Source organism: Canis lupus, chromosome 6 (assembly GCF_048164855.1).
Source record: "Canis lupus baileyi chromosome 6, mCanLup2.hap1, whole genome shotgun sequence".
NCBI lineage: Eukaryota > Metazoa > Chordata > Mammalia > Carnivora > Canidae > Canis > Canis lupus.
The window spans coordinates 15,640,765-15,712,853 of record NC_132843.1 but is presented as its reverse complement, the minus strand read 5'-3'; the positions used below and the strand labels follow the sequence as shown (position 1 = coordinate 15,712,853).

At 40.5% G+C, this 72,089-nt stretch overlaps 2 long non-coding RNA genes across 3 annotated transcripts; one reads left to right on the top strand and one right to left on the bottom strand.

The window, feature by feature from the left end:
- The first annotated feature begins 15,593 nt into the window (after nt 1-15,593).
- Nucleotides 15,594-63,455, top strand: LOC140635059 (uncharacterized). 2 transcript variants are annotated; one of them, XR_012032406.1, is made up of 3 exons: nt 15,600-15,817; nt 60,330-60,454; nt 63,170-63,455. It is a non-coding gene; the product is annotated as an uncharacterized lncRNA (long non-coding RNA). The 2 variants fall into 2 exon arrangements; XR_012032405.1 differs by lacking the exons at nt 60,330-60,454; nt 63,170-63,455 and adding an exon at nt 33,761-34,148 and having other exon boundaries at nt 15,594-15,817.
- On the bottom strand, nt 45,262-53,341 carry LOC140635058 (uncharacterized). Its single transcript, XR_012032404.1, has 3 exons — nt 53,240-53,341; nt 50,367-50,478; nt 45,262-46,586 (listed from the first exon to the last, which is right to left on the bottom strand). It is a non-coding gene; the product is annotated as an uncharacterized lncRNA (long non-coding RNA).
- Nucleotides 63,456-72,089: the final 8,634 nt, after the last annotated feature.

The following is a 72,089-nucleotide window of genomic DNA, read 5'->3' as shown; positions in this document are numbered from 1 at the left end:
TTGAACAACAACCTAATTTGGAATATTAACCCCTCCTCCTCTCCAACCCCCACCATTTCGGCATGCCATTCCTGTTACAACTTCTGCAAAGGCAGTCTCTGCAGAGTTAGAAATCCTGCCATGAATCTTTCTGGAAAATGAGCTAACTTGCTTAAATTCCTTGTCATTCCAGAAGTATGTAAAGAAGCAACAGTTAAAGGAAATTCCGACACCCTGGGTTTCATATTGAAGAGTTAATCACAGGACTTTTTTCTAAATCAAGGAGGTTTGAACTTGGGATCTGGGTTGACACCTGGTGGAGCTCTGCTTGATCCAACTCCTTTGATTCTCTTCCCAGCTCGCTTTCCATCCTCAGACCCTTCCCTTCCTCTTTCTTTTCCACCATGTTCATGAGGTTTCCCTGAAGCCCTTTCTCATTTTTCCATTAGTCCCCAAGTTTGTTCAAATTGTTTTCTTCTTCTGAGGCGACTCCCTCCTGGCTTTTCCTGGCTTTCTCTGCACCCTGCATCTTCATGGGTGGCCCCATCTCTTCTCTCTCCACTTGCCCAGCTTTTCCTTCTCTCTCCTCCCGCCCCTCATCGTGAGAGCCGTGCAAAAGCTGGCACCAGGCAGTAGGGAAGGGAGAGACAGTGAAGCTTCATGTCCCAGCATTTCCTTCCCCTGGCTGGGTAAGTGCCTCAGGGAGAGGGCGCTGAGCTTGCCTGGCAGAGGACAATGTGTCCAAAGCAAGTTGGCTTTGTGTCAGCATTCAGCTTTGGTCAGTGCTTTCTCTCAGTTGAGTAATTGGGCCAAGTTTGGCCAAAGTCCCATTCAAAGTCCAGTTCTGGAATATGTGTCTATTCCTCCTCTCCTTCTACTTTCCCCAGAGAGCCCAGGAGGCCAGACAAACTGTTCCCACACCGGGCTCTCATCAGGGTAGCTTGACATCACTTTTCCTCTCCAGGAAAAGAACTAGAGTTGAACTTTCCTTTAAGCAGATCCAATATAGATTTAGAATTAGAGAATAACATCTCTTTTGACAAAGAGTTTTATCGCAGAAGTGTTTTCGATAGAACATGATTCAATTTCTGAGTGCTTCTAAGCTACTTTCATGTGTACACTGCATCAGGTAAGACATACTGTATATGAGAGGCATTGTCTGGCCAGAAGACACTACCAGCCTTGCCTGGTCTTGACTCTTGCCCTGAAATTCTACCTCATTCTGTCTCCATTTCTTCCTCCATCTTTTCCTGTTCTTCCCACATATCTGAGGTGTGGCTGCACAAGTAACCATGCCACTGGAATGTAACAAAGTAGGCATCCAATAAATCCTACTAAAATAACCTGACTTGAATTACGCATCCAAATGAACATTGTCCTCTCAAGTAGTCATACTTTAATTTATTGCAATGATGCTGCTGGTCCTAAAACCCCATTTTGGAATTTATCTCTTCAAATTGCTTTGAAATCACATCCAGATCCAGTTTACAAGCCAAAATTATAAACTCATAAAGAGGCCTTAAAAATAATCTGGTACAGCCCCTGATTTTATAAATGAAGAAACGGAGCCTGTAGAGTTTATGCATTTGTTTTTTTCTCCCCCTCATCAAGACGCCATCACCACATTCTTCTGTAGAATAAATAAAACAACAATGGCACTCTCCCTCCCCTCAGAGAAGAGCCTCCTGTTGTAGCTGGAGAGAGGGCACCATGAGGAACCCTCATCTGTGGCAAGTAACCAGCCCCTCCTCGGTGCCACACAGCTTCTGGGGTGCCAAGATACACTCATTGCTGGATTTTAAAATGTTTTGCTAAATGCGTCAAAAATAAAAGACTCATTTTATCTAAAAAAAAAAAAAAAAAAAAGACAACACTGTTCACCCATTAGTCATTTGATTAGTAGACTCAAATATCTTTGTGAAGCCCGCAGACATTACAATAGAAGAGTTACCAGTTACTAACAACGAGCTGTGCTAAGGTCTATGCCAGGCATTCCTCACAACAGAAATGTACACCAGCAATATTATAATGTGCAATTTCTGGAGGAGGTAAAGGAAAGTAAATTAGATGTGACTTGCTCAGAGCCACCCGATGACGTGGCAGTGGTGGCTTGTGAGCCCAGGTCTCTTGGGTTTCAAAACCTGTGTGCTTTTCTAACTCTGTGGTGCACTAAAGAAAGCCGAAAAAAAAAAAAAAAAAGAAAGCCGAGAAGCTGTTCGTTTTCAGAATGTTAGGAATCATCAGACACTGTCATTATGAAAACTAAAAGAACTTGCAATCTTAAACAAAGCATTTCCTGCAAACCACACACATACCCACATGTGCATGCAGTTTACAAAAGGTTATAGAATGCTAGAAGTAGACAGGAAATTGGAGAAAAACTCTTATTTTTTAAGCAACAAGTCTGAGGTCTAGAGAGATCTCAACCTTTTCCCCAAGCCCCATCAGCAGCAAGTGACATCTTCCATTTCAGGCCTAGAGCTTTCTTCATTATGTCCTGGTGAGGACTCTCAGCCACGCCTTCACTCTCCACGGCAATGAGCTGAAGGTGTTGAGACTTCAGGACACCACCCCAACCCAGGCACATTGTCCCTTCTGGATAAATCATTCTCGTGCAGTGGAAAAGTTTCTCCAGGACAACACCCAAATATTGCCTAACTTCTAAAGCTGGTAGTTTCTGCATCTAGATCTTCCCATTGACACGGCTGAAGCACAAGAGAATTCACTCTGAGGAGCTGTCATTCAGGAAAACTCTTAACTACATTTTATTTCTTTTAATCTTGCAAAACAAAACAGAGAGAGAAGAATACAAAAGGTTCTGAAATATCACCTTTCTAGCCACCTTCTTTTATGAATTAGGCGAGGAAGCCTCTTGCCCACATCAAAGCAGTTAAGGGCAGATTCAGAGCCTGAAAGATAATTTTTTCCAACTCCCAACTCACTACGTTCTACAATACTTCTAAGTCATCTCTCCTGCCTTATGTATTTGAGTAGAAAGGGCCATCAGGCCATGGCTCTGGTTCCTCTTACCTGCTATTCAAGACAAAGTCCACTCTGCAAGAGCAAAAACTTGCTGGCCATGTCAGAGCTTCAGACGAGATTTTTGCTTCTTCTGGGTGTGAGCAGCAGGAGCTGACCTAACATGGCCAAGCCGATGAAAGCCACAGGGGCCTGCATTATTTACTGTCTTGACTCAAATCATATAAGGGGATTTTGGTGGCTCAAAAAGATAGCAGATTTCATCCACCAAGTTTTGCTATGGAGTTTCTCTTCTGCAAGCTTGAATCAATAATCTGCCAGTTGATTTGCTATTTGTTGAGGCTTGGCCCTGTGTGGAGTCTGAGCAAGCCACCATGAGACACTATAAAAAAGAGAATGGACCTTGTGTGCCTTTAGAAGGCATACGGTGACTTATTTATGTAGTGTTGTCTCATCTTCCAATGAACAGCCAGGACCATGCCTGAGTCATCTGTGTGCCTATCACCTAGCCAGGACATTGTGGGGGATTCTCAATAAATATTTACTGAAGGAATAAGTAAACGAATGTCACCTATAAGATAAAACAATAGCAACATGAGACACTTCAAGTCTTTGCCTGAACAAAATACTGATAATAAGCTATTGGGAGTCAGAAGAAAGAAGTGAGCAAAGGTGTTTCTTTGGAAATTTAGGAACTCAACTGGGCCCCAAAAGATGGCTCAAATGTGGTCAGTATTAGAAGCAAAAGTGGCTGTCTTCCAGGCAGAGGAAAGTAATGGGAGCAAATGAACGTCAGTGGAAATTTATGGAGTGGTAGAGAAAGCTTGACATCTCCATCTGGCTGTCCTAGACAGTTTCCTTCAAATCAGTGTGTGCAAGAATGAGTGCTTCATTTTTCCTCACAGACCGCTCCCTGCCCTGACTGGCAACTCTACAGTCTAAGCCAGAAACCTAGAGATCACTGCTCATTCCATCCAACTAACCAGTCATTAAGTTGAGATGTTTCTGCCTTACAACTATCTCTCATTCTATTTCCTTCTCTTCATGTGAACATTTGTGGCCTTAGCTCAAACTGGCATTGCCTGTCACTTTGCCATATTTCCCCAACAAGTCTCCTTGTCTCCGTACTGGCCCTGCCTACTTATCTGTACAACAGTTGCTTATTGAAAACTTTCCTCATTCCAAAAATGTTATAAAAATTACTATACCATAAGAGATAGTGCATTGTAGAAATATATGCATATGTATACATTATATATGAATATATGTGCCTGTACATGTATAAATATTACACATAATTATAACTATACAGGCAGTCAAGGGAAAGAGAAAATAAGGATAGAATAAGACAAGGATAGATAAAAGTTTAGGCATACAGATGTATGCCAAAATTCTACATGGTGGCAGTATATGACGTACTAATAGATGGTAAATGGGATATTTTTCTGCATTTATATGTTTCACAGTTAATAAGGGAACTGAGGATAATGTGCACTGAGAATATTTTTAGGATAATCTGTTGACCCAAATGTTATGTTTTGGTCTTTTGTTGTCTAGATGATGATTTTAAAAGATTAAACTCATATTACTGGTGTTATGTTGTGTGTGGACCAATATTGCCTATAAAAATATTTTATATATAAAAAAGGCAATATTGAACTATATGCTACAGAATACCATATAACATATTCTAGTTCATATTCTAGAATATCGGCTCTAGTCTCTAAATGGCCAATAAAAAGAGTGGATTACATTGGGTTACCTGGATTGCACTGTCAGTAAGTTTTCTTAAAACTCATGTTCTCTGTCAAGGAGAAGCAAAACATTTTTTAGTAGTAGCTATGAGAAGAATGTTTCTCTTGAGGCCTCTTAAAGGAGACATGGCTTGATGTAGTGGACAAGACCTCAATAACATCCTTAAAGCAAACATGACAGCAAATTTCATGTTAAAAATGCTCTCTCTTTTACAAGCTGAGGGCATACCACCAGAAAAAAAAATTATTTTTTTTAATTTTTAAAGATTTTATTTATTTACTCATGAGGACACACAGAGAGAGGCAGAGACATAGGCAGAGGGAGAAGCAGGCTCCCCGCAGGGAGCTCAATGTGGGACTTGATCCCAGGACCCCGGGATCACAACCAGAGCCAAAGGCAGATGCTCAACCACTGAGCCACCTAGGTGCCCCCAGAAAAAAAATTTTAAATAAAATTTTAGAGTGGATTTAGGAAATTCAGAGGAAATCCACTTCTCTGTGGTGGCTGTCTTGACCTGGGGCTGGAGTAGGGGTGGATATCTAGGTTGTTGAGAGGATTGTATGAATAGCAAATAATTTTTTAATAAATATGAGTTCGTATAATTGACTTCCTAGTAACAGTTGGGCTTATGCCAAAAGAAGATGAAAAACAATTACTATGTTGCATGTAACCTAAGCTATTTAAAAATATTCACAGGAAAAGGACACAGAAAAAACACATCAATATGTTAACAGTGGGACTCTGGATAGTGAGTATATATGTAACTCTTTTCTTACTGTTATTTATAGTTTTCTGTACACTTTGAGAAAATTACTTTAGCTCCTGTGTTGAGAATAGATCAGGCTGGGGTCGGGGTCGGGGAGGGGACGGGCAGTTGAGTAAGAAGGGTAGAAAGAGGGAGACCAGTCAGAAAGCCTCTTACCTGGGACTGGGAAATAGATATGAAATAAATTTTAAAACAATGACAACAAAGTACCATATACCTGTAATCTCAACTACTTAAAAATATAGATAGAAAACAGATTGGAAAAATGTGTTCCAACAAGTTCTTGATGGTTACCTCTGCATGAAGAGTTTATGTATAATTTTTTTATTATTGATTATGGTTTGGTACACTTTCAAGAGTTTCTACAATGTACGTGTTAGTTTTATCGTTTAAAAGAGTGAGAAAAGAATTTCCCCCAGAAGACAGTTCCGAGACTGTTCTAACATAAGGAAAAATGATTTATCTGAAAAGTATCATGTCACTAGTGAAAAAAATAATTCATTTCATGACTTCCCATTGCCTACGGAATAAGAGAGGTTTCTCAGCGTGTGTTATGAGGCCTTTTATGACCTGTGTCTACTTCTCCAACGCCTCACTTCTTGCTCTCCCCTTTGGCAACACCAGATTCTCTATAGTTCTTCAAATACACGGTGCTCCTATGCTTCCAGCCTTCATTCACTCTGTGTTCTTTTTGAAGAGCAACCTCCCCTGCCTTTCTTCTTGCTCTGAAAGCACCCCTCACTTAGTCAATTACTTCATGATTCTGCTTCCTAGATAATGCCCCCCTTTCTAGAAAGCCTTCTTGCACCCCTCCATGATAGTTTCCAGGCATAACATGTTTGTAACCCATATTGTGTTGAATTTAGATTTTGTCTACCCGTCTACCTTTTTCCAAGTGAACCATTGGTCACTCATCTTTACTTATCCTAGCATGAGCATTATTGAATGGCACAGAGGTTCTCTAACAGCTTTCTCACCCAATAGGATATAAGAGGATCAGACCATTTTCCCAGGTTCTTCCCAAGACAGCCCTTGCTGTGGCTTGTGAAAGACAATGTCTGACTAAGGATCCAAATCTTTTGTGATGAGAATGTCACATGAGAATGTCACATGTGGTCACGTGAAGGGTCTCTTTCTGGTCCCATTGCTGTCTTCCCATGTCTTTAGATACCATAGGTCAACATACAAACTCCTGAAGCTGGTCCAACTCTTTCATTTGACTGAGGAGACACTTAGTGTCTTGCTTTACCCATGGCCCAGAGCTGGTGGACATCTTTTGTGTCCTTCCAGCCTAGTGCAATTCCCACCACATGAGGGCCTCAGATATTCTCTATCATCTATTCTTCTTTGTTTCATCTTTCTTTATTAACAATTCTTTACTAATGTCAGAACCATTTGTAACATAAGCCTTACAAAAAGAGGCTGCAGGCCAGATTTGGCCCAGAGATCATGGTTTGCCAACTCCTCAGCAGGCTTGTGTTTAAACCGGTGGGTCTCAGCCAGAGATGATTGATCTTATCTCCACAGGACACATGGCAATACCTGGAGATATTGATTGTTGTGACTGGAAGGGGTGATGATACTGGCATCTAGTGAGTAGAGGCCAGGGATAATGCTAAACATCCTACAACGCATAGGACAATTCCCACCATGAAGAATGTTCTGGTCTAAAATGTCTATAGTGCATAAATTTAAAATCCTTGGAAAAAATAAATAAATAAATAAAATCCTTGGAGTAGAATAACTGCCCTCCTTTGCAGATGACGGGGAAGATTCCAGGAGCTTCTAATGGGGATCTGCTGAGTACAGACAGTACAGGCCCAGGGAGGCCCCATCTGGAGTGACTCGGAGCTTTGGTCAGTCAGCAGGAAACCCAGGGATGAGTACCATCTAAAGAAAGGATGGGCTCTGGATTCCAGAGGGATAGAATCCCCTGGAAAACAATTAGAAGTGAAGATCACCAATATGTCTTCAAATCATATGCAATAGAGAAGAGATCTGTTTCTGGAGAAATGTATCTCTAGGTCCAAATCCCAGAGACCAGGGAAAGAAAGGCTCAGTTGGAGGCGGTGACTGTGTTTTGCCCTGTCATGTCCTTTTTCTTCTTCTCTGAAGAACAATAAATTACAGTTTCCCTCTGACTTTCTCTTTGCAATGTTGGAAATGAGTGCTTAATGAGCTACTACTTTATGTTAGACACTAACCTTCAGGGACAGTTTTTAGGCTGAGTATCTAAGCTTTTTACTTCACTGGCCTTCCTACACTCCATGGGAGTTTTTTTGTTTGTTTGTTTGTTTGTTTTTTTAAGGTCAGACACTCCAATATCTCTCAAATTAAATCACAAAAATTCCAAAGGAACTTGGTTAGAAGTTCTCTTCTTCAGTGCTAAACTGTTTTTTATAAGATTTTTAAAATTTATTTTTTCATGAGAGACAGGGAGAGAGAGAGGCAGAGACATAGGCAGAGAGAGAAGCAGATTCCATGCAGGGAGCCTGATGTGGGACTCGATCCCAGAACCCCAGGATCACCCCCTGAGCCAAAGGCAGACGCTCAACTGCTGAGCCATCCAGGCGTCCCTCTTTTTCAATGCTAAACTTTTTAACTTTTGGCAGAGATAAGAGTGGAATCATTCAAAGGTACCTTTCATTCATCTCCTAGAGATTAAGTAAGCACCAGGGCCAAGCAAATCAGTTCAGGAAATGCAGGAATTCAAACAAACAAACAAACAAACAAACAGATGCCTTGGTTTGGAAGGGTGATTGAGGAATCAAGGATCACAAGTCAGGGTGATGGGTGTAGGTGGGAGTCCCCTGAGCATGTTCCTGGAACCACAGAATGGGAACCTAACTCAGGCTGCAAGCAAGGTATGGGAGGAGGGGCTTGGCTCCTTCCCAGAAGAAAGGAAGGCTGAGCAGGACCCTATGTTTCTCTTTTCTCTTCTTATTTATTTATTTATTTATTTATCCTACACTTCTCAATATGGATTTCCTCCTCAAGCGAGTTTGTACATACAAGGAGTTTCTGATTAAAAGAATGGAAGGAAGAAAGGAGAAAATAAGGAAGGGAAAGAGGGAAGGAGGGAGGGTGGGGATGTATGACAGACTCTGGTCTATCCTTGGCTCCCACCGTTTGCTTGCACACTAGCGACCCTGCAAACAACCGCAACTCTCGGCCCGAGAGCCATCTCTGGCTAAAGGAGTGTGCGGAGTCTGCACCCAGAGCAAAGCTGGAAGTGCCTGGGAGCTAAAGGTCCCTGGAATAACCCTCAGCCAATGGCAGAGAGGAGTTGATGGATCAGTAGTCCAGCTGCCTCGCCCCGTAGAAAGCTAGCGCTCTGGACACATCCTATACTGTCCCCCAGATGTCCCAGCAGGACTGAACCCCCGCTGCCCACAGCAGTAACTGCCCACTAACGCACACTGTTTGGGCTTCCCTCCCCCTCTCCTGGTGGTTCTCCCTAGGGTCACCTCTCAAATCAACTCCTTCCACTCAAATGCTGGTGTCAGGGGTGGCTTTCAGCTGAAGATAAGCATGTGTGGAGTAACACACACTTGCCTCATTCCTGGGGTTCACCTGGGGCTCACCTGGGGCATGCACCCTTGGTGAGAGTGTTCCCTCGGCGACATAAAAAGTAGATTTTTTGGTTCCTCAAGAAAGCCCACACAATCGCAAATGTCTTGAATGGGGAGGGGACTATCCTGAAACACAGGTCACTGATCTGCTCACGTGCAGGGCGGTTCTTCTGGGGACAGTGGTGGTGGTGTGCGGGTCCGGTGGCCTGTTCATGCCACTCTGCTGACTTCACAGCCAGGGGCAGACTCAGACAGAAGCCGTCCTGGAGATGCGCTGATGTGATGGGGTGTCCCACTGGCCTTCCTACTCCAGAAGCACGGCATAGAATTCAGACATGACCGACAATATTAGGTCAAATCTGCACGTTTTAATGTCCCCATTGGCAGATCAAAAATCACTACGCCTAGTTTCGGAATCCATGATCTACTTGCGAGTGGGTCTGCGCATAATGTATGTGTCTGTGTGTGGTAGGAGGCATCTTTATGTATCTAATGATGCTTTAAATAAGCTAATATTCAAATTCGCTTGAGTTCTCTGAGCCCCCAGGAGATGCAGCTTATGGAGTAGCAGACGATGGGAGGAAAAGACAGTCCACGATTAAAACGTCACATGGGAGAAATGCCAAAGTAGAGGTCCCACCCTGGGAGAGTTATGAATTGACTGTACCCCTTCTCATCTCCACTCCCTCAATCATTGCTGATGGGCAGAGGGAAACCATTTTCTGCCATCTGGTTTTTGCAAAAGTCAGGCAGTAAGCTCCCTGGGACAGGGATCTTATCTTGTGTAGTTCAAGAATGAGCACATGGCTGTGTACACTCAACAAGCCCTATTAGTACTGAATGCAATCATAAAAATAGCCCAAACGTGGATATTTGATAATGCCCCCGCAGCCAGCCTTAGTCATCGTGTCCGCAGGGTACTGGGTCCCCCAGGCTGGTGCCTTGTGTCTCTCAGACAAGCACCTCGGCTGATAGGGCGGCTGCGGGCTATTGTGAAAAATCACACAGTAGTTCCCAGGATCCTGGAAAAACAGCAGTTCAATCACGAAGGTTTTTTTCCTTGGTGTTTGACTTTGGCACTGAGTTCTTTTCAACTGAGAACTATGCCAAACATCTTGTTCGAACCCTTCCACTCGGCAGATATGCAAACAACCTCTCTGTAGCCTGCCAGGGGAAGGCGGGGAGGGGGCAGGGAGAGTCCCATAGAAAACACGGGAGGCTCAGAACCCTTTCTCTGCAAGCAGGAGCCAGCTTGGAGCGACATCTGGGAGCAAGACATGGACTGAGCAGCTAGGAGTGCTCAGCGAAGCATGGGCCTGGCAACCGGGGTGCGGGGGTGGGCAGGGGGAGCACAGGGGGGCCTCTGCCTCCAGGCCCCCAGGCCAGGCCTTTCTGTGTGATTTTCAGGGTTGGCTGTCATTGCCGTTTCCTCCCCCAGGATAAGTGCACAGAAGTTAGGGGATTCTCCTCCAGGACCAGCTAAGACATCCCTAGAAAAAGGGATGAGAGAAAGCTGCTGGGGTGGAGACTGTGTCTGCAAATAAATATACAGATGTGCATTGGATCGTGTGTACGTGTGCGCACGGAGTGTCAGGATGGTCGCGGGATGGACTCGGCGTCTGTGTCCGGAGGAAGGACCTTGCACACAGGATTTCCTGGGGAAGAAGTGTCCCCCCTGAGCAAGCGGACCTTTTTCCCACAGCCCGAGAGGTGGCGGGAGGCCGCCTGCACAGCCTCCCTGGGCCGCGGGGAGCAGGGCCCGGGGAGGCCGGCGCCAACCCTGTAGACCAGCCAGCCCGGCCCGGCCGGCTTCCGGGGCTCCAGCCCTCCGTCTCCAAGGCAGGAAAATCATCCTGCTTCTTTCCCAAAGCAAACCGTTCCTAGGAAAGAGCAGAATCTTAGGAGGAAATCACATCATCCGAGAGGGGAGAGCCAGTTCCTTTGTACTATTTTTCAGGGCTGCCTCTGGAGCCAATAATCTGTCATTCCTTGAATAAACAAGCACCTTATCATATCACAAACATTTATTTAACCCTTTTCTCCTGCACTTTTACCAGCAGGGAGAAAGAAAGCGGTTAGCAGAGCGGTTGGAGCCCTGTGGCAGAAATGCCAAATTCTCTGAACATTACACCCAATCTGTAAAGTGTCAGTCGGCCCTTCTCTCTGCCTCCATGAGATGCCGGAGCGGTCACCCCAGACTCAGGCACCGCGTTCCTGCCTCCCACTGCCGTTCCCACCCCCCCCATCTCCATTAATACCCCTCATCCTTTCGCAGACAGGCCCTTAATTCCATCCAAATGGAGTCTGGGCTAATTTGTTAGGTTCTTTAGGGAGCTGATGAGGGAAATGGGAAGGGGAGAGACACACAAGGGAGTATTTACATTTCTCCTTTTCATGACAATCCACTTGACGGACAGAGCTGGTGAGCCCCAGCATTTTTTAGTGTGTGTGTGTGTGTGTGTGTGTGTGTGTGTGTGTGTGTGTGATATTTTTTAAAAGGCATATTCTTTGGCTCTGACATCACCAGAAAATGGAATGAACAAAGTATGTAAATTTCTCCAAGCTCCCACAATATCCATTTTCTCTCAGTGGATGGATTTTGTTTTTCTTTTCTGGTGTTGCTCCCACACAATGGGGCCAAATCTTGTTCAGGACAAAGAAACATATAAATAGAACATGCATGTGGTATGCAAGGGAACTTGTGGAGAGCAGAGAGAGGCTGTTTGGAAAAGCGTCTGGGGGCTGTCAGGGGGAACCACGGGGTCCCGGCCCGAAGTATTCCACAGGCAGATGTCTTGCCTGTCCCTAACGTTACAAACCAGAAATTCCCGAATGTTCCCATTCTTGGGGAAGCGCTAAGAAATGTTAGGATGGGTACAGAGGTAAGAGGGGAGGTGAAGTATCTGTGTGTGAGTATGAGCAAGAGTATGTGCCTCTAAGATGACCATAAGCCTGATTCACAGGCTGAGCGTGCTTTGCAGAGCTGGTGGAGTTGTCCGTCTTTACCAGGAAGGATGCTAAATCATGTGCAGTGTCTCACGCTCTGCATCATCTCGGTGGCTTCCACGGACCGGCTGAAACTTCCATCAAACGTGCTTTCCTGTATTAAGCATTTGCAATTGTTTCAGTGTCAATCATCCGCCAACCAACCCTCCCGTCTCATAACGGCGCACCACGGCTCCAGCCAAAAAGACTTTTTATCAGCGCAAGTTTGAACCAACTAATGCGTGTAGGTCCGGAGCGGTTATTTTTGTTTCCAAGTCTGGACACAGAATCACTTGTTCAATTTCCTGCTGGGTTATATCAGGCAGTTTTAACATGTAAATCTCTGATAAGGAAACTGACTAATTTACGCAGGTTGCCATCTGAGTAGCTGTCAGAGTTGCCTTCACTTCTTTGCTGCTCCCTTTCTTCTCTAGTCTTTCTCAGTCGTTGTTGTCACCGCCGTTTCCAGCCCTCTCGTGTGTACCCTTATTCTTTAGGTGTTTAGAATATGTTCTGAGGCTGAGAGTGTTGTAAAAACAAACAACCACCCGAAAGCCCGTGTGTCCTTGACGTCTGTGTGGGAGTTCTGTTGGCCTGGATGTCTGCTTTACAGCTTGGGTGGGAAGTAAAGACGCCCCTCAGGCTCCTTCAAGCAATGTCCTCGACAACCGGCAGATTGTTAGTTTTTTTAAATTAAGTTGAAAAACCAGTAATAATCTAAACTGCTTCTGGGCATGGATCTCCTTAACCAGCATCAGCCGATTTCAGCCGACGGGGCTTCACGACCTCTAAGTTGAAATCCTAGAGGCTGCTTGAACACTCGTTTCCGAAACCTGCCCTTGGCTGTAAACCTGTGGGTGTATCGATCCGTGTGGGCTTCCCCATTCAATAAGTTGATCAGGGGAGCAGGTATTTTCAAATAATTGCCCAAATATACAGACTGAGGTGGATCGACGTACTGTAAACCTGTACTCAACTATGTGGTGCTCTTGCCCCATGGAGTGGTAAACCTGGCCTCAGCAAAGTCCAGAGCTGTCCCCAGACTTGTGAGCTTGGGCACATTCTTTGAGGACTCAAAGTCAAAACCTGCCATCCCATTGGCTGGGAACAGAAGTAGAATCCATTCTGGGACTTGGTCAGCAAGCCAGGTAGGAGTCTGCTCCCTCTTCCAAGGCTTTGAGGATGGGGACAGAGAGAGCAGGGGTGCGGATCAGAGGGGTGGGGGGCATGAGACCAGGGGACCCTGATGTAGGTACCCTTCTTGCCTCTCATCCTCTCTATTCCCCAGCCCCAGGCCTCTCCCTGCTGTTCCTACAATCACGCCTGATCTCTCAGAAGCCCTTCACTTTAGAGATTTTTTTTAAGACAATAAGATAATGTGGGACTAAATGCAAATGGGATTTTAAAGTAACCATTTGTGTATCCCCCAGTGATTCCTGAAAGGCCTTCTCCTTCCCTTGTCTCCGCTTCCCCAACAGTGAACTTTAAATCCTTCCGTCCATGGGGACAGAAGGCAAAGTATCTGGACTTTCTTAGAGGCTCCCCCCTTGCCAGTGTGGCTTTTCTTCTCTTTGTCTGAATACTCTTCTTTATGGCTCCTTGCCAGTCAACAGATGTAAACTATTGTCTGGTTATTAAAAGGAAAAAAAAAACCAAAATACACAAAAGCACACATGCCATCCGTGGTAACGACTACAGGACTGTCCACATATAATCAAATCCATGGTTTGGTGCAAACAATAAGCCACCAGCCTCTGCCAGTCTAGGAACTTCTGCTTTCTCCAAGGTCTGATTAAAAACAAACTTAGGCAAATGCAACATGCTCAAGAAAGGTGCACCTCTGTGGTCTTGGGGCTTTGCTGGGCAGCCCTCAATGCCACCTCCTCCCCATCTAGGTTCACACTATCTTTGGGCACCCTTAGGACCCTCGTAGGAAATCTTCCCTAGTCTGTGGCCTGTGCCCTCCTGTTTGGTCTCCCTAGCCCTCAACAAAGTAGTGTAGCCATGTTGAACCCCCTTCGTGGCTTGTTAGAGCAGGGGGTGCACGGGGCAAGGGGTCCGACCTGGCTTCACCACCCCCTCTACTTACCGGTTGGCAAGTTTCTGCTCCCTACCCAGTTTCCTTGTCTGCAAACTAACGAGGCTGAGCTAGATACATTCCTTCCATTTTTCCTTAAGCAAATATTTATTTAGCTCCTACTCTGTGCTAGACGCTGAGAATGGAACTGAAAACAGGACGAACAAGGTCCTGGCCCCCATGCAGCGTATGGAACATCGGGAGGAGGAGGAAAGAAAGAAAGTAAAAGAAAACAAAGTGTGAACATCCCTGGAGAGGCAACAGCCTTCGAAAGCAGTGTTAGTAAGGGCCCCCGTGTTGTCCTTCTGATGTCTTAGGGATGCAAGTCTCCAGGGGAGGTACGGGCGTTCTAGTGGGGAGCGTCAACCGTCGACGTCAGGGACACCTGTGCGACCCTGAAATCCCCACCTTGGTGGACACCTGCGACCCCTCTCCCAAAGACTGGACCCGGCCAGAGCCCTGTCTCTGCTGGTCGCTCCCTCTCTGGGACTTGGGTATCTGCAGCTACCATTCCACTCTCCACTTTAACTGGGGGAATTTTCAGAAACAGCAGGCAAATGTGACACAACACCAGCCTGTAGCTCCACCCTTCAGTGGAACTGTTATTTTTAGTTGTCTCCTTTCTCTTTCCACAGCCATCTGCATACCTCCCTTGGTGAGTCATTTCTGAGGACATGTGACTTCTTGAACGTGAGGCTGGCTTATTTTAACAAACCAGTTCGTGTGACCCCATCTCTACCTGCAGCACTCATTAGATGGCTGTGGGGGGTGGGGGAGGAGCGCTGTGGGACCCCCAGCACCCCCAGATCCAGGCCAAAGGAATGACAACTACCCGCAGTCGAGCTGCAGGATGAGGCTCCTCGGGTGCACAACTGAGTCCCCGACTCAGAGAGCGGAGCATATTGTCTTTGCTCCATGCACGTAGCCGTGCGACTGACACTTGACCCCAGAGTCTCAGGCACAGGGAAATGCTCTGAGTCTGGAGCCGCTTCACCCAGCACCAGGCATCGAGGTCACGTCCTGAAAAATCACACCTTGCAAGGCTGTGAGTCATTTGTACAAGAGGCTAATCTTTCAAAATAGTGGATAATGAAATCGGAGTATTTCTAGAAGGTGTTGAATATAAATCATCTTTCAGAATTTGTGGTCCTCTTTTTTTTGGGGTGTCATAGAGTAAAATACTCCCGAGTCTATGTTTCAGGCTATGTGACAACAAGGACAGAAGCACCGCCAGCTGCGCATCCAGGTCAGGGTTCCGCTGGTGTGGCACGAAGGAGCTGGAGGAGCAGGGGACAGATTCCCCTTGGTGTCCAGGGAGTAGCTCCTTCCAGCATTAATCCACTCAATAGTTACTTGCTGGGTGTTCCCAGGGTCACCTCCCGCCTCTCGCCCCACGCCTCACCGCTCCGCAGACACATGGTCTGTTTGCCTGCTGGTTTGTTGGTTTTATTTCAAGTCTTCCACGATCTCAGGCTTCTTAGCACAGGACGTCCTCATGTGATAGCCTCACCGTCTGGATGTCCCTCCTCCTCCCACTCTGGAACTATATTTAAATGACTACTTGTTAAATTAATTTGCTGAAGGTCTGTCCTCTCTACCAGATTGTCATGCAGGCAAGCCTCATTCATTCACCGACTGCTCCTCTCACACCCAGCAAGGCACCTTGGAAATAGGAGGATTTCTCTCAATAAATGTGTTGATTTGGTAAGTCTCCTTGCTCTCAAAGTTCATAGTCTAACAAGGGGGCCAGCTGAAAAACAATGTGGTACATTCGTCTTTACATAAATGTAGACATCACCCTGTGTATGCGCAGAGAAAACAACAAGTGATTCTGCAGGAATCATGTGAGGGCAGAGTCAACAGAAGCTCTAACATTGGAGCTGGGCCTTGGAGTAGGAATAGGAGTTTGAGTGAAAAGAGAGGAGAAGGAATTCTGAGCAGAAGATTTGGTACAAAAAAGACAGTGAGGGATAAAAGTATTGAATGGGTTCTGGGGGAAAGCACACAGTCGAATGTGCTAGAATAGATCGTGTCTGAAGGGGAATGCAGGCAATTGTAGACATCTCGTGTTTTCTGCTACAGACATATTTTAAGCAAACAGGAACATAGTAAGGAATACACGAAAACTAAATAATCAGCTTGTGCTTTAGAACATTCTCTCTAGTGACAAAGTGGAAGACAGATTGGAATGGAGAGTGGATGAAAACCATCTAGGGGGCTGTTGCAGGGGTCAAGGCCAGAGGGGAGAGACAGTGGGAGCACAGCTGGCAGGCTTGGTGTGGCTCCGTGTGGAGGGTGAGGGAGAGGCGTTCACCAAATATGACTGAGGATCCCAACATGGGTACTGGGTAACAGACAATGAGCTTGCCACTTGCAAGTGTGACAAGAACATGGGAGGAGAATGGGGACTGGGGAGCAACGTGAGGAAGGAGAGCTCACTTGGCTTAGGACAGACTGGGTTCCCATGCCTCTTCTTCAGCCTGGAGGAAACGTCAAGAGCAGTATTTGTCAACCTTCTTCAAATTATTGCTCCTTAAGGAGCTTTTTAAAATTTTTTTTTTTCAGGGCACTTGGGTGACTCAGTCTGTTAAACATCTGCCTTTGGCTCAGGTCAGAGTCCTGGGATCAAGCCCCACATCAGGATCCCTGCTCAGTGGGGAGTCTGCTTCTCCCTCTCTTTCTGCTCCTCCCCACCATTCATGTGTGCACTCTCTCTATCTCTCTATCTCAAATAAATAAAATCTTTTAAAAAATATTTTTTCTTAATATCCCTGCCCCCATGAAATTTTAATACTCCAGCTACACTGTATATTTGTTTATATACTGTCTATAGATAGATCTATGCCTTAGATGTAAAGAGTAGGATGTTTTGCCCTCCCCCCCACACAAAAAATTTTGCCCCCTTGAGAATGTACAGGAGGAGGAGGGAGGGAGGCCAACAGTACTCTGCTTACAAGGAGTAAGGAAGTTTTCATGCAGAGGAGCATTTGCAGTGGGCTTTGGGGATTGAGTTAAAAAGTTTATGTTTTGTTTTTACTGTGATACTATATAACATTGTGCAAGTTTAAGATGTACGATATGTGGATTTGAGGCACTTACATACTGCAGTATGATTACCATCATAGAATTAGCTAATACTTCATCACCTCACATAATTAACATTTCTTGTTTGTGGTAAGAACATTTACAATTTACTCTCTCAGTAACTTCCAAATACATAATATAGTACTATTAACTATAATCACCATAAGATCCCCAGAACTTATTTATCTTACAGCCAGAATCTTATAGTCTTTGACCAACATCTCCCATTTCTCCCACTCCCACTACTCCTGACAACCACCACTGTAACCTCTGGTTCTTTGGATTAGTCACATACATGTGAGATCATACAGTATTAGTCTTTCCTTGTCTGATTTGATCTCACTTAGCATAAAGAAGACATGATATGTATACTTACAATGAAATATTATTCAGCAATGGAGAGAAGGAAATCCTGCCATTGGAGACAACATGGATGCATCTTGAGGGCATTATGTTAAAAATCGGTTGTTGTTTATTTTTTTAATCGAGATAAAATTCTCAGGGAGTCTGGGTGGAAAGATAAAAGGGCATTACAATTGACGAGTGAGTCCCTAGAAGTGGGTGGAAGTGCCAGAAGAGAATCCACAGGAGAAAGAGATGTCTTTCTGAACAAGAATGGGTCCTCCACAGCGTTCTCTCATGTACAAAGGGTCTGAGAGGTAGGATAAGTGGACCAGGTAATCTGGAGATGAGGTGGAGAGAGATAGAAAAACAACTGACAGGAGGCAAATAAGCTCCCCATAGATAAGAGAAGGATTTTTGTTACCACGTTTTTGCTTTTTATGATGTTGTAATAATGGATGTTCCCGAACACTCCATTTCCTAGATTTGTGTACATATCTGTGAGAGAAATTCCCAGAGGTGAAGTGGCTGGGTCAAAGGGCATGTGATGTAAATTCTTGGTGCATAGAACCAAATGCTCTCTGAGAGGGTAGCACCAGGTTACATTCTCACCGTGACCTTCCACACACAGCCAGCACAACGTGCCATCAAATGTTTTCACCTCTGCCAAATCTGATAGTGAAAGAGCAGTATTACTTTTTTAGATTAAATTTGCATTTCTCTGTTTATGAATGAAGTTGAGCATCTTTTCATAGGGTTAGAAGCCAGTTTTAGTTTGTTGTGTTTTTTTTTTTTGATGAAATGTTTTAGAGCTTTTGTCCATTTTGTATTTCATTATTATTTGCACAGTGATTTCTGTAAATTTTTCACACATTAAGGAAATGTTGTCTTTAATTAGTGATATAAGCTGCACATGTTTTCACCAGCTCACTGTTTTTTTTTTTATTTATTTATGATATTATTGTACAAGACACACTTCTCAAAGCTTTCGTATGGTAAAAGTTACCGATACGTTCTGTTATAGTTTCTCAGTTTTTTGTTACACATAGAAAAGCCTCTACTACTCAGAGTTTATTTTTTAAGTATATTCTATTTTTCCTTCCAGAGATATATTTTTGTTTTTTTATCTTCTAAATTTTGAATCCATGTAGAATTTAACTGTAATAATGTGGGAAGTCGAAATCTAAGTATATATTTTTCCCTGGGGCTTATATGTTCCAGTGTCCGTTATTGAATAAGCCATCTTCTCCCTATTGAGTTGAGTTCTGAACTTCTGTCACATATTGAATTCCAATATATCTCATATTGATTTCTGGGCCTTTTATTGTTACATGGGTACCCATGTATCAATGCCATGAGGCTTTCACTGATAGCACATTACAATGTGTATGACATCTGGTAGAGCTAGTCTTCCTCAGTAATTCTCACACACACACACACACACACACACACACACACACACACACTCCTCTTCAGCTCTTGCTGCTTGTTGGAACATCTTCTTTGTGTAGAACATTCCATAGTTTCTTTGTAATGTGTCATGATGTGAATTTCTTTTCATTCATATTTAATATTACTCCTTCACAAATCTACTACCCTGTTCTTTTCTCTTCTCTTCTTCTGAAATATCATTTACATTTTGGGTTTTTTTTTTTAAGATTTGACTTATTTATTTGAGAGAGATAGCAGAGCAAGATAGAGCACGAGCTGGCAGGAGGGGCAGGGGGAGAGGAAGAAGTAGGCTTCTGTCTGTGGGACTCCATCCCAGGATCCAGGATCATGACCTGAGCCACGGCAGACGCTTAACCAACCAAGCCACCCAGGTGCCCCACCATTTACACTCTTGAGAGAGATTCTCTTTGAGAAGAGAGACCTTCTGTATCTTCCATATCCCTTAAGCTTCTCTCATATTTTCTTTTTTTTTTTTACTTCTCTGCACTACAATTCTGTAGAGTTTATTCTCATTATCTTCAATTTTCTAATTCATCTTCTATATCTAGTCTGATGCCACTTCCATCCATTAATATTTTTACTGTATTTTTCTGTTACTGTATCTTTCATTTCTAGTTCTGTTTGATTTTCCAACCATCTTGTCACATTCATGGTTCATACTCCTTGCAGATATTTAAAGCTTATCTTCTATTTATTTAAATAAAATTGGCTTAGCTGTTTATACTCTGTGGGTGATCATTCAGATAGCCAAAGTTGTGTGAATCACCCCTTCTGTCTCTCTATTTGTGCTGGCATTAACTAATGGTGTCTTGCTTTCTAGTGTGTTTGGTAGTCTTCAACTGCAATGCTTACTGCTCATGAAAAATTATTTGTACAAAATCCCTGAGGCCTAGGATAAGAGTGTCTGCTCCCAGGGATGATTAGAGTTTGTTCCTGCCGTGTGTTTGGAAGCACTATGATGTGGTATCACTTTAAACCAAATTCATCACTTGACCAATGGCTTAATAGTGACATCTAACAGGGACAGGCCTGTTTGTTTTCTTTTTCCTGCTTTGCTTACTATTAAGGAAATTCTCCCTAAAGTCCCCTGAGGTAGGAGAAAGGGAAGCAGATTTGCCTCTGGTTCACCTTTGGGAGTCCCAGCTAATATGGGCAAGAGTGTTCCATGAGACCCTTCCTTTGACCTTGGGTGAATCCTGGCCTTGGAGTATTTGGGTCTTCTTCATCCTGAAGCTCTATTAAAATCAGAGCCAACTCAATTTAACTAGATCAAAAAAGATATTCATGCAAAATGCTAGTCATTCAGTAGGTCCTTGTGATTTGTCAGCTTTTCAGTGCTTTTAAGAACAATCTTATTTAATATTTTATTCAATGTTTCATTGTTTCCAGAGGAAGGGTTAACCTATTTCTTTTTTTTTTTTTTAGAGAGAAAGAGAGAGAGAGAATATGTTCTTGAGCAGAGGGTGGGAGGGGCAGAGGAAGAGGGAGAGAGAATCTTAAGCAGACTCTTAAGTTTAGTGTAGAGACCAACACCAGGCTCTGTCTCATCAACCCGGAGATCATGACCTGAGGTGAAACCAAGAGTTGGTCACTTAACCTACTGCACCACCCAGGCAATCGTGGAAGGGTTAATCTAAATAACTGAGCCTGGGATGCTTGGGTGGCTCAGTGGTTGAGTGTCTGCCTTTGACTCAGGTCATGATTCTGGGGTCCTGGTATCGAGCCTGTATCAGAGCCCCTGCAGAGAGTCTGCTTCTCTCTCTGCTTGTGTCTCTGCTTCTCTCTCTGTGTCTCTCATGAATAAATCAATAAAATCTTTAAAAAAAAAAAAGCAACTGAATCCATTATTACCAAAAATGGAGTAATACCTGTTGATATTTCTTATAAGCTTTAGAAAGTTTTTTTTTAATTTTATATCTTTATTGGCTTCACATTTCATTTATAGAATTTTTTAGAGAGTTCAGGTTTTTGCTTAGTCTCCCTGTTTAAGAACATGATATGCCTTTCCATTTATTCAAATCTTTTGTTTCTTAATAGCATTTTAAAGTTGTCACCTTCTACAGTTTATATTTGTTTTGTAAATTTTCACTTTTTGGTTAAATTTATGTCTACATGCTTTCTTTCTCTTATATAAATGTAATATTAAACCCAGAAATTTTCCTCAGAGTTCTGCTCTATGGTATAGGTTCTGATATATGCTAATGTAATCATCTTTATTTCATTATTCAAATCCATCCCTGATGGTAAAGTTGTACAAGAGTATTTTAGCATTTCCAAGTGGAAGGATTTTTCTTTTTTCTCCTAATTTTATTTTTAATGAATTGCTTCATGATCAGAGAGGCTTTTCTGTGCTCATTCCAAATTTTGGAATTTATTGAAGCTTTCTTTTACCCTTGTATATATAGTCAATTTTTTTGACTATTCCAAGAGTACTTGGAAAAGTATATTCTCAAGGTATAGAGAGTTCTATGTATATTAAATTTACGAATTACATTATTTTTTTTTGATTTGCACTAAAAGGAATAATAAAAGGGATCTAAAGCTCATATAGGAAACTTAAATTTTCTCAATTTTTTTTTTTTTTTTTTTTTTTTTTGGCTCAGGATCATGACCTGAACCAAAGGCAGACTCTCAACCACTGAGCCTCCTAGACATCGCAAATTTTCCCAGTATTTGTACATTAAAAATATTTGTGTTCTGCTTTTTGACTTGGAAATGATTTGGCTAGATGTAAAATTCTCTGGTCATGCATTGTAGACATTGTTTAAATCTCTTTTAGGTCTTCTGAGTGTTGCTATGGTGAAACTTAAGAGCAGCTTGGGTTTGTTAAGTCTCTTTATAGGTGACTTGGTCTTGCTATCAGAAAGTTCAAAGGATTCCTTTGTATCTTTATAGTCCAAAAACTTTTCTAGGCTATGATTTGATGTCGATTATTTTGTGTTAATTTTGCCTGCAATGGAGTAACCCCTTTTATTTATTTATTTATTTATTTATTTATTTATTTATTTATTTTTTTTTTTTAAGATTTATTATTTATTTATGATAGATATAGAAAGAGAGAGAGAGAGAGGCAGAGACACAGGAGGAAGGAGAAGCAGGCCCCACGCCAGGAGCCCGATGCAGGACTCGATCCCGGGACTCCAGGACCGCTCTCCTGGCCAAAGGCAGGCACTAAACCGCTGAGCCACCCAGGGATCCTCGAGTAACCCCTTTTAATCTGAATAGTCTGGTCTTTTACATATGGAAAGTGTTAACAGTTATTTTATTTATTAAAATATTATTACTGCTTCATATTTTCTATTTTCTTTTTCATACATATATTTAAAGATTTCTTTATTTATTTGGGGGAGAGAGAGAGTGTGTGAACATGGAGGTGGAGGAGCAGAGAGAGAGGGAAAAAGAATCTCAAGCTGACTCCCCACTGAGTATGGAGCCTCATGCAGGGCTCGATCTCACAACCCTGAGATCACACCCTGAGTGGAAACCAAGAGTCTGATGCTCAACCAACTGAGCCACTAAGCACCCCTTTTTCAGATATATTTTATATACTATTCACTCTTCCGTTAATCCTTTACAAACTTTCATTCATTTCTGTTTTATTTCATTGCTCACTCCCAACCTGTGAGTACCTGATATGTTTCCAGCTGAGAGCACCTCCCTTCTCCTGCCACCACTGTTGTCCTTATTTCTCTGTCACCTTCTTTGCTAAGTTCTGCTAGTTCTTGTTTTACCTCCTCTTCTCTTGCTCAATTTTTCCTAAACAATTGTATGTCTGGGCTCTTGTTTTGTTTTGTTTCGAGCTCCTGGTTTTTAAAGATGATTGCTTCACTAGGTTTTTTTTTTTTTTTTCAATGCATGACAATACTTTGAGTCCCAAATTTCACCTATTTTGTGACAATATTTGTCTAGTGAATCTTTTTCCACTCTTCTTCATTTGTTGTTCTTGTTTCTTTCACCTTCTCTCATGCATAGGTTCCGTACTGATTCCTTTCTGGCTACTCATCTTGAAGTGAGGTGAGGCTTTCTGAATCAGCTCTTTGCAAAAAATGTATGTGAGGAGAGAGCCAGGGTTTATTCTGAGCTAGTAGGAATTCTTCTTAAACATAAGGCCATGATGGTGAGACTCCTCTAGTTGTCAACTTATAGTTTCTTTTCCTGCAGCAATTGCTAGCCGCAGAGCTGCACACAAGGAAATCACCTTCCTTCCCCTGACTGGCTAATACACTAAATAATGAACTTTGTCATTGTTAGGGTATCTGAGTCATCAGATTTCTTTATTTTCTGGAACTGTGATGACATAACACTTCCCCTTAGGATAGTGATACTCCAAAATAAAGGACTACATTTGACCTGCAAGTGGCCACCATCATCATCACTATCATTGAATTCTGTAGCTTCAATCTCCTTTTTCAATCCAATTTAAAGACTACAACATGGAATATGAGGAAGGTGAAGAAATTTCCAGAACAGGATAACTTCTGTGAAGGGGAGGATCCTGATAGAATGGCTGTCAGATACCTGAAGATGTAAATTTTTATTTCAGATAAGAACTTACTTAATGTCCTTTAGAAAAAAAAAATCTCATTTCAATTTTGTCGTCCAGAAAGAAAATGTCTCAGAAAATAAAAGTCATTAGACTCTGCTAAAGCTGGGTATTGTGGAATAAAAACAGGGGCATAGGTCAAATGGGGTTTCCAGTGTACTACCTCAGCAAGACAGTCAGAAGAAATACATCAAAGATCATGATTCGGAGAACCCTTAAGGTTTATCAAGTTTTATTATATCCATGCACTGAATTTATAAGTATTTGTGTTGTTATCTATTTATTTTTATAGATACATATAGATGTATTTTCTATGTATTATCTCTTGTTTTCTTTCTTTTTTTTAAAAAAAAGATTTTATTTATTTATTCATGAGAGACACAGAGAGAGACAGAGACATAGGCAGAGGGAGAAGCAGGCTCCTTCAGGAAGCCTAGTATGGGACTTGATCCCAGGACCTTGGGATGACACCCTGAGCCAAAGGCAGATGCTCAACCACTGAGCCACCCAGGGGCCCCAAATCCTCTTCTCTACACTGGTTGTTGGAGGTAAAGATGGCCCTGGTGCTCCGGAGGACAGGAGAGTACGCAGAGCCTAGGATGCTGAAAGTAGGCAGGCCTGCTCCCAAAAAGGGGTCGGGGTCCAGGGGGAGACTTGCTCAGGGAGCACAGGGTGCTGGGAACTCTGTACCTTCCTCCTCTAGCCTACGATTTTCCATCGCCACCAGACAGCTGTTTGAAATACTACAGCTCCAATCCCCATGACTCTCTTGGAACTCTTCCACCATCCCCATGGCCTCACAGCTCCAGTATGGGAAACTGTGCTTTAGAGGGATGTTATGAATATTAAGGAACAAGTGATTATAAATCTTTTGGCAAACAGACAGTCCTATAGAAATGTTAAATAACCGTATGTTCCCATTTAGCTTCATTTATAGCTTTTGGATGGAACTGAGACATTTTCCCTCTTGTTTGGGACTTTCACTATTCAGTATTTGTAAAGAAATCTTTAGCCACCTCTTATGTAAGGCTTAAGGGAAGTTCTCTTCATCTTCATGCTGACTTCTCCAAAGGGGTTTTTGTTTTTGTTTTTAGTTTGGTTTGTTTGGTGGTTTTTGTTTTTGTTTTTTCGGTCTGCTCTGAAGGCCCTGTCATTGGTTGGGTCTGTTACAAACAATCTCTTAATTGTGCGGCTTACACCTATCTAAAGACTTCATCAGTTCATTGTCTTTCTGAGGGCATTCACAGGTCATGAAAAATCTAGGTTCTGTAGAGTTAGCCTTCATCTTGGATCATAACACTTAACATGATTTCTTTTCATATGGTTCCATTGTGTTATGCAACGATACCTGCCTCCCACCCCCAAATCTGAGTACGTATCTCCAAAACCCAATTACCCACACAAACTTGGGACCAGTTATCTGGATAAATGATAGCCATAAGTGTTCCAAGAAACTTTAACCTTAATAACTTCATAATAATTAATAGTGCTAAATTAATCTAGAGAGCCTCTCCCAAGAGTTGCCAAAAGGGAATATAATTTAACTACTTTGAGAACCTTTACTCTGTTCTCATCCCACACTTCCATGGAAAGTTCCAAAGATATGCAGAGGAAAGGTGGAGAACAGTGGAGAATGAAACGAGATGAGGACTGGCTGTTACAGGCTGGGTGATCAACGGTACACTTCTCCCCTCTGAACTCTTCCTAAAACTGGAGGTACTTCTGTATTTTTCTCTCCTCAGTGCAGTGTCAATGAATACTTTCCACTCTCCTGGAGCCATTAATGTGCAATCATCATCCCTCTGTGGAGGCCATCTGACCACTGTGTTGGTCTTGTCTTCATGGATAAAATCTTCCAGGTCTCTCTGTCCACTCAGAGCCCAAGGCCCACTCTCTGCTGGGTTATATCCTCCAGGTCCCAAATAGAAAGTTTCAGGGGAGGGGGGTGGTCTGAGTTCAGAAATGCCTTACCAGACTCTTCTGCATCTTTAGTAAACCAAGATGTCCTAAAGCAGTCAAGTCTTCATTTACACCCTTTAAATATCTGTAGACGGTTATCATGGCTCTCAGTCCAGAAACACTCTAACCTCTCTAACACACTAACACACTTCTGCCCTCTTCCAGAAAATGCACACAGTGCATTTTCCAGAAAATGCAACAGTGCTTGTGTTGTTTTAGAAGACCTTTGATGGCACCAAACAGATTCTGATTCCCTTGTTATCAGATACAGAAAGTGAATTGGTCTCTACCTTGTGCACAGAGAAGCTTTTCTGTGTATAGGCTGGCAGTGCAGCCTACAGGCAATGGGGAGATTGTCAGATGGCAACAGTAAAGCATGAATAACATTTAATTTGAGCAGTCTTTTGTCCTGCTAAGATGTCTTCTCTTCCTTTTGTCTGTAAACTGTTTTTCTGCCTCTATTTCTTTTTGGTCTTATCTTCTGGTAAAATGCATGAACTTACACTTTGTAGCAATCTGCACTGCAGCAGACTTTGAACAGATTCCTCTGTAAATTCTTCAAGGACAGTGATTATAGTAGTAATTCCTCTGTATGTGTGTGTGTGAGGGAGAGGGAGAGAGAGCGCGCATCAAATAAGTGAGTGAATGCATACATACGTGAATAAAGAAATGGAAATTGCAAAAGGGAATTATCAGGAAAGAGAAGACTGTATAATTTATTTTTAAATTTTTAAAAAATTTTTAAAGATTTTATTTATTTATGAGAGAGAGAGAGAGAGAGAGAGGCAGAGACACAGGCAGAGGGAGAAGCAGGCTCCATGCAGGGAGCCCGACAGGGACTCGATCCCGGGTCTCCAGGATTAGATCCTGGGCTGAAGGCGGCGCTAAACCGCTGAGCTACCGGGGCTGCCCCAAGACTGTATAATTTAAAAAAAGGAAGAAAATCTGGTCATATGCCCACATTCACTGTTGATGTTGTGTTGCGATTGAAACAATCCTAAAAAGATGTGATGGCACGTGGCAAGTTGCTGGCTTTGGAGACAAATGGTCTTAAGCTTGAACCCTGGCCCTGTCATCTACCGAGCCCTAAACCTCTCTGAGGCTGTTGTTCTCTTTGGCATGAGGCAGGACACACAGCCATCATAGGCACCATGCAGGATTTACACTAGAATAACGACGTAAGTGCTTGCCACTGCGCCTGCCACAGGGAGGGCTCAACAAACGGTGTGGTATCTCTGGATGGCATCCTAGTCAGTGTTGAAGTGAAGACATTTCTTATTTTGGCTGAATATTTGGTACGTGTGTCACGGACCTGTTCTCTCACCTCCCCTAATTTGCATCTTCTATTTTTTTAATCCCTAAAGTTCATTTTATGTAAGTAATTTCAGTATTCTTTTCAGAATTAGGGTCTAGCACTTCACATTCCCCAAGGGGTGATGAAGGCCATGTTTAGTGATGCCTTTGCTGTGTCTTGACCAGCCTTTGGAGGGCAGCGGCAGAGACCAGGGTGGTACAGGAGCCCCGCCCCCAGCTGTATTCTGAGTCCTCTTATAGGACCACTGTTCCTCATTTTTGATGAAAAATCTGCACTAGGTGCATGGAATAAAAGAGAGGTTCCAATAATCAAAGAATCATCTTTCAACATAAAGAAGGAGGAGAAAGGCAAGTAAGCATTTTTCAAATTCTAAAAGATATCATTTGAGCAGTCTCTCTTCCAGAATTTCTTATCTGAAAAAAGATTCTTGGAATCCTTTCTGCCCATAAAACTTGGAAGTTTTGCAACACCACCAGCAGGGCAAGCAGCTTAGACATGGAGCCGCCATGTTGCCTGTAGACAAAGCCTGGCTCCCACCCTGCTGGTCCCGTCGAAGCAAATCTGCACAACTAGGATCTCCTTGGACACTGTCACAACTGACAAGAAGGTCAAGAACAAACAAAGGAGCCAGGAGTAAATTTACTTGTGGGAAAGCAGGCAGTGGCGGGGCAATTTAGCTGAGAGATTTGGAGACTGAGGGCTTAATGGGATTAAGAAAATAATGAATCCCCAAATTAACAGCTGTTGGCCAGGGAGACCCCACAATAAAATGTGTTTTTATTTGTGGTTCAATTGTCTTAGTGGGAATTGGAGATGTCTGTGCCAGCCTGGCTGTTTGGCAGGGCTGGGATCTCCGGAGAGGCTGCAAGCAGAGGACCCTGAGCCCATGCATGGAGAAATTGCTGTGTCAGGCCCTATGGTCAGCTTTATAAGAATTGTCTCATTTAAGTCTCCTAAAGCCCCATGAGGAAAGTACTATAGCTATTGTCCCATTTTACAGACAGGGAGACTGAATGTAGGAATACCAAGTAACAACTAGACTCATACAGGGTTACGACTCACACAGGGACTCTAGGGCCACATTCCTAACCACTACGCAATCCTGCCTCCTGCAAGTGAACCTTAGCAACCGGGAAGGAGGATGCAGCCCTGGGTTCGAGGTGAGCTCAGGTAGTAAGTTACCTGTGCCTTGTCCTCAGCCTGAGATATAGGGCTGTGGAAAATGCATTTCCTGCTTCAGGATGGTGGGTGGAGACATGCATATTACAGTGTATTCATGAGAGAGAGGAGAGAGCCTTGGGGAGGGATGGAAGGTGGACCAGGAAAGTATGTGCATGGCACACAGACGTGTCCATGCACACCCACTCACCCATTCACAAACAGCCCCAGGCAAGTGGCAGGGGTGGTCCTGCCTCTCTTCACACACACCTCTTTCCTCCACACCATTTCACCCGCCTGATTCCTTGGTTAAGACATTCTTACCTCCCCTTTGCCATCCTGACCGCCCAGTGTGAGCATATTGCTTTCTATTATCTGTATATCCAAATTTTCAGCTTACTTACGATACCCTTATGCTCAAAATGCTAGCTGAATTTGATAAGACTGACACTAAACCACAATAGAAAAAGAACATAATGCTGAATAAAAGTAGTACTTTTAAAAAAAAGAGCTTCAAGTGTCATTCTGACTTCTGGAAACTTCTTCCCATGAAACTCATATATTTTCCAGACTTTTAACACTTTGATCATTATGATCATTTTACATTTTTACCTCTTTCAATTGAGCTTTTGCAACTCAGAGATCAAGTTTGTTGCGTAACAACATTAACAGCTAATAAATTATGCTCTCCTCTGCCATTTTCTTGAGCAGGGCTGGCCGAGTCAAGGCCTCACGGAATTTGGGAGGAACTATTCTGAGGTTGATCCTCCAGTTGGGCTATAAGGTCAGGATTCCATGCCAGAGCTATGCTGCTCCTAAAGAGGGCATGGAGCTGAGACTCACCAAGTTGTGGGTCCATATGTTCTTTTCCAAAACTCTTGGAACCAATATGATTCAGAATTGTTTAGATTTCAGGAAAGAAATGTGCATATACCATATCTTGTAGAACAACTCCCACTGGGATCTGGAACAGCACCCCCTAATCAAACACATTAGTATTTCCATAGCGGAAAATATATTCACATCAAGTGGAATAAATATTAAATGTAGTCTAATATCATAACAATATAAATAATATAATATAATTAATAGTATAAATATTAAAATAATATAAATAACAGAGATATACATATTAAAATAATATAATAAATAATGTAAATATAAAATATAAATAATCAATTCATGTTAGTTTGGAGGAGGAGGTACAGGAGGAGGGGAAAGAGAATCCTAAGCAGGCTCCATACTCAGTGCAGAGCCTGACTTGGGCTGGATCTCACGTGCCTGAGCAGAAATCAAGAGTCCGATGCTCAACTGACTGAGCCACCCACACCCTCCTCGACCGTCAAATAACTTCAAATGACATTGTTGTTGCCACATGGGTTATCGAAACCCTTTTGGTTTTCAGATTTTGGGATTTGGGGTTTAATGGGGTTGTGGGCCTGGCAGGGCCAATGGCTGCCATTCATGGAGACTTCCTGTGCTCTCTGTGATCCTGACGAGAACCTCACAGGAGGGAAGTGTTCACAGCTTCACATGATAGACATGGAAACTTTGAAGCAGACAGTCTGGGAACATGGCCTGAGGTCTCCAAAAGAGAGAGAGGAGTCAAAGCTGGCATATCTACACCTGTGCAAGGCCTACCGTTTTGCTACCCTGACGTCTTCCCCCTAAGAAAATGACCAGCCTGACAGGTTTTTCCTTAAGATGACAACTCTCTTTATGTCACCTGTCTGACAGGCGGGCCCCTGGCTACTTGGCTCTCTCAGCTGTCTACACTTAGCATTATTAGCTCTTAGGGCTGTCAGGTTGATACGGATCCCCTGCTCTTTATGCAAGGGCCCCTTTAGTTTTCCTACTAAAAATATTTTTAAATAGTTGAGTGCCCCAGACATTCTTGAAGCAGTCATTTCCTTCCCTTCTCCTTTATTAATGGGCTAATTTCCTTCGACTCCCCAGTGTTGCTCTGAGGCACTTGTGGAAGGCCTGTTTATTGCCTTTGGCTGACATTACCTTTCTCCTTCTCCACCCCCAACTTTATCTTCTCCCTGCCAGCAGGACTAACCTTTGTTCCTTTCCTCCTTTGGGCTTCCCTCTCTTGCTCTGAATTTTCCGGAGGAGCGGTGGGGGGGGGGGTGGGGGGGTGTTCTGAGCACTGGCTCCCCAGCCCGTTACACAGTGAGGAGTCCTGGCCTCCTCATTTGGGAAGGTTTGGGGCCATGACTGTGAAGAAGTCACATTGAGTGGGAAGTGTTCATGCTCTGGATGAAAAAACCAATCGTCTTAAACTTTCTTTTGCATTTCACCCTTTTACAGGGCACACACTGGGACGAACACCCTTGAACAGGGCCTTTCCTTATTTGAGAGCCCGTGAAGGATCTTACCACAGGGTAGCTCCTCACAGCTCTGTGATGACATGAGTATGGTCAGTCAACAGCAGAGGAACCTGAGGTGGATTTGGCTTCTGAGATTTCTCCTAGCCCCCAGGGTTCTCAGGAAAGTTGGCCAAGGGCGGAATGGATATGGCCTATGGGCTCACTGCTCTGATTGAGCGACTCCCCTTCCCAATCAAGCTTTCTTAGCCTCTTTTTCCTTCATATTCTCACATAAGATGGGAGTCATGAGAATATCACTATGATTCTTTTTTTTTTTTAAGATTTTATTCATTTATTTGACAGAAGGAGACGGAGAGGGAGAGGGAGAGAGACAGAAAGAGAGAACAAACAGGAGGAGTAGCAGAGGGAGAGGGAGAAGCAAACTCCCTGATGAGCAGGGAGCCCAATGCAGGGCTCGATCTCAGGACCCTGAGATCATGACCTGAGCTGAAGGCAGATGCTCAACTGACTGAGCCACCCAGGTGCCCTGAGAATACCACTCTGATTCTGACACCAACTCCAATGTGTGTGTTTCTTTTTTCACACCACTGAGCAATCCTCCAACATTAGCTGAGCGTCCTACTATTCAACTCCATTCTGACACTATGTACCTGGAGGTGGTGTCACGTCCCTCAGGTTAAAGGTTCATCCCCAGGAGATTGCCTCCCCTGCCTCAACGTCAGATGTCGATCACAAGTCCAGGCTGTCACCAGTGCTTCTGACTGGTGGGCTAGGGACAGTGGAGGTTCCCACCTGCTTGGATTCAATTAATTTGCTACAGCAGCTCACAGAACTCAGAGAAGCATTGCTTATGTTTACCCATTTACTATGAAAGGATAGAAGTGAGGAGCAGCCATGTAGAAGAGATGCATAGGGCAAGGTATAGGGAGAGCTTGGAGCTTTCATGCTAAGTTTTTATGGAGGTTTCATTATATAGGCATGATTAGCTAAGTCACGGGCCATTGGTGATTAACTCTTTCTCTCTAGCCTTCTCCCCTTCTTGGAAATAAGGGGTGGAACTGAAAGTTCAATCTCTAATTACATGGTTGATTCCTCTGGTGACCAGTCCCCACCTTTAGGTGACTGAGGGGCTTTCCAAAAGTTACCTCATTAGCATGACAAAAGACAGTTTCCCTCTCCTCTCATTTCAGCAATCCCAAGGGTTTTAGGAGCTCTGTGCTGCGAATATGGACAAAGACCAAATATATATGTCTTATTATAGTCACGAGATCACAAATACCTAACCCATTGAGTTGTCATGTGGGATAAGTTAATTAAATGAGTGAATATGTCTGGAGCTTTTTGCGCTGTGTCAGTTCTCTGGACACTGAGGCCACCCTTTTGTGCTCCAAGGTGAAGTCCTAATACGACCAAGGTGGGAAAATATTTGTCATCTCCCCAAGGAAGGAGGATTCTATATTGACACCCAGGGCAGGACTAACTCTCAGGTAGGGCTGGGATTAGAACCCAAAGGTAGAGATTCTCAGTGCTCTGTGCTAGGATGACAAACTGTACTGGTTTACTAGGGACTTTTCCAGTCTTAGCACCAAACGTTCTGCTTTTCAGAAAACACTTCAGCCCCATTGGTCACCCTAACCCTCCGGTCTTCGTGAGCCTTTGTTGCTTTATTGACCAAAATAGTATGCTTGGGGTGTCTGGGTGGCTCAGTTGGTTAAGTGTCTGATTCTTGATTTCAGCTCAGGTCATGATCTCAGCATTCTGGGATTGAGCCCTATGTTGATTTCCATGCTCAGCACAGAGTCTGCTTGTTCCTCTCCCTCCAGACCTCCCTCACTTGCTCTCTCCCTTTCTCTCTCTCTCAAATAAATAAAATCTTAAAAAAAAAAAAAAAAACACTATGTTTTCTGTCTTCACAGCTTTTTACAGTGGGAAAAAACCTTCAGATGCCAATCTTTGTATATAGGAAGTATTTTAAGTTACTGAAACCTAAAATTTCATAAAATAAGCATGTTTTAGTTCTCCATATTACCTTCTTTTGTATTTAATTTCCATGTCCTATCTCATTAGGTTATTTCAGACCTAGTGAATAATCTGTTGCTGGCTGCTCAGAGGAGGATGATGTATTTTCAAGCTGATGGAGAATGAATTAAGTGCTATTAATAAAGAAATTTCACAAAGTTCTAACTAACTTTTGGGAGTAGCTTACAATCAACCAGACTTAATTCTTCATTTTTTAAAAAGTTTGGCCTTCTGGAAAACATTATAAGGAGGCTTTGTTGCAAAGCACACTAATGGAGTGGAAGCACTGTGCAAACTAAAATATGAAATGATGTTATTAATCCAAATATTTTACCACAATCGTTGTTTCTTTTGGAAGAGGGTGGATAAATCCAAGATTTCACTTGGCCTGAAATATGCAGGTACTCAAGAAAAGCGATTATTGCTCCCACAGGTTCAATCTATAGCAAATGTTTATTGCATACTTAATATATTCTTGACACAATTGGCTATGGAAAAGTCACAGAGAGCAAAATTTGTTTCCAATTCTTTAAGGTAGTTACGTGGGTGCTAGAAAAGTGAGGAAAATGCTTCTGAAAAACTGTGCTTTTGGAATTGAACATTGAAATCAGTCTTTCAGCCATCATTCAATATTGCCATGCTGGATCTGGAGAGGCAGAGCCTTGTTAAAATTTCTGAATAAATCTTTAGGATAAAAGTCAGGATGAGTAGCTTATTGCCACCAACTCATTCTCAATAAACTGTTAGCTAAGAATCATTTGGAAGTTTTGGGCCAATTTGTCTTTGAACTATCAACATAAACAGGTTTGTGCCCATATAATATACCCCTTGTTGAATGTTTCTTTGCAAGATTGAATTTAGAGCTGTGAACATGAAAAATTGCTGTTAAGATATGAGGTACAGTCTAATTTTGAGGAATTTTGAAAGAATCCTTGTAGGAAAGTTGGATGGGATTCTTCTTATAGTGACACGAATACCTAGGTGGTTAATTAACCTCAATTATTATGAAGCACCTTGAAAAGATGGGAAAAACAGCAAAGATCTACTCTTGGAAAGGAAATCGATTGGGCTATTTCTATGCAGGATTGTTAGTGGCCACACACATAAATCTACTTTAAGAATCCACTGCATCTCAGACCACAGGATATCTACCATCAGGCATGCCCACCCAGAAACAGGCAGCAGACTCCTGCGAAGCCAGTCTGGAAGAGAAATTTCCCAGGACTGAAAATACTGTGGTCGTTTTCATTTATTTTCTTCATTCTCCTCATTTCTCTCTCTTCCCCATACTCCTTGCCTTCTGAAAACTTTTAGAAGTTGCTGGCTTCTTTCTGGATTACTGCAAATATAAAGTTGTCCCCTAAAATACCATGTGGAAAACGAATTTTTAAAGAACTTTGAAGAACATTCACTCTTTCATGAATGGCTTTTTTTTTTTTTAGCTCTATGATGGTTCTCAAACACTACCATGAAAGAAAATGATCCGCTGAATAGTATGGCCTGAAGATTCTCTGCTCCTGGAGAGCAGTGATTGAGGACCTTGGCATAAGATGCTCCAGGAATAGAACCAACAGAGCTTGAGGATTGTCTAATGTACCCACTGGCTTTTGGGTTCAAAACCATTCCTTAAAAACAGTGAGATTTTTCATGTTTTAGTTGAAAAGTCTACAAAATATGAGAAACTGCACATTTTGATAGGTTCGTTTTTTATTTTTATTTTTTTCATTCTATGTTGTACGTTAATGTATTGGGTTTTCTTTATTTTTGGCCAACCTCTGAAAATCCATAAGGCATTTCAAGAAAATAATAAATTTTACCATTGAAAACTTCCTCTGTATCTTTCTGGTCTCTTCTACCACTCAAATATCTAGCTTTGCTATACAACTTGTCATATCCCCAAGAAGTCTGGCATGGTTTGCCTTTTGTCTGTAGTTCTCTCTGCCTGGAGACAGTTCCTATCTCTGTCTCCAACCTCCTGACTTTTTTGTCCCTGCTGACCAGCCATTTCCTCCATGTTCTCATCTTCACCATTGGGAAGAATCTATCTGTTGATGTTGTTTTTATTTGTATTTCTCTAACTGCCAGTAGAATAGAACATTTTCACTGCCACTGAGACTCTTTGTCCTGTGATATGTGTTCATGTCCTTTGGATAATTTACTACTGGAAATTTGTCTACTACAGTAGCTATAAAATTTCTTATTTATGAAAGATATTGGCCCTTTTCTTTCTATGAAAATTATGGTTATCCTGGAGTTTTTTTGTTGACGTTTCATTTTTGTTTACAGTAGTTTTGAATTGCAGTCATTTTTATATTGTCATTTTAAAAATGTATGGCTTCTCCCTTTTATTCATTTATATTTTCCCATTCCCATTCATTTATATTTTCTTCTAGAATTTTTATGGTTCACTTTTTACATTTAAATGCTAACTCATCTGGAACTTATTTTGGTGTATGGTTTGAGGAACATTTCCTGACAAATAGATATTTCCAGATAAATGGATAGCCAAATAGTCCAACACAAGTTATTGAATAAACTATTCTTTCCCCTGTGAGTTTTGATACCAACTTTATTATGCAGTGATCTGCCTTGAATAAATTCTGGGGAAAGTAAAATTGTCTCTGTTTGCAGATGACAGGATATTATATATAGAAAACTCTAAAGACTACACACACACATACACACACACACAACACACATATGCACACACACAAAAACTTGCTAGGACAAATAATTGAATTCAGTAAAGTTGCAGGTTACAAAATCAATATATCAAAATCAGTTATGTTGTTATACACTAAGAACAAACACTCTGAAAAGGAAATTGGGAAAACAGTTGCATTTAAAGTCATATTAAAAAGAATAAAATGGTTATAAATAAACTTAACTAAGGAAATGAGAGACTTTTACACTGAAAACTACAAATTATTGCTAAAAGAAATTAAAGACATAAACAAATGGAAAGACATCCCATGTTCATGCATTGGAAAACTTAATATTACTAAAATGTCCATACTACCTAAAGCAATCTACAAATTTAATGCAATCTCTATCAAAACCCCTATGACCATTTTACAGGATTAGAAAAAGTTCTACAATTCATATGGAACTATAAAATCCAAAATCAATCCTGACAAAGAAGTCCAAGGCTGGAGGCATCATACTTCCTGATTTCAAAGTATATTACAAAGCTACAGTAATCAAAACAGTATGGTACTGGCATAAATATAGACATTTAGAATAGAAAGCCCAGAAATAAATCCCTAAATTCATCAATAAGGTTGCCAAGAATACACAATGGGGAAGGGGCAGTCTCTTCAACAAATGTGCTAGGAAAACTGGATAGTCAAAAGCAAAAGAATGAAGATGGACCTTTATGTTACACTATAAACAAAAATTAACTTAAAATGGATTAAAGACTTAAACAAGACCTGAAATTGTAAAGGTCCTGGGAAAAAACACAGGGGAATATCTTCATAACATAGGTCTTGACAACTTTTTGAATATGACACCATAAGCAAAAATAAACAAGTGAGACTTCATCAAACTAAGAAAGTTCCTACACAGCAAATAAAAAATAATAATTGGATGAAGAAGCAACCTAGAGAATGGAAGACAATATTTTCAAACCATACATGTGATGAGAAGTTAATTTCTAAAATAAGAAACTCCCACAACTCAATAGTGAAAAAACTAACCCAATTGAAAAACAGGCTAAGGACTTGAATGGATTTCTCCAAAGACATACAAAATGGTCAACAGGTATATGAAAAGATGCTCAACATCACTCACTGTCAGGGAAATGCAAATCAAAACCGCAGTAAAATATCACCTCACACCTGTCAGGATGGTTATTATTAAAAACAAAACAAAACACAACAAATGTTGGCAGGGATGTAGAGAAATTGGAACCCTTGTACACTGTTGATGGGAATGCAAAATGGTCTAGCTGCTATGGAAAATAGTATGGTGCTTTCTCAAAATATTAAAAATAGAACTATCATATGCTCCGGCAATCTCACTTCTGGGCATTTATCCAAGAGAATTGAAATCAGGATCTTTAAGAGATAATAGCACTCCTGTGTTCACTGCAGCACTATTCACAATAACCAAGAGGTACAAACAACCTAAGCATCCATGAACAGATGAATGGATTTTCTAAGTGTGGTATATATATATACCCTGGAATGTTATCAGACTTAAAAATATGTGACAACATGAATGGACATTATGCTAAGGGAAACAAGCCAGTTGCAGAAAAACAAATACTATAGAATTCCACTTACTATATGAGGTATCTCAAGTAGTCAAACTCATAGAAACAAAAAGTAGAACGGCTGCTGCCAGGGGCTGGGGGGTGAGGGAAATGAGAAGTTGCTGTTCAATGGGTATAAAGTTTCAGTTATGTGAAATGAATAAATTCTAGAGATTTTCTGTACATTGTGCCTATAGATAACAATACTGTATTGTACACTTTAAAACCTGTTAAATAAAAAAAAAAACCCTGCTAAATGGGTAAACTCATGTAAAGTGTTCCTACCAAAATAAAATTAAATTAAAATACAAAATTTCGAGGTTTCTGGGTGGCTTAGTGAATTAAACATCTGACTCTTGATTTCAGTTCAGGTCATGATCTCAAAGTTCTGAGACTGAGCCCAGTGTGGGGCTCCACGCTCAGAGGGGAGTCTGCTTAAGAGTCTCTCTCTCCCTCTCCCCCTGCCTTTCCCCCCTACTTGTGCACTCTGTCTCTCTCTCTCTCTCAAATAAATAAATAAATGTTTTTAAATATATATATATATATATATATATATATATATATATATATAGAGAGAGAGAGAGAGAGAGAGAGAGAGAGAGCTCTGTGGATATTAGAGAACACTAGAAAATTGCATGTGAGGGCATTTCTTACATAAGCCTCATTTACTATCATCTTGTTGTCTAATGATGCTGATCATGTTATAAATATTTATGTATGGTATTATTTAAGTGCTATTATTTATTAAATAACTTTTTAAAAACATTTTGTTTTGTTTTGTTCTGTTTTTTACTGAAGACCATATAGAGTAGTGGTAGGGTTTGGCTGGACAAACCGCTTAATCTGCTTCTCTGCTTCCTCATCCATATGGTGTCGACCACACAGGTTTATTAAGCATTCAATTAAATTATACTTGTAAGAAATTTAGCCGTGTGTCTGACACTTAGTAATGAACAAGTATTAGCTATTATTCTCTTTATACAATGAAGTTTAGACAAGTCAAAGAAAAAAGCCTCCTATATAAAAGAAAGTCTTATGTGTTTTAGACCATCTTAATCCAAACAGGCCCAAAATCAAAATATTTCAAAGACAAGGTGGTCTACCTTATCCTGTAGTTTCTAGAAACATGGATGAAAACTCTCCAAGAATAAATAATAATATCCAACATGAACGAATAAATATCAGGTAGTAAGGGACAATAAGATTTATTTGTCCTTTGGATTTCTTTCCACTGTAAATAGAGATGTGCTCCATGATCAGTGTAAATTGTGGGAAAGAACATTCTATAAATCTCCATTTCACCCCACTAAGTCTCAGGGGACTTTGGAAGACAAACTTACTGTTAATGATCTTCTTCCCTGTTTTTTTTTTTTTTTTTTTAAGATTTTTATTTATTTTTTCATGAGAGACACACAGAGAGAGAGGCAGGGACACAGGCAGAGGGAGAAGCAGGCTGCATGCAAGGAGCCTCACGTGGGACTCGATCCTGGGTCTTCAGGATCATGCCCTGGGCTGCAGTCAGTGCTAAACCACTGAGCCACCCGGGCTGCCCATCTTCTTCCCTTTTCTACTGTGGTACCTGAGAAAAATGGGATTATTGTGTAATGCTCTAATGAAAACAAAACATAGAGGTAGAGGTAATGCAGTATTTTATCTGGGGATTCAGTTCAACGGCAGTAGTCTTCATATTAATTGAATGTGAGCTGAAGAAACACAAAAAACAGTGTTTTTAAAAATTATAATCACTTGTGTCTTATTGGAGAGCAAAATATGTAAAATAAAGGATGCCTTAAATTATTTTGATATATTTTGTGCCTAATTAACAACTAAAATTGTTTCCCCTCATGGTATTGCTGATTTCAGTTCTGTTCTAATGTTTGAAAATATATGTAAATCAGCTTTTTAATACTTTCTTATTAAAATTATGTCTTTATAAATGCATAAATATGTGCATGCGTGTGTAGTGAATTTTTTAAATGATCTAGAATGTACAGGGCATTATGAAAAAGCAATCTTATTCTTTTCATCACAGGGCTTTCAAAGCTGTTCTTTGAATTATTTTTCCCCACTCCTTGCTTAAATCTCAACTGTAGCCATAGTTTATCCAGTCTTTTTCAGATAATGAAAGTTCAGTCCAGTATCATAATTGCATATTTCCAATTTGCCACGTGAATAAAAATGTCCCATTTTTCTGTAGCTTGGAAGCTTGCAATGGAAGTGGGAGCTTTGGTTGACTTCTTTTCCCCTATCTTCCTCTACCACCTCATCTACATGCAAGCTGCTCTTTTAAACCCTTCTATGGGCTGAGAGTTTGGAGGAAGATAGGAGAAGGGAGAACAACAAAGGGAAAAAAAGGTCTTGCTTGGCTGTGCAATTGTAACCTGGAGTAAACTCTTCATATGGTAGACTCTTTATGATGACACATTGATTCTTGGTGTCTTCCTGAGAGTTCTTCAGGCTCCCTCCTCTGCAACCCACCATGACTATAGTTGGGATCTCTCATCAACAGCTCCCTTCCTCCAATTGCTAATGACCATCACCACGATTTCCTTTGGAATCACATTGGCCAGACTCCCTTTCAAGATGATACAATCCAGCTCCATTCCATTTGGCCCATGGGAGCTCACACAATTTTTGCTTTGCTTAACTCAGGAAGTTAGACGGTTTCCAGTACAATGTCTTCCCAAAGATTGGCTTTGTTATCTTGGAGCTCCTGATAGTCACAGCCTCTTCCCTTTAAGCTGGTCAAGCATCAGTCAGACCCCAGCTCTGGTCTCTCTAGCCAGGCAATCCATGTCAAACTTTTCAAATGATTCTCTTGAAGTTCCTCTTCTTGACTTGAAGACCCTCTTTCCTTCCTCCACAGGAGAAATACATGGCCAACTGTTCCAAAAAAAAAAAGTCAACACAGGTGTCTTCAATTACAGTGACTCATTTTTCTTCTCTTTTATAACCTAGAAATGAATGGCAGACTAATGCTGGCAGATGATTTCACAATTTCTTAGCCCCTCCCTGCATAAACAGTCTAGCATCTTCCAAGGGATGTAAGACACAAAGATATTCAACAATAATTGTATTTGTTCTCAAATTCTGGGACTTCAGTTGAAACTGTGAGTCAACAGGAAAAGTCCCATTTTAACATAGTGTTATATATGTGTCATGGGCTCCTACTGGTAGTGCTTCAATATATTATGATTTAAATCATGTTCCTTGACAAAATAAATTTGGAAAGCACTGCTCCATTGTTTTGCTTTTAAGTATGATGTAAGCTACTTGGTTTGAGATAAATTTTTAATCATGTTGAGGGAGTATTCTATATGCAATTTATTTTTTACCAAAAATGAATATTGAATATTGTTAAATACCTTTTGACAGTAAAGATGAACATAAAGTTCATTGATGTGATCAATGGTATTTTTAGATTTCCTAATATTAAGTAATTTGTGGCTTCATAGAGCATTATTCCTTTAATAGGATGCTAGATTAGATTTACTAATACTTTAAATGTTTTGTATCTTATTCATAAGTGAGCTTAGTAAAAAAAAATTTGTGCCATCTTTGTCAGGTTTCAGTATATGCTACCTTTTTAAATAAAAAATGCAAAGCATTTTCTATATTCATCCAAGTTATAGTTACCTTTTTCAGAAAAAACTACTAGAGTACATGCATAGAAAAATACATCTATCAGTTTTCAAAAATAATCACACTTGAGGGGGACCTTGCTGGCACAATCAGTAAAGTGTACAACTCTTGGTTCCAGCTCAGATCATGAACTCAGGGTCGTGAGATTGAGCCCCATGTCAAGGCTCTCTAAAATAAATAAATCTTAAAAAAAAAAAAAAGTAACAACACTTGAGTAACTAGCACCCAGATGGAGAAAAACCAACATAAGTGCCCCAGAATATCCTTCATTTCCCTTTCACTAACTAAGGTCAACTGCATAGAGTAATTTGATCTGTGTGTATACCTTATGTAAATAGATTCATACATATGCACTCTTTTGTATTGGTCTTCTTCTTCTTCTTCTTCTTCTTCTTCTTCTTCTTTTTTGAGAGAGAGAGAATGAGCATGAGCAGGGAGGGTTTAAGAAGGAGAGGGAGAGAGAGAATCTTAAGCAGGCTCCATGCCCTGCGGAGTGGGACACAGGGCTCAATCTTATGACTCTGAGATCATGACCTGAGCTGAAATCAAGAGTCAGGTGTTTAACTGACTGAACTACCCAAGCACCCTGTGTTGGTCTTCTTTAATTCACTATTATATTTGTGCAATTTAGCCATATTATTGTGTATGGTGATATACAGTTCATTCTCATTGAAATATAACATTCCATTGAATATATATACTAAAAATTGCTTATCCATGCTGCTGTCGATGGGCATTTGGGTTATTTTCAGTTTGAGACTTTCAAAGACTGCTTCTATAAACAGTCTAGTGTAGGTGGTTTTTTGAATACAGGTACATATCTCTGTTAGGTATATATTAGGAGTGGAACTGCTAGGCTGTAGAAAATCATATGGGATATTTGTCATTTTCTTTCTTACTGTTGTGTAGGAATTCTTTATATATTCAGAATGCAAACTAAAGAATGGAAAAAGATGTATTACTCAAACAGCAATTATAAGAAAGGTGTGATAGGTATACTCATACCAGACAAAATAGATTTTAAAACAAAAATTACTACTAGAGAGAAAGAAAAATATTTTATAATAGAAAGGTTAATTCATCAGGAAGATGTAACAATTTTAAGTCTATATGTACTTACCAACAGAGCCTCAAAATACATGAGGCAAAAACTGACAGAATTGAAAAGAGAAATAGAGAATTCATAAGTAATAATTGGAGACTTCTATACCTAATTTTCAATAATAGCACAACTAGAAAGAAGATCAATAAGGACTTTAACATAGGTGTAAACCTTCATGACCTGAGGTTAGACCAAGCTTTTTTATACCTGACACCAAAAGCACAAGTCACAAAAGGGAAACTAGGTAAATTTGATTTTATCAAAATTTAAAAATTTATACTTCCATGGATTCCACTAAGAAAGTGAAAAGACAACCCACAAAACAGGATATTTGCAAATCATATATCTGATAAGGGACCTGTATCTAGAATACAGAAGGGACCCTTACAACTCAATAATTAAAAGAAAAATGACCCGATTTTTAAATGGGCAATGGATATGAATAGACATTTCTTCAGAGAAGATATACAAATAGCCAATAGGTACAAGAAGGAGAGATACAATGCAAGAAGAGCACATTAGGGAAATTTAAATCAAAACCACAACAAGATAGCATTTCATTCCCACTTGGATGGCTCTAATAAAAAAGACAGATAATAACAAGTGTTGATAAGGATATGGAGAGGTTAAAATCCTTATGTATTAATGGTGATGAAAAATGGTGCAGTCACTTTGGAAAGCATTCTGGCAATTCCTCAAGATAGTAAACATAGAATTTCCATAGGACCCAGCAATTCCACTTTTAGGTATATACCCAAGACAAATGAAACCATATCTGAATACAAAAATTTGCACACAAATGTTCATAGCAGCATTATTCATGATAGCGAAACACAGAAACTATACAAATATTTATCAAATGAGGCACAGATAAATAAAGTGTGGTATATCCACATAATGGAATATTATTTCCATTGTAAAAAGGAATAAAAAATTAAAAATGAAATAAAACAAAAAGGAATGAAATACTGATGCATACTACGTCATGGTTGAACCTTGAAAACATTATGCCCAGTGTGTGTGTGGGGGGAACTAGTCATAAAGAAGACATGTTGAATGATTCTATTTGTTTAAAATATCCGATTCAGACAAATCCATAGTCAGAAAGTATATCAGTTGTTGCCGGGGCCTGGGAGATTTGGGAGGAGTGGGATGGGGTGTGATTACTCATCAGTACAAAGTCTATATTATGGATTTTGAGGTTGGTTGTGGTGGTTACACGATTCTGGATACACTAAAAGCCATTGAATTGTACACCTTATATGGATGAATTGGATGATATGTGAATAATATCACAAGCTATTAAAAACAATTTCAATCTTGAACAATTCATGCTTACATTCTTTAAAAGATTATTACTCTTTAATACCTCCCACAGTGCTCAGGATATGTGGTCAATAAATGCAAATCAACAGAGTAAAGACTTTGATCAAATTAGACTGAAGAGGCAATATGCTTTCAAATTTCTCTGACACAGATTTCAGGCACAGACTTAGGCCATTCCACAGGATTCTGATCTGACAAAGAACAGAACCCTTTTCTGGGTTAGATGAAAAGGGGAAGCACCCCAAACAATAAGACAACCAAGCTACAAGCTGGCGCATTCCTATCTGCATGGCTGATAAGGACCATCTGATGCAATGTGGCCTTCCTCACCACAAAGTCACAATATTTATTTTAACACCAGTGAATATTGAGTGTGTGTATATATCTATATACTGATAAAACATTGCTCTAATATGTACACAGGGTCTGAACAGGATCAATTTATCAGGGTAATCATGCAAGCCTATGTATGAGAGAGGTCGTTTACATAGTGGGTTGATAGAGTACTGTGATATAAGCCATAGAGAAGCACTATCTAATGCTCATAATGCATGATATATATTTCATAATATGAGTATTGTATAAATAATTAATAGCATGGGCTTGAGAAAGCATTAGGATATGAATAAGAGAGTTTGCATGCAAGAAGATCTGCTCAAAGACTCGCTCTTAGTAGATTGGATAGAAATGCACAGGTTGGCCAAGCATATCACACATTTTTAGGGCCATTCTTCATCAAGCTTTGCCTTGTCTGATGGCTGATTCTCCTACTCAATGATGCTATTTCTTCAGATACAATTTTGAAGTATTTTATTTGTAAGTTTAAAAAATGTGTCTGCTGTCTATTTGTGTGAAAGTCAACATAGAGGAAAAAAATAATAAAAATAATAATAGTAAAAAGAAAGTCAACGTAGAGATAAATTGCCTCATAAAATAGCAAAACAGAATGCAACTTTTTGAATTTCTAGATGTCACCATTTGTCTCAGAAATGTTCTATTTAGAAATAAGTAGTTGGCAAAATATTGACTAGTCTATGTGTAATTTATCTTTCAACCATTACTCAGTGCTTCCCAAGCACCCTTGATGTCCACCTAGCGAAGAACACTGTGCTGATATTTAGCTCACATCCCCAAGGATATCTCCTTTGCCTAATACATATGTATTAATTCCCATTAACCTCATTTAGAGGAAGGAGCAATGTGGGTATGAAGAGGCCAGAAGGCAGTGAGTGTCTGTTACGGTATATGAGTAACTCTTCCCATTATCATTCGGCCTTTATTTACTCAATGAATTCACATTGTGAGTAACTCATTTTTGAGGGCTGGTTCTTTTTCTTCCAGGGCTACTGGCAAAGACAAGTCCCTCATTCTTTCCTAGAGTTAGAAGTTACAATGGCTGTAAAAGACACTGAAGAAAAGTAACTCTGCGAATTAATGCAGACATTTGCAGACAGAAAGCCTCCTGGAAGAGCATTTATAAAAGTGGAGTTGCTGTTGAACTTACCTCGTGAAGAGAGTAGGCCCATGAATCATGTCTGCTCCCTGTCAGTCGACACCCGGGGACTGGGCATTCCCCTGCCCCACCCCCACCCACTTAGACCTTGGTGGAAACTACATAGGTATTTATAAATCTCTCTCTAAAATCCTGTGATTCACCAGTGCAATGAACCCACTTCTCTCCTCAAGTCTCAACCTCTGAGAAATTATGAGGAGGAGTCAGCTGATGGCCAATGCTCAGACTGACACGAAGAGTTATAGGGCCTGCTGACCTTGCCCTCTGAGTTTCTTTCAGTCCTCAGGAACCACAATTTGAAGACTCTAGATTTACAGTGACAATATAGGCCTTCTATTTGAGACAGTGTCAGAAGGGCTCTGTTTAAAATTTGAAAGAGTGTCTGCTCTCTGATTGGTTTATTCATCAGTAAAATCACTGTGTTCTGCTTCTGTGAAAAGTATTCTTATAGCCCCTTGAAAGGGGGGGGAACCCCTCTAGTTTTCATTGAAACAAGGAAGCAAAAAACTTTAAGGTATATTTTTAAATGATGGTAAGAAGTAAAAAAGAAGGAAGTGTCCATTGGGTCAATGGTACTGGGAGATGGGAAGGATGAGGGTGGAAAAGTGTGAAGGTTGGGTGAGTGTTTTCTCCATCCTAATAGGTGAGGGAATGAGGGTGAAGTCCTGAACAGTGGCTTGATGGGTCCATCTCAGGTTGAGTTTTTCCAGGCCAGAACAATGGAGAGAGAAGGAAAAGAGATTTGAGGGTGAGCATGCTCACAGAATATCAAGTTAATAAGGTAACTTGTAAGATCCACAATTTGTATGAAATTTTTCTTTTATCTTTCAACATTATCTTTCCATAATTTTTAACAAAAACTTTTAGACCCCTAAAATATAAATGCATATATATGCTTTGGGTTTATAACCACATGCTCAAAGTCCCACAATATATTCCAGATTTTAAAAATTAAACAAAGACACTAGAAGAAGTCAAGCCAGAGTCACTGTTATTTGTATAAAAAGTCCCCATTTACTTGATGAATGATTGTAAATTATCAAGGTATTCAACATATTTTATCCGTGTGTTTGTTTTCCAGTAAATAAGAGTGTAGTGACTCAACTATTTAACCAATGTTAGACAATTTTTTTGAACATTTATTGTTTATTATGTTAGACAATTTGAATGACACTGTAAATGTTATTTTTCCATAGCTTTGGATATTTAACGTAAGATTTGCAATGTGACTTTTTTTATTTTTTAGTTACGTGCTTTTTAGTCTTGGACATTCCTCAGGGCAAAATGTTACAAAGAGAATCCTGCTACAATGCGTAGGTTTATAGAATCTGAGGCTTAGAACCAAATCAGAAATCCAGGTAGTGTCCCTCCAGGTTTGGGAAGCCTCCAGGCAGGATCCCTGACCTCCAGTCCCCTGGGTCTTCCGGTCATTGCAGCAACTACTATAGAGGCCTTATTCAATCTTTTAGCTGCTTTGATTACAGCTCCCAAGGAGGAGACAAGCTTCCAGAATGAAGATTATTGGTCTTCCTCAACCTAAATGTCTCTATGACAGGTCACTTCAGGAAGCAACTGAATCTAAATTAGTCACTAAAGTTATCACATTATTTCTCTACTCCCAGCTGCCCTCTAAAAGATTTCTTCATTTGAAGTTAATGCCAGAAAGAAAGAGAATGCAGGAGGAGCTTTCCTGCTGACTCTATCAGACCAAGTATAGAATGTAGGCTCTGGGGGCCGATGTCAACAGGAACACCAGATTCTCCCTCATTTGTTCTTTATCTTTACTTACTGCACGTTTTGCTGCCATGGACTTTTTTATTATTCTAAATTGTGGGTGAGATAATAGTTGGTTTCTCAAAGTGCAAAGGCTAAACCTACTGATAAACTTCAGCTGCTACCAGGGGACAAAACGCCACCCAAACTGCCAAAACAATCATGACCTCACTTCCTGCATGGCGCACTGAAGGCTTCACCAGAAACTCAGAAAACCCAGCAGGCAAGGCTCTGGCATGAGCCAAAGGCAAAGATCAATGAGTCATCTGAGCAGTGCTTTGGCCAGGCCAGTTCTTTTAAGAAATAAATACATGGAAAAAGTTCTTTTGCTTAATTGCTATCTACTCAGGAGCCTTTGCTATCATCAAGCCTTTGCTCATACAAGTAAAATTTACTTCTGGGCTTTTTAAAAAACTAGGGCCAAACACTGAACAACTGAGATATTCATTTCCTCCCCAGCTAACAGGTTTTTCAGGTGTGATGTAAAAACCTCCATTTGCAGTGCAGCTTGGCCAGAAACACACACATTTAATTTATAACACTGATGAGAATTTTCAAGGCGAATACTTAAGGCTTCCTAAAAGCATAGGCTTGGGAGCTTTTGAAGGTCTTGAAGGGAACAGTAACATTTGTGTGGTTCTTGAAGTTCAAAGGGTCCTGAAAAGATAAAACAGAGTTTCAGTGCCCCATGGGGGCTTTGCATGGCTTTGGGGAAGGGAAACGAATATTGTTTGAATGGCTACCATGTACTAAGCTCAAGGTGGCCTTAATGACACAAATTAATATGATCTTGACCTCTCTGTCTAGTCATTCCACGTGGTGCAGAAAGGGCTAAGCCTGAGGAATGAGCAGGTGCTAAGGAAACCCAGGGAGGGCACCAAGTCCAGCCTGCACCTAGAAAAGGTGGTCAGCAAGGTCTTCTCTTGACAAGTACCATAAGGGAGTCTTAGAGGACAAGTAGGGATTAATGAATCCCACTATGATAAGATAGAATCAAAGGAAAACAGAAATTGAAATTAGAAAGCCTAGTTTGAGACTTGAGTCTCTCCTTATTACTATGTCACCTTAAGAGAGAAAAGAGCTTTAAGTTTCTAAAACTATCTCTCTTATATAAAATAAGGATGATAATACCCAGATTATAGTGTTGTTGAAAGGACAGACTAGATAATTTATCCTTTTATTTCTTTTTTTATTATTATTTAGGCATGTGCTAAAACTTTCTTGGTATCCTTTTATTTCTATTTCTATTTCTATTTCTATTTCTATTTCTATTTCTATTTCTATTATCTCTATCTCTACCTCTATCTTTACTTCAGGCAGAGGGAGCAGTATGTGCAGAGTCATGGGGACCAAAGAGACTGGTGTAATCCTTAGAACTGAAAGTGTCATAATCCCTCCATCCTAGAACAATCTGTGTACATCTAGTGTGGCCATTTTCCTTCTTCTCGTTTTGCCCAGAATTATGAGACAAAGAGAGACAAGGTCATGGCAAAAGAAGAGACTGCAGAAGTAAGTAAGAATCATGATCTATGGGGTTTAGCTGGTTTAGAGAAGAAGTAAGACAGATGTGGAGAAGAAAGATCGGCTGAAATTGTGGTGGTCTTAGTGAAACAGAAGAACTTGTGATGTGAGTAGCTGGAGTGAGGGTGCTGGCAGGACCCAGAGGAGTAAATTTCCTTTAAATGTGAGATTTCATACATCAGGAAATTCTGAGGGATGCAAGGAACAAGCACAGCCCAGAGAGCACAGAGCTGAAATGGAGTCCTGGCAAAGGCCACTGGACCAAAAAAAAAAAAAAAAGGCCACTGGACAAAGAGGTCAAGAGCATGATTGACTAGAGTGTTGGGCCAGTTTGTGAGTTGGACTTTGAAAGTCTTTAAACTGACAGGATTCACAATGGAAAAGGTAAATACCAAACTCTTCTCAAACCTCTTCCTGAATTACTAACGTGGATGAGAGATATCACTGTCTACTCAGTTATCCCAGCTGGGAACGTAGGCTTTATCTTCAAATTCTCTCACTCCTTCACCGGTCCATCCAACCAAGGAGCCCACTCATGGGGGCTTTTGTACAACAGCTGTAGACCTCTAGCAAAAGGAGAAGTCTTGTAGAGCTCTGGTTATAAGGTTGCAACCAGGCAGACCTAGGAGAGTATTGGCTCATCCTTTTCTGGCTGTATCAATGTGGGCAAGTGACCTACACACCATGCTTCATTTTTCTTGTTTGGAAGAGAAGATAATAATGGTATCTGCCTCAGAGAACTACAGTGAATTATGAGGTCGTATACATAAAATGTAGTGTCTGGCACACAGTAAGTACTCAATAAATGCTAGTCATTGATGTGGTAGTGTTAGTGGTGCTTTAGAATGCTATAGCAGACATGGAAAACTTCCAAAGACATTCCAATTCATGGAAAACCAGAATTATTCTTTGCTTGTAGGAGAGAAAGAATGCCTATGTTGGGTAAAAATGAAGTATATTAGGAATACAGTAAAGGATGCATTATAGGGAATGATGGGGATTGAAGCCTGAATAGACAGAGGGAAGCTTAGAGAATTCACTGATGCCAGTCAAGACAAGAAACCAGATAGGTGAGAAGAAGAAAGTGGCCAGCAGGGGCAGTAAGATTGAATTCTGTGCCTTCTGGAGAAGAGTTTAGGAAGAGAGAGGGCTAGCAGACCACCATTACTATCTATCTTAAGCAAAATAGTAGCCAGAGGGGATATGGACCAAGAGGGTTTCCCAGGCAGCCTCCAAGACCAGCTAAGTTTGAGGAATCCTAGAAAATCTGGAACATTAAGCATTGACACCAGCACCTAAGAAGCATGCTGGTTACCAGTGAGATGTATGGGCTCTGCAGACTGGTCTCTGAGAAGCACTACAAGCTGTTTAATATCCCAGATTTCAGCTCTGTATTGTAAATTTCCCTACATGTTAACATTTCTGAAATTAGAGCATGTCTTGTTGTGATTGTCTCCCCCCAAGTGCTGTGCATTAAATCCCTAGAGCCACCATCAATGGCATCTTAGATTCAAGGAAACACAAAATATGTCACAATAGTATTAGTTAAGTGAAATGTGCTAAATTTCTATAACTCTATGGCATTTGATCTGTAAGTCACATATTCTGAGGGATGCTAGGAAATATAAATATTCTGACCAATAAAACTAATGCTGTTAATTACCTAGAGAATTCATGTTCAAATCAATTGATTGGGAGATTATGCACAGTCAGGAAATTGACTCAATGGAGGTGATAATAGCTAAGAACCCCCACTGCCTGGCCAGCTAGAGTGGATGTCTTCCTACTCCCAGCCTAGGGCTGCCTTTCCAGTAAGTCCTTCTAGATATCTGCAAGTTTAATGCACAAAAGCTTTCCCATTCATTCTGAAGCCTTGACAAATGTGCCTTTGCTTATTGGGGCTTCCAAAAGAAAAGATTAAATGAAATCTGAATGGAATACAAATAGTTCTTCCTTTCAGGTATTTTATTCTCTGAGAGCTCATGCCAGAAAACAAGCTTCCTTCATGATCACCAGGGAGCCCCCACTGGTATTGGTATTCTAATGGCTGGAGACATCCCCCAGGTTCCCTCTATCAATTCATATGATGGTATATATATTTAATCAGTTTCCACCATGTTCCTGGAAAGGCATTTAGCTGGCTGCCAACAGGCTCCTCCTCCTGCTCCCATACACCCATGAAGTCAGTTGGCCGAGCCCTTGATTCAACTACAGGGGCTCTGTAATCCTCTTCCTGAATTTTCTCCCGGGCAAACCAAGCTTCCCATCATGCATGAGCTCATTGTTCTGCCTCTCAAAATTTACCTACATGAAATCACCCATACTCTCTTCATGTATAGGCCAAGCAAGTCAACTAGATATATATTTTTTAATTCATGGAGGCTAGCATCATTCAAGAAAAAGAAGACTCTGGGTAGAAATGAAATAAAACACAATGAACTGTGGCTGGCTGGCTCTGTAAAGGGGAATTGTGGCACAGCAAAGAGAAACAGCCTTACAGAGAAGGAAAATCAATTTTCATTAATGATTTTGAGTGTGCCATTGGCCTCAAGTTAATTATTTATTCGCATGAGGGTTTAGATTTATCTCATGGATATGCCAGATTATTTGAAAGGGTTTTAGTGCCTTTGACCTATGCTCAACGAATCTTCTTGACCCATATTTCATTTCACATGCAAAATCAGTAGGCAGTGTATCGGTCATTTTTTTCTAGTTTATTCATTAATCCCATCAACTAATAATTAAAGAGGTTTACTATGGGCTACATGTTATTCAAAGTTCTAGGAATAAAACTGTGAGCAGAATATAGTCTCTACCTTCATGGAGCTTGACATTCTAACAGTGGGAGAGACAGGTGACCAGCTAATAAAAAATAAATGTGAACACTTGATGTGAAGTAATAAAATGCCACCTTACCTCTGGCTGTGTCTTTGAGAAACTCACAGCCCCACTCAAATCCTGAAGAAAACATCAGACAAATTCCAATAGAGGGGCATCCTACAAAACACTTGACCAGTTCTCCTCAAAACTGTCAAGGTCATCAAAAATAAAGAAAGTCAGAGAAACTGTTAGAACCAAAAGAAACCTAAGGACACATGATAACTAAATGTAATGTGAAATCCTGGATGGGGTCCTAGAAGAGATAAAGAACATTAGGCAAAAACTAAGGCAATTTGCTTTTTTTTTTTTTTTTTTTTTGGTACTGTCTGTATCCAACATGAGGCTTGAACACATGACCCCAAGATCAAGAGTCACATGCTCTACTGACCAAGTCAGCCAGCCACTCCAAAAATTAAGGAAATTTTAATCAACTACGGACTTCAGTGAGTTACAAATAAATGGATATAAACATCACAATTTCAGATAGTAATCAGTCTGATTAGGAAGACTGCTGAAGAGCAGTGAGGTGAGACAGGCTTCCCTGAGAAGGGGACATTCCAAGTGTTATGGGAATGATGAGAAGAAATCCACCTGCAAAGTGAGGAAGCACATCTGAAGAATGGGAGCAAATGAAAAAAGGCCCTGAATTAAGAATCACCTGGTATGTTCAAAAAACAAGTAGAGAGCTTTGTGTGCCCAGAACCTGGCAAGTGAGTAGAATAAGAAGTCACTGGAGAAACTCCCCAGGTTCTGGAGGCCATGGATGGTCTTCTAGGTCAAGCTAAAGGTATGAAATTATTCAGAGTTACTGGTGAGTTTTAAGCAGGAAAGTGGCATGATCTGACTTATCTTTGAAAAACATCACTCTAGGTGCTGTGCTAAGAACAGAGCATATCAGAGCCTGTCAGGCACTGGGCAGAGAAGTAAACGGGGAGTGACTGTTAAATAGGCATAGAGTTTCTTATGGTGATATTAATGTTCTAGAAGTAGATAGTGGTGATTGGTTGCACTACATTGGTAATGTACTAAAAACCACTGAATTGAAGACCTTAAAAATGGTTAAAATGGTGAATTTTATGTTATAGGAGTTTTATCTCAATTTTTGAAAGAATAGATTATAGAAATGGGGGCAAGCATGGAAGCAGGTGGTTCAGCTACAAGGCTATTCCCTAATACAGGAGAGAAACAATGATGTCTTGGACTGGAGTGACAGCAGTAGAACTAAAGAGAAGTGTCTGGATTTAGACATATTTTGGAAGGAGAGCGGTAGGATTACTTTAGAGTTCATGTGTGTGGAACAGGTTATTGCAGGAAATCATGAGTGATGTTAAGACCGTAGGAGAGACACTTCTGACTTCTAGTTTATTTTAAGACTTTCTAGTATGGGTTTTATACGCCAGATGTTAGTACACTTAAGGATACAAATGATAGAAAACACTAACTCTAAATGGGTTAAATAGTAGGAAATTTACTAAGAATAAATCCAATAGTAGTAATGGCTTCATGCTGGTACAATCAGTGGCTGAGCACTTCATAAAGGACCTGGGTTCTTAACATCTTTCTGTTATGCTTTGCCCTCATCTAGCCTGTCTTCATGGCCTTAAGATGGCAACAGCAGTTCCAGGTGTCACATTCAAGCAAGAGCAAGACAATGACAAGGGGAAGAAATGGCATCTCTTTCTATTTAGCTTTCTTAGAAGCAAAGAATGTAGACAGTCCCAATGACTTCTCAGCATGTTATGTGTCTTTCTAATTTTATTTTATTTTTGCCTCATGGAAAACAATTATGTATTTATTCAATGGAACTGAGCTACAGAAAAAATAAAGAGTAACTGGAGGGTGAAGGTAGAGGAAGAAAAAATTAGAAGTTTAAAAAAAGTGGCTTTTTTTGAGGGGGGGTCTGTCTGTGTTTGCTGTGGTACTGCTCACACATATCTTCCCATGAACAACAGCATTCTGGGCTGTTGGTTAATGAAGAGACTCAGGTTTTTTTCTCACATTATCTGAGATTCAGCATGGGAAATGGAATTATCATGGTTAGCTCAAACTATCCAGGATCTATCTCCTAAAGCTGGGGATGAGGTTCAATTTCCTCTGAGGTACATGGCAATGGGAAGATGACCAATGGCTAAACAAAGGTGTAGGGTGGTTATTTGGTAGGCAACTAACAGCATCTGAGCCATGGTGGGTGAAAGGAAAAACAGGGGAGGGGGTTAAAGAATGTATTCATTATAAATAGGGAGAGGTGCAGAGAACACAAAGTATATTATTGTATCGCCAGAAATATGTCTGATAACTTCACTATCCCTATATATTTCTTAAAACTAGAGAAAAAGCATTTTGAATAGCCTTGAACATTTGATAAGAACTTGAGGTTCCTAGAAAGACTTAATAGAACAAAGGCAAAACAGGAAATCAAAGAACAGTTTAATAATCAAGGTTTGATAATAATGGTTTAACAATAATGGCTATAATCACTGAGCATTTCCTATATGTACAACACTTTTCTCCATACTTAACATATAAAATACCATTTAATTCCCAAGATGCCTTATTACTACATTTTCACTTTATAAGTGAGGAAATGGAGGTTTTGAAAGTTTAGGACAATTTATCACACAATTGAACCAGGATTTAAACCCAGACTCCAAAGCACGCATGCTTAAGCGCTGAGCTTCCTACACATCAAGCGTCAATCTAGACTTGAAAGTTTAAACTTTAGAGCAATATTTCTAAACCAACACCCCCTTTATGGAAAGAACAAAACATGTCCTGCCATCCTCAAAGAGACTTTGATTTTGATTACTTATCTTCATGTATAAAATCAATAGATATCTTCTTTCCTTTTACATGAAATTGACTTGCATTTTCAAACCTTCCCCCCTTCCCTGAAATTCTGTTATGCTTACTGGATGGTATGGGGGGTGGGATCCTCTTCTGGAGTGTGAATTAGTCTTCTAGAGCATTTGGGGAGGTATCTATGAGTGGAGGTTCTAAAGGAATTCTGGTCCTATTGGAATTCTGGTCCCAATGACCTATACTGGCTGTCCATATACTTACCCAAGTGAGCTAGATCATTGCTCAACTTTCCACTTTAGCTGAATGGGTTTGGTCTTGAGGTCAAAGACTTCCTAGAGCTGACTCTTGATTTTTTTTTTAATTTTTTAAATTTATTTTATGATAGTCACAGAGAGAGAGAGAGAGGGGCAGAGACATAGGCAGAGGGAGAAGCAGGCTCCATGCACCGGGAGCCCGATGTGGGATTCGATCCCGGGTCTCCAGGATCGCGCCCTGAGCCAAAGGCAGGCGCCAAACCGCTGCGCCACCCAGGGATCCCGAGCTGACTCTTGATTGTGTAAGAGAGGGCAAGCCACTAATTCTCTCATTTGTTAAATGGAGAAAACATATGATACTTAATATCTCCAAAGTATAAATGGGGTTAATTATGGTTCAACCACTATTGGAAACAAGAATTTTTGTTTCTCAGAAGATTGTTCTCAAGGGATAGAAGATACATTCCTATTTCCTCCAAGAAGACAGGTGAGACTGAATGAGTACTTTTGCTTGTTCTCTCTCTTTTTGTATAATTATTTCTTCAGGGCAAGGTGTGTATTGCTAATAGTCAGCACTTGTGTGAAATTAAACCATAAACACAACAGATAAGACGCACAATATTAGATTGGACAGTTTCCCCCACTCAGTAGTGGAAGCTTCACATGAACCCACAGGACTAACCCTGCCTCCATATCTGTGATTTATCTATGTCCAGTTAAAGATCATTCAGAATTGCCATCCAATTTAGGAATGCAATTCCTAAATGGAACAATAAATATTAATTTCATAGCTGCCTCTGAGTCTGCACAGATGGAGACTTAGCACAGACTCCTCTTAGCACAGGTGGATCATGTCATTATAGTCACACATCATTTCCCCACCATAGGTGAGTGGATGACAGTTGTGTGGGGCTTTGAGTGGAGCCTGTGTGCTAATATGAGAACTTAACCAATTTTTTAAAAATTATGCCTGTATTTGGAGATCAAGTTCTTGCTTCTTACAATACTGTGCTAGGCATGATGTTCTTGTGTCGTCTGTCCCTGTTAATATTCCTTGGAACACTGCTTGGCACACATGTACATGTAAGTACTCTGTAAGTACTAGTTATTGTCATTCCTTTTGTTGCCCGTGTCTTTGTTAGGCAAAGACCTAGAATGGAAAGCAATGCAAGACTGTTAGTCATCAAACATCTCTGAGGGTTGTTCCTCAATGAAGGCTATGCCATATTCTCTCTTAGATATTTATGAGCTGTTGTGAAGAGGCATCTACAGTTTCCTCCAATTCTCTCCTCAGGTAAACAGTGGTGAAACAGGTGCATAAGAAGAATGATATTTATCAAGGTTTGGCCACTCAAGGGAAAGGTTTGTTGTGACATTCCCCTTTTCTCTTCTGAGGAAAGGCAATCTGGCTGTTTATCTCCTTGATCTGTCCAAGATCTGTCCATGATTCTCTGGCAGAGAATCATGGCTGTTTGCACAGTTGGCTTTGAGGAAGTGTTCCAGTTTTAATGTCCAACAATCTACAGGGGACCGAGAATGCTAGCATCACTTAAGACCTATCATGAGCTTGAAGGCACCTCATTTGGATATTAAGTACAGGCTCTTTGCTCTGTAAGGCCAAATTTATGACCTTATGCAAATTGCTTAAACTCTTCTAGCTCCAGTTTAATCTTTAGTTTATCCATAGAAAATGGAAAGAATAACAACTTATAAGATTTTGGTGACATTTAGGAGTAATGTATGTAACACACATAGGATGCTAACTTTGCACATAGTAGATGCTCAATAAATAGTAAGTATTGTTATAATTTCTTTGCAGTGTTTATACGATGGAATAATGCTTTTGTTAGGTTTCTGAAAATGTGGCATTCAAAATTATACACACACACACACATTATACAACAAGTTAAAATATGTACAAGAAAATAGTCAAAAGGAAAAATATCAACATATCCAATAGTCACTGTTTGGAGGTGAACTGCTGGTACAACCAAAACCTAAAATAAACTTAAAAAAATAACTCTTGGATCATTTTAATTATCCAAGTGATGCCTGATAAATATATTCTCCTTATGTTCCTCTCTTCTCCAAATGTGAACAGTTAGGATTTTGTGTGAGATATTTTATATCTTTGACTTAGATATCTTTAATTCATATGTTTGCCTAAAGAAAATATACTGTATTCTTTTATGTATTTGCTTTCAAAATGGTGTTATCCCATAAGTGTCATTCTGTAATTGGCTTTTTAAATTAATTAATTAATTAATTGTTAGAGAGAGAGGGAAGGAGGTGCAGAGGGAGAGGGAGAGAATCTTAAGCAGGCTCCATTCCCAGTGCAGAGCCCCACAGCTCCATCCCACAACCCTGAGATTATGACCTGAGCCAAAATCAAGAATCAGAGACTTAACCCACTGGGCCATCCAGGAGCCCTTTCAATAGGCTTTTTAAAAGCAACATTATATTTTTAAGGTCTTGTCATATTGCTGCATATGAACATAATTCCTTTAAACTACTATTTTTAATTATATGGATATGCCCAAATTTATTTAATATTCCACTTTTGATAGGGATTTAGGCTGTCCTAATTTTTCACTCTTACCAGGAAAGCAGCAGGGAATCCTTGCATGTCTCTCTCCTTTGCACATGGGTGTTGCTTTAGATGAAACACCATGTCCTTTGCACATGAGTGTTGCTTTAGATGAAACACTTTGCCTAAAATCTGTTGGCAAAGTGTCTAAGTGTAGCTCTAATAGACACTCCCAGTCACCCTTCAGAATGACTGTACCTGTTCTCTAGTACTTTGCCAGCAGTTAATTTTGTCAAATTTTAAAGTGTTTTCCAATCTGATGGGTTAAAAAAAATCATACTTCGTTGGAGTTTTTCTCTTTTTATTTCAAAATAATTATAGATTCACAGCAAGTTGCAAAGATAGTACAGTGAGGTCTGTGTGCCCTTCAGTCAGTTTCCCCCAAAGGCTATAATCTTCTATAACTATGGTACCTATCAACATCAGAAAATTGACATTGGTATAAAGTGTGCATGGTCTATGTCATTTTACCACGTGCATAGATTCATGCACCATACCGCAGCCAAGATACAGAACTATGCCATCACCACAAAGATCTCCCTCATTTGCCCCTTAGAGTCACACACCTGCCCCCTCCACCATCCCTAGCTCCTGAACACTAGTACTCTGTTCTCTATTCTCTAATTATGTGTTATTTTGAAAATGTTATATAAATGTAATCATGCAGTATATAACCTTTTGATATTGGCCTTTTTTACTCAGCAGAATACCCTTGAAATCCATCCAGGTTGTTGCGTTTATCAATAATTGTTGCTTTTTATTGCTGAGGAGTATCACATGGTGTAGATTTACCAAGGTTTGTTTAATCATTTATCTGCCTTGAGACCTTTCAGTCACTTCCAGTTTGAGACTATCACAAATAAAGCTGCTGTAAACATTACATACAGCTCTTTGTGTGGACACAAGTTTTCACTTCTCTGGCATTAATGCCAAGAGGCCATTGCTGGATCTTATGGTAAGGGTTAGTTGTTGTTGTTGTTTTTTAAGAAACCACCACACTATTTTCCAGAGTGGTTGTACCGCTTTACATTCCCTCCAAAAATGTATGACAGATCCAGTTTCTCCACATTCTTGCCACCTTTTGGTGTTGTCATTAAGTTTTATTTAGCTTTTCTACCTGGTGTGCAGTGTTATTGCTTTGTGGGCTTAATTTTCATTTCCCTAAAGGTTAGGGATATTAAATGTGTGCTTGTCCGCCATCCATATTTTGACTTTGATGAAGTGTCTTTTCATGTCATTTGCCCATTTTCTAGTTGAATTAGGTTGTTTTTTTTTTACAGTTAAGGTCATGTATTCTTTATATATTCTAGATATGAATTCTTATATGAGGGTAGAGTAGTGCCCCAGTGATGGGGACAGGGGGGCTCATCACCACCAGGTGGGGAAGAAAGTCCCAATTCCTCACTTGGACTTCTGTGACACCACCCCCATGGTGAGGAGGGGCTGTGGGGTACAGGGGGTGTCCACTGGAGCTCATTGAGAGTGGAAGTTTGAGCTCCCTAGTCAGACTTTGCTGGCAATGTGGGGCGGGAACTATCTTTTTCCATGGGATCTGTCTGGGGTAGAGAGCATTATCGTCTAAAAGTGTTCTATCCTAATAGACTGCCCTTTCCTGGTCTGATTAGAGCAAGCAGGTTCTTCTAGGGCTTTGCTTGTCTAGGCCTAGTGAGATGTCCTCGTTGCCCACTCCCCCAGCATGCAGTCTGGGATGTATGAGGCAAAGAGAAAACCCAGAGAGCTCACTGCCCCCTTGTTCTTTGGGTTCTGGGGCCTCTAGCTACTCTGCATTCTCTCCATGTTTCAGAGTCCTCTTATATTGTTTTATAGATAATGTCCAGGATTCCTATCTGTTCTTAGCAGGAAGTACAGGGAAAGCACTTTTACTTCAGCTTTCCAGAAGCAGAATGGATACTGGTTGTTGTAATTTGCATTCTTTATTATTAGTGAGATTGATTACCAATATCGAGCCCCATGTCGGGCTCTCTGCTCTGCGAGGATCCTGCTTCTCCTTCTCCCTCTGCCTGCCTCTGTCCTCACTTGTGCTCTGTCTCTTTCTCTCTGCCAAATAAATAAATAAATTTTTTTTGAAATGCCAGTATCATATAGAAGGCTTTAAATTGTAACGTAGTCATCAAATAACAACAAAAAAACATGGGCATACATCAATATGCATCAATAGGGATGATGGGACACTATGTGACTATTAAAAAGAATGTTTCACTCTAAACCAAGAAAGTTCCAGATCTAGCTTGGAACTTTGGTTTTATAGATTTCCTATCCTCTTTCAGCACTTTGAGAGTGTAGAGGACAGGTAACAGAGAGCATTCCTGCTCTATTGTCTTCCTTGAAAATGATGTCTTCATTTGTCTTTCATAACTTCTTCCCTTTCTTGCTGTAGTATCACTACATAATTGTAGAGGCATTTCCTTTCACTTTATACTTATTTGATAGGGACAGCTCTACCCAAGTATTATATACTGTTCTCTGACTTCTTCCCCATTTCTTTCTCCTGTTTTTGTGCTGACAGCCTATGTTCTACTTTCTTTTTCTTTTGCTGGAGCAAGAGGAAAGAATAAATCCGGGATTGTGTTTAATTACAGCTGGGGAATGTAATCCCTGGTTCAGTCCTCTTCCCTAAAATTCTGTTAAAAGTTCTAGTGTGTCTTGCTCGCCTGAGAGATGCCCTGAAATTCTGGAGTATTACCCCAATTCAAGCTTAGACACCAAGTCATTGCTTCTGTTGGAGACACTCTGCTCTAGTTTTTAAAAACTCTCCTGGCTTCCATGCCTCTCCCCAGTAGTGAAGGGCTCCTTAGTCCCAGCTTGAGTGCAATAAAATAAAGTAAGGGATTTGGGTGTGGTGTACCCTTTTCCATCCTCAGGGCTTCCTATGAAGCTTCCCTGGGCTCATCATCATCCTCAGGGGCTTTTGTTTTACTTCTTTTCTCTTCCTGTGCAGTCAAGGCCCTATTTGCTCTTAGAAAAATATAACTCCTGGTGATTTTTTTTTTTTTTTACAGAATTTGTCCCGCCTTCCTGCTAGTCAGAGAAAAAGAAAATGAGGGGCGATAGTGGTTTCTTCCTTCATAGCTAAGTACTAGTTATGCAGGGTGTCAAGGAAGAACTTCTCCCTGGAAAAGATGTGCTTCATTTTCACCCCTGGGTGCCATATCCCATTCCCCAAATAGGAGGGAAGTGGGCAAAATTAATGAGATTTTTTGAATTATGTCTGTGTATCACCTCCACAGAATTCTTTCTGGAGGGACTTTATATCGAGGCAGACATCAATATCCAGAGTCTTCCATTTCTAGACACTTTCCAAAGTTAAAACAATGCTCCTGTATCATTTATTGGGTTTATTTATCTACTATCCATTCCGTTTCATTAAGTTCAAGATGAGGGAGGTATTGTAACCCTGTGTCTGATTTGCCAGGTTTCCCCAGAAGTCACTTGAATATTAAAAATGTCCTTTTTCCTTGTGCCTGACATTGCTTATTTGAAATAAAGAAAAAGAATGCTTGCTTTGGGGATCCCTGGGTGGCGCAGCGGTTTAGCGCCTGCCTTTGGCCCAGGGCGCGATCCTGGAGACCCGGGATTGAGTCCCACTTCGGGCTCCCGGTGCATGGTGCCTGCTTCTCCCTCTGCCTATGTCTCTGCCTCTATCTCTCTCTCTGTGACTATCGTAAATAAATAAATAAATAAAAGAATGCTTGCTTTGGTTGAATGGCTACTACTAAGTGTTTTCTATGAACTATGATCTCTTTCTTTAAAAATTTACTTATTTATTTGAGAGAGAGAGTTGGGGGGCAGAGGGAAAGGGAGAGAGAAAATTATCAAGCAAACTCCTGGCTGAGCTGGGAGCCCACTGGGGGATGGGGGGTGCTTGATCCCAGGACCCTGAGATTGTGACCTGGTCAAGAGTTGGCCGCTTAACCCACTAAGCCACCCAGGCACCTTTGAACTATGCTCTTATAACCTAAGAGAATAGTTGAAATAATGAATAATGAACCAGTATGAAATCCATTTTAAGAGTCAGTTTTATTCTTTTGGAATTTTTTTTCTCAAATTCTTTTACCAGGTTTATTAATCACATCACATATGAACTGGATTGCCATGTCTTCATTTTCTTTCCTTCTTTCTTTTCTTCTTTCCTTCTTTTCCCTCCTGTCTTTATCATCAGTTAAGTTTCCCATTAGGTTCTAAAGGAAATCTGCCCCATTCTGGTATGTTCTTCTAAACCTGCTTCTTGTGGAAGGTATATTTTCTAGATGTTCCTAGAGATTTAAAATTAGAGATATGAGTTTATTTCTACCTGCAGTTTTAACACTAATTGCTTTTTATACTTCCTTTTTTTCTGAGACCATATAGAGAAGCCCCATGTTCTCATCAGTTGCATTTCTGAAATCACTTGCTTGGACCATCTGCTTCAGAAGGAGACCTCACTTCTAAAGGTGTATGGAGACAAGAAGGTTGCTTTTAACAAGGTATATTTGGCTTAGAAGTGCCTGGGTGGCTCAGTCACTTAAGTGTCTGCCTTCAGCTCAGGTCACAATATCAAGGTCCTTGGATCAAGCCCTGCATGAGGAGTCTGGTTCTACCTCTACCTCTCCTCACTCCCTACTTGTGCTCTGTCTCTCTCAAATGAATGAATAAAATCTTTAAAAAAATACATATTTGGCTTAAACCAACTGAACAGCTCTTACTAATGTTGCATTTTCATTATCTACTCTGCAGTTTTAAAATGGCAGCCCATGGGCTCAATTTACCAAGTCCCATTCCTTCCTCTGGTTGGCTTCTACCAGGCTTCAAGCTATCAGTTTAAGTACAGTATGTTATGATTTCTCTGGAAGCCTTTCCTACTCCCTAAGTCTGGAGTAGGTGCCCCTCATGGGAATCCACTCCCATAACAGGCTTTGTTTACCGTAGTTTGCATTGATCACTCTGTAAGGTGATTGCCGATGTCTTATTTCCCATTGGACAGTAAGTCCATTGGACAGAGACTAAACACCCAGTTCAGTGCCTTGCACATAATTACCTCAATGAATATGTGTTTCATGACTACATTTTTAAAAACTTTAATAACATTTCAAAAGTTTTTAAAGAGCTTTGAAGTTCAACAACAGTGTATAGTTGCCAAGTTGGTTCTTATTGCTGCATCCTTTGTGGTTTACCAGAAGGGATGCATACACGCGTTCAGTTCACAAAACTATAATTGAGTAGAGTAAATTTTTAATGGAGTTTGGTAAAACACTTGAGCTAGGTTACATTTTGGACCAGCTGAGAAGCCACAGGTTTCATCACACTATTATTAATGTGGTTTTTTTTTTAAACCATTACTCTATCACCATTTGGCCCTTTGCAGAATTCATCAAAGGCACAGTCTTTGCCCTGAGGCTTTCGATTTTATCATTCCACTGCCTGAAGTCATCCATCTGTGAAGCCAGGGCAATGCACACCTACCTCATAAGGGTGTTGAAAATTAATTAGGCAATGGTCAGCTGTCTTCAATATGAGAGCGGGGTGTAAGTGCACATGTTTCGTGTCTCTTTTAATTATACCCCGTGTGCAAGCAAGGTAGCTAAGACCCCAGAGCATTTGGATTTGCAAAGGCTTTGAATGCAGTACAAAGCTTGTTGCCTCAATATAAAGTATCAATAGGAGGCATTAAAATGTCAGCGCCTTTTCAGGGATTTTGTTCATTAAAATGCCTGCAAAGGAGTATGCTGAATAAGTGACTGTGGACCAAGTCATAGCCCAAGCAGTAGAGCAAACAGGAGCCTCAAGAGAGCTCCAAAAGTACAAGGAACAAGCGTTTTAAATGGCGGGTGAAGTGGTGAGAGGGGACTCAGGGAGAAATCTGAATTTGCCCGGCACTCCTGCCCCCCAAAGCTACAGTAGATCAACTTGACACTTCCCGGCTCTAATTTACTTGCTCCTTGTTTTGATTTCACGGCATTCCCAATTATGCAGCTGCCAGGAAAGGAAGCAATGGAATTGCAATATAGAAAGACCAGACCACTTCTTTTCGGACTAGACATTTCTGCACAAAGAGCCAATGGGTCACATCTTCTGCCGGTTTGGAGTTGCTTCCAGGATAACCAAGCACAGTTGTGAGGCAGCTCAGCCTTCTTGGCTTCCCCTTTCCTCAATGGCCATGAGGTTTCTCAGCTGCCTGGGGGATCATCTATAATAGGCCATTTTATTTGGTAAATGTTTTCCTACTTACTGAAGAGTGTTCATTATTAATGACCAGAAAGGGAACTCCTGCCTCCTATGGCAGAAGTTGATACATTTGCTTTGTATAATTGCCGTGTATAGTTAGCCATGTGGTCGTTCAGCTAAAATAAATTGCCTTCTTCCCATAAGAGTCTCCCCGAGTGTCACGGGAGAGCTAGAGGGAAGCTGGCTGCTGAGACTAATCTCTTAGCTAACGCAATAGACGAGTCCAGAAACAGAAGGCAGATGGCAAGTTCGAGATGGATAGCATTTTTTAATGGCTTCAAAATAGCTCTGTCTGTAAACGGCTTTGCTGAATGACAACATGTAGTGCGATTTAATCTATCTATTGCTGCGTTGTCAGACCTTCTGAGAACTGTTCTCTGGTTCATCTATTAAGACAAAAACTGATCTTACTTCAAAGTGGGGGATGTAGAATGATAGGAATGTAAAAGGCCAGTAGAGTAGAAGGGTAAGAAGAAAACGCTACAATTATTTACAAATAAATGGCAGACATCCTTCCAGAGTAACAGTCACTTGTAGTTTGGTATTTGAAGAAAGTAACTCCATGTTGAGATGTAAGAGCAGAAGCTGAACTCTGAACTCTGAAGTGAAAGAGGCCCAAGGTCTAGGAGAAAAAGTCATGACAAAGACAGTATACCCTGGTCTGTCTCCAATTAGTAAGAATTCACATTGTTCTGATGAGATTAACCTTTGGGTATCCAACCCATTGATTTGGGAAATGGTACTGATGAGGACATGGGGCCTCGGTACATGCTCTCAGGAAAGGACCAAAACAGGTAATTGGTGTTAAAGTTGAGTGAAGAAATAAATTCATACCACTAATTTTAAATTTCTAGAAATGTCTAGGAAAGAAAGCCTACTTACCCTAAGAAGCAGGTTGAAAAGAGCATACTTAAGTGTTGAAATAAAAAATACTATTTTTGTTTTGTTTTATTTTGTTTTGTTTTGTTTTGTTACAGACTGGCAGATAGACTCACCCTGGATGAAAATTAAGCAGGTGAAATTGGACAAGAGCAACACTTTTATGGAAGAACAGATAGTCACAGACCAGTCATGGAGGAATTAAACCATGGTCAGACGTTTCTTCCCCCTCTGTTCTGACGTTGGAAGTGAAATGATGCAGAAAGCTGTTCTTTCTTACTCTGTATTGCATCAGTCTTGCAAAGCACACACAGGTGCTAGTAATCAGTAACCACTTGAAATTTATGCTTGTTGTTTTAATAAAGCATTATATTTGGATTAGGATCATTTACTCTCTCTCTTTCTTTATCTCTTTCACTTAAATCTGAAATAAGCCTGGCTTGTTTGCCCAAATTATTCAATTCAATTTTATAGCTGTTTATTGATTTCCTGCAATACTCAAGGCATTTGTATACACTGACCACACTTTACAAGCCCCAAACTGGGTCAAATTATGTGTATGGTGCAATAAAATATTTGAAATTGAGACTATCTTCCAAAATTCCAAATTCTAAGCCTGATGCCAGGAGCTGAAAGGAAAAATAAGAAAGTTCCTCAAGAGTTTGCATGCAAAGGAATTAAATAATTGCAAAAATAAGCATAGAAGGCAGAGTAAGACAGGTGCCCCAACAAGGCAAAAATAAAGCTGTATGGCTTACATTCAGAGTCCCAGGTCCACCACTCACTAATCGTGTGACACAAGGCAGGTCATTGGGCCTCAGCAAGGCCTGGTCTCCACTCCAAAGTAGAGATAATCATATCCAGTCAGTAGATGTGTTATGAGGACGGAGCACATTGGAATGGTGGCTTTCATGCAATAAAATGTTTAAAATGCATGGTGGATTCAAAGAAAGAAGTGATATTAGAATGAGGAAAGGTCAACAAGAAAAGGACACTTTTTGGGGGGTTGGGTTTTGAGATGTCTAGGGGGTGGTAAGGAGGAAGATGTGTTGAGAAGAAAGGAGCTGTGTCTACACAGAAAAGAGTCACTAATGCTAGTGACTAATCCAATGTTCCAACACCATTTTGAGTGTTCTAGAACAAACATCTACTCAGGTGAAGAGAGCAATTGAAAAGAGAAAGAAAAGAAGGCCAAGAACACAATCTTATGCAACACCAGTGTGTAAGAGGAGGAAGTATAGGTGGTGAAAACAGAGAGAAAGTGGTCTGAGAGTTTAGAGAAAACCTGGAAGAGAACAGTGTCCCTGAAGCCAAGAGGGTTTGAAAGAGTATCAAGTGGGACCAGGGTGGGGTCAGGGAGGGGTTCCAGTGCCTCAGTGAAAGAAGAGAAGGAAAACCAAGAGGAGGCCAGTGAATTTAGTAATTAAGTGGCCAGTGATAGTTTTAAATGGTGATTCTATAACAAAATTATACTTGAGCTGCTATGCCTATGTCTCCCATAGAGGTTGTGTTCATCATGTTGTATCTGGAAGGATTCGCCTATTAAGGCCATGGGTCAAGACCTTACCCATACATTATGAGTGGGGTGTACTTTTAAGTGTCAGGAAAGTTGTTTATTCAGCAAGGACAGTGAAACTGCAGGGAAAGAGAAAGCAAGCAGGAGAGAGGACCATTAGCTATCTCTGGGTCTCACTTTCCTGAGTCTGGACTTTGAGGAGGATTTTGAGAAGGACTTGAAGAAGCTCCTACATCAAGGAAAGATGCTCTCTGCCACAGGGAACTAGGCTGGGAGGCATCCTCAGGCTGAAAGTCTATGAGGAAGCCTAGTTCCTTGGACAGATAATTAGGTTTTAGGTTATTCCATTAGTTATTTACCCCAAATCTTCAGTCCTGCTTTGTTTAAAGGTTTCTGGCTAGTCTTTGTTGTGCTGTGGGGAATTACAAAAGGTATTTTCTGACCTCATCTGGATTGGGGTGTTGGAGAGGACACTTTTCGAGGGTGTTGGAGAGGCACTTTTTCGAGGCCTGTGTGGGGGTGATACCCTCAAGGAAAGCCACCCAACCCGGGAGCCAGAGTTAAAGAGAGGCCAGAAGGAAAAAAGAAGATACAAGGGCAGTGGGCTTAGAGATCAGGAGACGGTGAGAGACTCGCAGCTTCATGGCATTCTCCCTTATTTGGCACTACGGGTATTGACTTGGGGATGAGGAGGCAGACGGGCAGTGATTTAGTGATAAAGGACTCATTATTGAGGAAGATACTTCCCCACGTTCTCAAGGAGCCTAAGAAAATAACAGGGTTTAGGGAACATCCTTTAGATGCATGTGTGTGAGCAGAGCAAAGTTGTTTGCCAGCAAGAGGGACTGAACATACAAGATAGAGAGGGGATGCTTGAGGATCTGGGAAAAGTGAAGTCCAGGGCTCTGGTGGGTGGACACCCCACCAGTGTTGGTGGAAATGTAAAATGATGCACCTGCTATGGAAACCAGTATTGAAGTTCCTCAAAAACTTAGAACTACCATATGATCCAACAATCCCACTTCTGGGTATCTATCCAAAGAATTGAAAAATCAACATATCAAAGAATTATTAGCCCTCCCATGTACAGTGCAGTGTTATTCACAGTGGCCAAAATGTGGAAACAATGGAAATGTCTGACGGATGGATAGAGAAAAAGTGATATGTATATATGTATTATTACATTATTTAGGCCTTAAAAAAGAAGGAAATCCTATATTATATGAATACAGGGATGAACTTTGAGGACATTGTGCTAAATTAACAAGTCATAGAAGGACAAAATAGTATGTGAGTCCATTTGTATGAAGTGTCTAAAATAGTCAAACTTATAGAGGCAAAGAATAGGTTGCTAGGGACTGCCAGGGGATATGGGAAGTTGCCAATCGATGGCTATAACATCTCAGTGATACATGATGAATAAGTTCTAGAGATCAGTTATATGACATTGCACATATAAATAAGACCATATTCCACACTTACAAATCTAGGAGGATAGATCTCATGCTAAGTGTTCTTACCACAACCAAATTTTAAAGAGAGAGAGAGAGAAAAAAAAGAGAAATAGAGAGAGAGAAATACCCCTGTCACATGGAGAGAAACCTGAGTGGGAGACTGAATATAAAGAACTGTTTTATTTTTCATCAATCTTTGGAGAATTGTCAAGTGCCTTGCTACTGCCATTCATGAAACGTCTGTGCTAATGAATCTGAGGAAGGAATCACTATCATCAACTGTAAGCTGATGACTTTTTCAGTTGACATCCAGCTAACTGGTATATCTTATATCAACAAACCTTCCCCCAAATGTCAACATAAAAAATAAAGAATGGACTATGGAGGTAGCCAGCCAGAATAAGGATAGCAGTTGTCACCTGAAATACAGATCTTTGGTAGATGAGTAGATATAGGAGAGTGATAAACTTACACCTACAAACTCCTGGAGTGATGGCAGAGAGTCCTTGTAAGAGTGCAGGACAGTTCTTAAGAAATGAAGCCAAAACGCTTATGTTTATGAAGATGTTCTCTGTTATAGAATTAGAGGAAATTGACAATCTTTTTATAATTCTTGTGAGATTACCCAGAATGCTCTGGATTAAAAAATAACAAAAAAAAAGATGTGATAAAGTTGGAGGGAAACCAGAGGTCAACATAAACAGCAAAGGTAAAATGGGGTTGCTAAAGATGCATTGTGGGACTGAATAATCACAAAGGGGAGAGTATGACAAGAAAACAGTTTAGCTATTTGAAGGTTTGGGACCCAAAGAATGGAAGAAACTATTTTAGTTTAGAATATAAAAATAGTACTAGATGCCAAAAAGCTTCTACAATTTGGTTCCTTTCTGCCTCTCTTGGTTTATTTCTTGGTACTTCCCTGTAGATGCTGCCTTCACCTAGAGGAAGACTGTTTTCACCAACACAAAAACTCTACTGGGCAGACACTTGGGTCTGTGCTGTTCACTACTGTATCTCCACCCCTGAAGACAAGTACCTGGCATACAGTAAGCTCTAGGTATATTTTCATTAAATGCAGCTATAACCTTTCCTATAAATGCCCTGTTTCAATGCCAAATTTAACTCAATCCCACTTCTTTTAATAAATTGTAACTCCTCCATCCAATGTCATGTTCTTTATAGTTCTATTATAGTTTGTATCTTGTGTTAGTAGTTCTTTAAAAACAAAATTTATTTGCCACTGATTATTAATTCCTGCTAGTTTTGTCAAAATGTGATCCAAAGATTTATAGCATTGTTATTACCTCCGGTGCTTAATTAAAAATGTTATATGTTAGTCTCCATCCCAGATCGACAAAATCAGCATCTGTGGAGTTGAAGCCCATGAATTAGCACATTTTACTGGTTCCCTGGATTGATTCAGGTGCACAATGAGGTCTGAAAAGCAACCAAAGAGGAAGCCTCATTCTCCTTTTAGCTTCCAATGTGCTGACACTGTGCTTTGGGCCCTCAATCCATTTTACTAAGTCGAATTGAATTGAATTGAATTGAACAGAACTAAGTGGTGACCTTAATGATGATACAACTAATTTGCTTGTTAATTTTGAAATCCAACCACCTTCACAGAGGAAACAATCCATGGAATTAAAGTTACCTGAATTTTTTTATAGGAGAACAGAACGCAAATTAAATAGCAAACAAATAAAACCCTGATTTTATGTAAATTGCGGTGATGTAAGCACACATAGAGAAAGTGTATAAAACCTGTGTCCATTTTAATAAACATTCTCAAAATGAACACAGTGATGTAACTAGTACCCAGACCAAGCACTAGAACATGACTAATACCACAGAAGCCCTGCCTGCCCGTTTCCTGTCGCTACTTTTCTTTGAGGTTAGCCACCAGCCTGACTTCTAACACCATAGATTTATTTTACTGTTTGTTTATTCTATCTATCTATCAATCTATCTATCTATCTATCTATCTATCTATCTATCTATTTACTTACCTACCTATCTGTGTACCTATCTGTCTACATGTTGTTGTAATCCATTCATTCTTATTGCTGTATGCTGTTCCACTGCATGAATATAGCACAGTATGCTTGCTTATCCACTCTACATGGATGGATATTTGAGTTGTTTTCAGTTTGAGAGTATTACAAACAGTGCTTCGGTTTGTATTGTTGGACACGTATCTTGGTGAGCACACGCAGACCTTTCTGTTAGGTATATACCTAAAAGTGAAATTACTGGATCATAGAGTATATACATGTTTGTCCAGTTTGAATAAATCCTGGCCCAGTATTTCATGCATCTATGTATTTATGCCACCATAGTTCCCTCCCATGCTAACTCAGAGCTTTGGTCATGTGACTTGCTTTGGCCAACGAGACAGGAGAAAACGTGATATAAGTAGAGTTCATAAAAGCACTTGCCTGCTTTTGCCTTTTCTCTGGCTTCTCCTTGATCACATGTCCAGGCTAGCTTGCTGAAGGATTGTGGGAGCCCTGAGGAGGAGAGCAGGTGATCCTGGACAAGGCCATCCTACTAGCCAGCCCCCAGCCATTCTGCCTGTTGATCACAAGTGCATGAATAAGCCCAGGGGAGATTAACTGAACCTAACACAGACCAGCAAGCTGACCACCTAGCCAACAAGACTAGTATAAATTTAAAAGTTCTTTTTTTGAGGTAGTAAGCTTCAGTGTAGTTTGTTACACAGCAATAGCTAACTGCCATACTGCCAAACAGATTTGCAAAGGGTTGTGCCAACTGATACTTCACAAATAGTGTCTGAAGCTCTGGAGTTCCAAGTCCTTCTCAATACTTGGTACAGATTAAACTATATGAAATTGTTGATATTTGCTTATTTCTGACCTGAAAACATTACAGTTTCATATAGTCCAACTTAATATTCTATCTTTTCATTTTAATCTTTCTTGGAAGTGTGTAACAGTATCAAATTGTAGATTTAATTTGAATTTTCCCAATAACTAAGAATGTTGAGCACCCTTTCATATGTTAACTAGCTAGTACTATATCCTCTTTTGTGAAATACCTGTTCCAGGTTTTTGTCCATTTTTCTATTGGATTAACTGCCTTTTTTGCCATTATTTGTAGAAATGAATATACACACTTGCACTCACACTGGATATGAGGCCTTTGCTAGATATACATATTGCAGATATCTTGTCTTATCCTGTGATTTTCCTTTTCATTTTCTTAATGGCACCCTTTCATGAACAGAAATTCTTAATTTTAATATAATTCAGTGTACCCATTTTTAACTTTCATGTTTGTTAGCACTTCTTTGCCCACTCAAGGTCATGAAGATATTCTCCTGTTTTTTTCTTTTAAAAATTTTGTTGTTTATCTCTCATATTTATATCATTGATTCACCTGGAATTGATTTTTTTAAAGTATGGTATGAAGGAGGGGTCCTGGACATTTATTGGAAAGGTAGTGAGTTATAGAGCTTGGTTTTCACAGCTTTCATAGGGAGGCAGCACAGTCAACTGGAGCTAGTCCCAACTCTATCACCAGCTCACTGGCTCTGTGACTTTGGGCAGGCCACAAGAGCTGTCTCCTTTTGCCCTTATGTCAAATGATGTTAGATAAGATAATCTCCTTCATTCCTCCCAGCAGCATGGGATCTAGAAGTGACATAACACTCCAACTATGTGGGGTATTAATAGTTCTGGAACCTCCAGGAACACATTTAATGTATCTGAGTCCCAGTTTCTTTACCTATAAGATGGGAACAGTTGTACCCATATGGAGGGCTCTCGTGAAAATAAGAAAAAAAATTGTATGAGAAGTTCGGTACTCGGTTCTATTGTTCAATGAAAGGTACCACCTGTTGTTGCTGTTCATAGTCATACCTGAGATATCAGATAGAATTTTATTTCGTTTTAGTAAAAATAAAGTTGGTGCTTCTAAACTTAACTAGTGATAAAAGTTTGCATACAAGTTTTTTGGCAAGACAGCAAACCAGCTCTGTGATGAGAATCTTAATTTTGCCTCATTCTCTTCATTCCTAAGACATATTATCTAGTAAAGAAAGCCAGAAAGAAAGGGGAAATTCACACAGATATAAAAAGCAGCTTTCTTGAAATTGTATTCCATTATCCTTGAGCTCAAAAATGTATGCTAAACACTTGTGGGTCCGGGACAAGACAGGACAGGATGCCATGATGAGTTAAGTGTTAAGTCATCAAGTTTCTACAAAGAGACCGATGCAGGACTTACCCAGCTGCCTGATTCCACCTCATCTGAAGAAGCACCTTCCATCATTCTCACCTCATTACCACTACCTGACAGATTTCCCTGCTTTTCGGTATCATCCATCTCCCTCAACTAGAACATGATCTCCATGGGAGCAAGAGCTTTGTTTAATTTATCACGTATTTTCAGCACCTAGAAGAAAGCCGGACACATAGCACACATTTAGTAAATTTTGTTAAATAAATGAATGAAGGTAAAATAAGAGTCATATCAAAATATGTATCAAAAGTCATAACAACATTCAATTAGGCCCATGCTATATTTAATGTGACTGGAAATCAATAATGTATTCTGGCTATAATACTTCTGTCAATCTCAAACTCCAATTATTGTAGATGTTCAGTAATAACATTACCACAAAAATATTAGCCCTGTTAATAATCAACACATTTTTCTCAAGTGCACCTTTGGGAACTATGAAAAGGAAATTGATATTTCCCACACACATATGCTGTAATTGTTGGGTCCTTTTTTTTTTTTTTAAGAACCATTTAATGAATATAGTTACTGAAAATTGTTTAAAGACATTTTTTTCTTTAAATAAAAACAGACGTGGGAATCATATTTTTACTATAAACAGATATTAAATTTTACATGTTGACTATTAGAAAGTTGTTCAATTTTTTCTTTACCAAAATAAATCGTTAATTAAGATAGACAAAAACCAGGAAACATTGAAGTTAGTCATTTAATTTCCTTACTAATTCAGAGCTGCCTGGAGTCATTTCCTGCAGGAATTTCACGTCTTCCCATTGAAGTGTTCCAGCAGCTGGTAACAAAATCATCAGCTCAGGCAGTGGGTGTTACTTCAGGCTCCAATTACAAATCAGGTGGTGTTTTTGTTTTGGGTTTTTTTTTTTTAATATATTCTTGATGGAGCCAGATCAACCTTAGAAATAAATCTAAACACCTTCTAGAATGCTGTGTTGGCATTGCCCTAAAGAAATGATTTGGTCTAGTGGGAGAAACCAAAGACAAAGAAACCTAACTCCAAGATTTGGCTCAGCCACTAATTAGTTGTATGACCTTAGCTTTCACCTCCTGTACCCTAATAGCCTTGTCTACGTGAGCGCAATAACTCAAATTTTACCTAACCAAGTTGTTTTGAAGATGGAAGGAATGGTAGCCAAATCCTGAAGTTCTTGTTGCTGCACTTGACTCCAAATATAGCAATAAGCTTGTAATATTCTTAAGCTTAGAGAACTTGTCTGATACTTTGTTGGGTCTAACCTTGGCCAGTGCAATGTGCTGTGAGTACAAAGGAAGATTTTTTTTTTTAATTTATGATAGAGAGAGAGAGAGAGAGAGAGAGAGAGGCAGAGACACAGGCAGAGGGAGAAGCAGGCTCCATGCCAGGAGCCCGATGTGGGATTCGATCCCGGGACTCCAGGACCGCACCCTGGGCCAAAGGCAGTCGCCAAACCACTGAGCCACCAGGGATCCCCACAAAGGAAGATTGATAAATCAGAGAAGTCAACATCTTTTGCAGGATTATGAGGAAATTGATCATTGTTCCTTACAGGCCTAAAATGTACAAGCTTTGTCCTCATTCCTAAAGTTGCCTATTTACTTGAGAAACAGAAGCTAATAATTTAATCACACTATTATTTAAAAAAAAAAAAAAAAAAAGAATGGCAAGAGATTTGACCAAACACATACAGTACTATGTTGCTGAATTTGGGATGGGGTTGGGGGGAGGGTGCAACCAAAGGTATATCCTTTTCTCGTCCAAATGTTTTCCTAACTGAACCTGTCAATTGAACA